The following is a 72,089-nucleotide window of genomic DNA, read 5'->3' on the forward strand; positions in this document are numbered from 1 at the left end:
TGCTTGCTGCTTAGTACTCGTTACAGTTCAGTTTATTGTTTTAGTTACTTGTTGTACGGTTACCTTAGTTACTTGCTCGTTTCCAGCACTTGTTACAATTACTACAGCTTGTTACCTTTTAGTTGACTTGTACTTGTCCCTTTTGCACTTACCTGACACAGTTCACAACACTTTGTTATTATGTTCCTTGATGCATACTTTACTAATTGATATGGATTGTGAAATGAATTAGCATAGTTATTGCTGATAAATTCATGCTAGTTATTCCTACTTATTGCTCCATGAGTAGTTTTGTACTCTTGCTCATGTTGTAACTGCTTAACTATTGTAAATGTGCATGTTATGTATGTCATGTATAGCTCTGCTTCAATTTCCACACATGGTATATTGTGTTTGGTTTGTCTCACCTGCTCGAAAGAGTACTGACCCCGTTTTATGGGGATACAGGTGTTTGCGTAAGCATGCGATAGAGCTCGATGTGCTGCAGCAGACTCTGAACCCACACTTCTGATACTTGTTGGATCTTGGCAGTTGTTGGTTTCGCTTTAAGGGAAATGAATTGTACATCTTGCAAAAATGTATTTAATAAAAGATGTTTCCTTACTGTTGTTTCTTGTTGCACTCACCTATGGTGGCCGCCCAGACTTGCGGCTTTGTGGTTTTACGTACGTTGTGTTTTTCGCTGTTCTCTGGTTAAACCTTTTCAAATAAAAAAATTTCACAGAAAATTCTAAGTTTTTCCAAAGTCGGGGTTTGGGGCGCCACAATTATGGTATCAGAGCAGTGTTTTAAAAAGAGATACAGAAGTGTGGTTCAAGTCTCTGCACGCATCGGCCATCGCACTGTAAGTATTTCTAATTCAGTTCTGTTGTTTGATGACTTGTTCTGCTTGATTAGATGATCTTGTGTGCTTTTCGGGTGTCTTCCGTTGCGAGACATAGTTTCGTGTTTAAGCCTCGTATAATGGGCTTAGGACATCAATTATCGGAACCTAAGGGTTTGTTCGCGCTTGTGGATCTAGTTTCCCAAGCTGACCCGAGTCGACTCTTGTGAGAATTGGAGATTTTTGACTGAGACCTAGGGGACTACTGACGTAGTCCGCCCTTCTCGTTCCACATTGTGTGGTGGAGACGATTGATATAACATAGCGACTATCAAGCTTTTAGCCATATCGTGTTGAGGATAAGATGGCTGTGATTACGCATGCTTTGAGGTCTTATTTTGAGGACGTATGTCTCTAGTGGTAACGATGATTTGCGTAGTGTGAATTTTCTATATGATGTGATTGTTTTGCCCCCTGAATCGAATTATCTATAACATGCAATGGATGATTAGATGTGATACGTGATTGTGGTTCACGGAACCTTGTTGAAAGAATGTGTGATTCTGTGCTTTGTTTGCCATGTGAAGTGATATGATGCGTACTGTTAGCATATGTGTTTGTGTCCTTATTGGTGGCTTCTGACCCTGAGTGCGGTCAATTATTTTGATTAGTCGATTGTTTTGATGCCTTGGTTGAAGATTTGATCTCCAATGGAGTATCCACGAGGAAAGACTGACCAAGACTAGGTAATCCGGCTAGAGTGGTAGAATCTCTGTGAGGATACACTGTCCAAGACTGGGTAGCCGCGGAGCCAGTGAACTGTGAGGAAGTGTATTGTCCAAGACCAAGTAAACCATCTAGGGCGGTAAATCCTTGTGAGGTTATACGTTTCCCAGATCAGGCGATCCGATGGGTAACTTGTGTGATTTGATTTCCATGAAAAATTTATGATGAATAACGTTGATATTCTGATATTGATGGATATGGCCAGTTATGAGTCTATAGGTTTGACTTTCTAGCAATAGCGGCCTGATATGGTGTCGCTTGAGATTGTTCGTAAAACATGTTTCTATGTCGTGTTGTTGCACGATTGTGTTGCAATGTGACTTTTGTTTGAATTATGATGAATGTTGCCTGATTATGTGTGTGTGTGTGCTCATGATTTTTGTATGATGGTGGCGATTATCGCTTAGCGAGCATAGTTGTCAGACCTATCGATTGATTTGTTGTGTCTTTTTGTCATGATAAATGACTCAGAAGACTAGATGCGATGATATTTTGGGTGTTGTGAACAATCTTACACAGGTTGTGCAACAACAAATGGTTGCGATTCAATAGTAGGATACGAATCTTCAGCTCGTAGCCCAAGGTGGGCAGAATAATGGTACGGATACCTATAAGCTATCCATAGATTTGAATCTTCCTTTTTTTGAGGATAAAGCAGACCCTGAGACTGCCGAATCATTGATACGTGAGAGAGAGCGGAAGCGTCCAAAAGTATCTCAGAACCGCCAGCGAAAGCGATCCCAACGATCGAATGCCCAACGAAAGTGTCGACGATGTGAAGAAGATCATGCTTCTGGAGCTTGTCCTCTCTTCGATGACAAGTGTTTCAAGTGTGGACAACCTGAGCATATTGCCAAGTTCTGTCCTAAGAAGTCTACGGGAGACTTAGTTGTGGCCGATTAGGCGCTGTCAGACGAGATATGACCATTTTGTTGTTGTTAGATGTTTTGTGATTTTGCGGACGAAATCCTTTTTAAGAAGGGTAGGATGTAAGACCCGCGAAAATTTCTGTGGAATTTATTTCTTACTTAGTGTTGAAATATATGTTTTTGTGTGATTACAAGATTATATCGTGTAATTGACTATGATTGATGATGCCTTGTGTTTTGGCTTTGTACGCGCGACCTGAAAATCGCGTAAATACACTGTGTAAGTAAGAAGTGCCTAATTCTGGACGAATTAACTTCTAAAATTTTAAGGGTTAATTGATAATGTACTTTTATAGCTTGTCCCCGAATTTGAGAATTATACGACGTAAAAACCTCGTCAGTGCATGTGAATTACGAATTTTGCTTCACGATTAGACCCGAATCATAATACGCTTAATTCTTGCAAACGAAAGGCAATTTTCTTGAAAGGCATTGAGCATTCCATGTTAATTGAGGTTTTAAAGAGAACAAAATGATTTTTTTGAAATTAATTTAATATTTTAATGCATTATTTAAGCATTATTTTGAAACATAATGCATGGCGATTTTTGGATTTGGATCAGATCAACTAGAAGAGGACCCAAATCCATTGGGCGTCCTCTCTAGAGGACATTTTTATCCATGGTTGACCATCTGGTCAAGGTTTGACCAGCTGGGTGGCGATTTTCTAAAGTTTTGCATGGCTTTTGAAAAGGAGGCCACTATTGGCCATAGATCTTTTCAAAGACTCATGATGAAGCATCATGAGGGGCGCACCTTTCAAAGAGAGGCATGGGGCTGGCGCCACATGGAATTTTTGCAAAAAAATTGAAAGAATTCAAAAGGCTAAAAATGGTTGGGCATAGGGGGCGGCACCTTAGGGCACCTCTATATAAATTTTGAAAACTTCAAAGGCACTTTTCAATGGCGTTTTTGAAAGATTTCTGAAAATTTTCAAATGCATGACATGCATTGGGCGTGGACTTCTAGGAGGGGGCGTGGAGCACCCCAGCCATCCATCCTAGCTAGGATAATCCCAGCCATCCACTACATTAAACCCAAACTACTTAAGGGATTAAGAGAGAGAAAGGAGGGCACTTCTCTCTTGGACGATTTTTCTAGGAAGCTCTCTTCTCTCTTGCTCTCCCCTCTCACCTCTCTCTACACCCTTTCTCTCCACCGTGAGCACCTTGTTCCAGCTCCAGCCATGGTACCTCTTCCTCCATTCCAAAGCCTCGAAGGTGAGACTTTCCATCTCTTCCAATGTGTGAAAAATTGTGAGCTCTCTCTTTCATATATCCTTGTTGGTTTCGAATGAACAAATCCACTTGTTGTATTATAGATTTGTGGATTTTAACGAGTATGCATTCGTGCATCATGTGGTAAGTTTCGATTGAGCAAACATTTATGCATTCTTGCATTTTCGTAAGTCTCCATTCTCGCATACCTTGATGTGGGTTGTAGCTTAAGAGCATTTCCAGTTTTTCTTCACATTTGTGGATTTTATTGAGCACACTCGCATGCATTATAAGTTGGGTTTCGGTTGGGCATGTCTTCAAGCATTTGCTTTCCCCATTCCGCCATTTAGTCATTGTTGGCTTGATATGGTGTTGAGTTTTATTTTTTTCTATTGTAGGATACATCGAGTATTCTAGCATGCATGGTGGATGTGTTTTAGGAGTGCACAATGGCTGGAAGCCATATTGTGAGTTTCTCTTTTGTGGGTGTCACATCTTCATACTTCGGTTTGTTTTGTGTCCGCCAAGTCTCTCTTCCAAACAACATTTTCGGTTGGCTGGGAAGCCCTTGACAGACCCTTTATCCAGCAGCCATGCCAACCCTCTTGGGTTCGGGCAATGCTGGTATGGGTTGGTCGGGCTAAGCCCCATTCCTTTTCTCCCACGCTTTATTTCTGTTTGGGCGTCCAGAAAATTCTCGATGCATTCTTGTCTTGGGGTGGCCTCAGGCCGACCACAAGCGGGTCAGCCTGGGCGCCCCTTTCTCTTCCCGGGTGACCTGGTAAAACCTTGAGCCGAGCCCAGTCAGTGGCTGTGATCATCGCAAAATTTTTCCTCTCGTAATATTCTCTCTCTTCCTTCTCTTTTCCTTTCTAACCTTTATTTCCTCCTTTTTGAAGGGAGAAAATAAAAATGCAGAAAAGAAGAGAGAAGAGAAAAGAAAGAAGAGAAAGGAAAGAGGAATTTTTTTGCGGGGTCTCACTTGACCTGAATTTGAAAATATTTGAGAAAATAACTCACCTCCGTTTTTGAAATATTTGCGGGAAAATTGGAAGACGAGATCCGCTCGTCGGTACGAGGTTTAACCGTTCCTGGTAACTTTACCAGGGGTAATCGAACCAAGGGTCGAATTCATGCATTTTGCTTTGCTAAAAGATTATCTATGAATTTGTTCTAAATCTAAATGCACAAAGAATCATGCATGTGTGAATGCAAAGATGTATGCTCTTTTTGAAAATGATTTAAAAATTTTCAAGTGTTTCTGAGATGAATCTGATGATAGATTGAAGAAATGGTTTCTAACTTTAGAACTTAAGATTTAAAGTTCTAAGTTTTTGGAATAATCACAGTTTTAGAGAATAAATCTTGACTTTGAAAGGAATGATTCTGAAGTTGAGATAAAAGGAGAAGAAAGGAAATTTCAAAGCCATAAATGGACTTTGAATCAGAATAAAGATGAAATGGAATTAAATTCTAAGGAATTTGGATCTGAAGTCTAAGATCTAAAATTTGGGATGGAACTTGGATCTGAGATCCAAAAAAGGGAATTGGATTCTGGATCCTAGAATGGATTTTGGATCTGAAGTCTGAGATCCAAGGTGAAATTGGATTCTGGATCCTAAGATGTTTTTTTGGATCTGAGATCTGAGATACAAAAAGTGGAGATTTGTACTTGAAAATCTGGATCCAAGTTGGGATTAGGATCTAACTTTGGATTTGGATTCTGAAGATCCAAATGGGACTACTTGTGATCATCGCAAAAATTTTCCTCTTATAATATTCTCTCTCTTCCTTCTCTTTTCCTTTCCAACCTCTTATTTCCCTCCTTTTTGAAGGGAGAAAGATAAAAGATGGAAAGAAAGAGAGAAGAGAAAAGAGGAGAAGAGAAGAGGAATTCTTTTACGGGTCTCACTTGACCTTAATTTTTGAAAAATATTTGAAATAACTCGCCTTCATTTTTGAAATATTTGCGGGAAAAACTGGGAGACGGGATCCACTCGTCGGTACGAGGTTCGACCGTTCCTGGCGCCTTTACCAGGAGTAATCGAACCAAGGGTCGAATTGTATGCCTTTTGCTTTGCAAAGAATTTATCTAAGTATTTATCCTAAGTCTAAATACACAATGAATCATGCTTGTGCAAATGCAAAAGATGTATGCTCTTTTGAAAGTGTTTTTGAAGGATTCCCAAGTGTTTCTGAGATGAATCTGATAAAGTGAAGAAATGATTTCCAACTTAGAACTTAAGATTGAAGTTCTAAGTTTTTTAGAATAATCAAGAGCTTGGGAATATGAATCTGGATTTTGGAAAATGATCTTGAAACTGCGAGAAAAGAGAAGAAAGGAAATTTTAAAGTCATAAATGGACTTTGAATTAGAAATTTGAACTTGGATGAATATTTGGAATGGATCTGAGAAAATCAAATGGTATTTAAGAATAGAAAAGGATTTAAGAGATTCAGATGAGATTTGAAAATGGAATTGAATTTGAAATCTAAAATTGGGAATGGGGTTGGATCTAAAGATGGATTTAAGATCTGAGATCTGAGATCCGAGAAAAAATTGGGTTCTGGATCCTAAGATGGATTTGGATCAGAAGTCTAAGATCCAACATGTGATTGAATTCTGGATCCTATAAGGAAATTGGATCTAAAGTCTGAGATCCAAAAGTGGAATTGGAGTTTGGATCCTATAAGGAAATTGGATCTGAAGTCTGAGATCCGAAAGTGGAATTGAAGTTTGGATCCTATAAGGAAATTGGATCTGAAGTCTGAGATCCGAAAGTGGAATTGGAGTTTGGTTCCTAAGATGGAATTGGATCTGAATTTTGAGATTCAAAGTAGAATGGGGTTTTGGCTCCTAAAATAGAATTTGGATCTGTAATCTGAAATCCAAAGTGGAATGAGGATCTGGATCCTAAATGGAACTTGGATCTATAATTGGAGATCCAAAGTGGAATGGGGACCTGGATATGTAATCCTAGATCCTAAAAAGGGGAATTGAGTTGATACTTGGAAATCTGGATCCTAGAATAGATTTAGATCTGAAGTCTGAGATCTAATGTAGAATTGGGTTCTGGATCCTAAGAATTGGAATTTGGATCTGAATCTGAGATCCAATGGTAGAATGAGGATCTGGACCCTAAATGAAATTTTGGATCTGTGATTGGAGATCCAAAAGTGAATAAGGATTTGGATCCTAAATGGAATTTGGATCTGTGATGGGAGATCCAAAGTGAAATGGAGTTTATACTTGGAAATCAAGATCCAAGTTGAGGCTAGAATTTGTTTTTGGATTTGGGTTTTTGAGAAGTCCAAATAGGACATTCAAAATGGGATCTGGGTTTTAGAAACCCAAATTTAAAGCTTGAGATTCAAGTCTAAACCTTGATTGAAGATAAGGGGATGAATTTGATTTTGAAATCAAAAGATAACTTCAAAGTTAAATTGAACTTTGAATTTGATTGAAGTTTGAATATCAAATGATTTTGGAATTTCAAAGCAATATTGGACTTTGAAATTGAATTTTTGAATATTGAAATGAGATAGAATTGAATTTGGATAAGATTTGATTTAAGAAAAAGAATAACTTGGGTTTTTGAAAGAGAATTTTGAAAATATGATGCAATTCTTCCCTAAATGATGAATGAATTTAAAGAGTTTTGAAATTGAATTTTTGAAAAGCTATTCCATTCTTTTAAATGAATTAAAACAAGATTGAAAATTTAATACATCCTTGACTATGGTCATTGAATGTATTATATAATAATCTATATTTAAATTCAAGAGAAGAATGAAACACATTTGGTGCTTTTATAGAATTTAAAATAAAATTAACTCTCAATATACCCTGACTATGGCCATTGGTATATATTTTGAGTTAATTTTAAGTTAAATTCTGATAAAAGAAGAAAATATTTTAGGAAAATATGATGAATTTTGAAAACGGATCCAGTGTGGATCCAGTGTTATTTTGTAAAAGATAAAAATTCTAAGTTTTGTTTACATCCCGACTATGGCCGTTGATGTAAATCGTCAACTTAGAATTAACTTACCTCTTACGAAATGGTGTACGTGCCATTCGTGTTTTTGTCATTGTGAGAATTTTTTGAGAAATAAAAAAAATGCATGGAAACAAACAATTCATGATATTCTACAATGCTCATTCATTTTACCTAAAGCAGGAAATATAAATTTTCATTAAAGTCTAGCTATTACAACAGGTAGAATCAAATTTACAACCCCAAATAATGATATCTTCCATATTTCCTGCAAAACAATTGGGTTAGTATGAGAAAAGAAGGAAAATTTACACATATCATGTGGATATCTACAAAATGCTTCATATGAATAATGACAAGACAGAGAGAATGATACATATACCCATACATCTATATATATATATATACACATATATGTTATATACATAGGTATACATATGTATCTATATATATGGATACCTATGGCTTGGAAAAAAAATGAGATGGGTTAATGGTTTGCAAATGGTAGAGCTGGATAATAGGATGACACAAAGAGTGATGAAAACATATGCCTATAGTGCTACAGCAATGCTAGGCATTGCTGTAATTTGAGGCAATGATGCTGCAGTGTGTAGTTATGCGGAAGTATAATGGAGCCTACAACAATTGTAAAATGTAGATGGATGCATACTTGTGATCATCGCAAAATTTTTCCTCGCTTTATGGTTTCTCTCTCTTCCTTCTCTTTTCCTTTTCCAACCTCTATTCTTCTCCTTTTTGAAGGGAGAAAAATAAAAGAAAGAAAAGAGAGAGAGAAGAGAAAAGAAAGAAAGAGAGAGAAGAGGAGGAACTCTTTTGCGGGTTTTCACTTGACCTTGATTTGAAAAGAATTTAGAAATTTAACTCGCCTTCGTTTTTTAAAATATTGCGGGAAAATGGAGAGACGGGATTCGCTCGTCGGTACGAGGTTCGACCGTTCCTGGCGCCTTCGAATCTATGCCTTTTGCTTTGCCTAAATATAATCTAAGAATTTATCCTAAAGATCTAAATGCACAGAGAGTCATGCGTGTGCAATGCAAGGATGTATGCTCTTTAGAAAAATTGATTTAGAAATTTCCAAGTATTCTGAGATGAATTTAGTAAGGGAGTGAAGAAATGTTTAAATCTCACTTAGAACTTGAGATAGATCAGAGAAGTTCTAAGTCTTTGAAGTAAATCAGAGTTTTGGAAGAATAAATGAAGAGGAATGACTTGGAGCTTTGAAATGAAAGGAAATGAAGTTTCAAAGTCAAAATCGACTTTAAATTTGAATTTGAATTTAGGAAAAGAAATGAATACTTGAGATGGATTTGAATTTGGATTTTTGAAGTTTGAAATTGGAATGGACTGGGAAAATCAAATGGCATTTAAGAATAGAAGATGGATTTAGGGAGTTCAGATGAGATCCGGAAATTGACTTGGATTTGAAATCTAGATTTTGAAATTGAATTGGATCTCAAAATGGACTTAAGATCCGGGATCTGAGATCCGATGTAAAATTGGGTTCTGGATTCTAAGATGGATTTGGATCTGAAGTCTGAGATCCAAATGTAGAATTGGGTTCTTGATCCTAAGATGGGTGTTGAATCTGAAGTCTAAGATCCAATGTAGACTTGGATTCTGAATCCTAAGATGGATTTGGATCAGAAGAATAAGATCCAACATGTGAAATTGGATTCTGGATCCTAAAGAGGAATTGGATCTGAAGTCTAAGATCCAAAGTGAAATTGGAGTCTGGATCCTAAAGAGGAATTGGATCTGAAGTCTAAGATCCAAAGTGAAAGTTGTATTCTGGATCCTAAAATGGATTTGGGATCGTTGAATTAAGAACTTCCAAGTTTTGAATCAAACTTGAAATTTGAAATTTAAAATTTGAATCTTGAATATACAAATGAATTTCAAAGTCAAATTAGACCTTGAATTTTTTAAGTTTGAATTTGAAATTTATAAGATGAAGGGAATCTCAAAGTTAAATTGAACTTTGGATTTGATTGGGAGTATTTGAATATAAATAAATTTGGAATTTCAAAGTCAAATTGAACTTTGAAATCCGATTTGAAATTTGAATATAAAATGAATTTGAAATCTCAAAGTTAGATTGAACTTTGAGATTTTAAAAATGAAATAAAATTTTGAAAATTGAAAGAATGAATTGGATTTGATAAGGATTGAAGATAGATTTGAAGAAAGTATTTACATTACTTGGAGTTTTTGAAGAGGAAATTTCGAAAATATGATACAATTCTATCCTAAATGATGAATGAATTTAAATTTTTGAAATTGGATTTTGAAAAGCTATTTCATTCTTTAAATGAATTTAAAATAAGATTGAAGATATAATACATCCTTGACTATGGTCTTTGAATGTATTATATAATAATCTATATTTAAATTCAAGAGAAGAATGAAACACATTTGGTGCTTTTATAGAATTTAAAATGAAATTAACTCTCAATATACCCTGACTATGGCCATTGGTATATATTTTGAATTAATTTTAAGTTAAATTCTGATAAAAGAAGAAAATATTTAAGGAAAATATGATGGATTTTGAAAACGGATCCAGTGTTATTTCGTAAAAGATAAAAATCCTAAGTTTTGTCCACACCCTGACTATGGCCATTGATGTGGATCATCGACTTAGGATCCATTACCTCTTACGAAATGGTGTATGTGCCATTCGTGTTTCACCATTGTGAGATTTTGAGAAATAATGGTAAGAGCATGATAACAAGCAATTTATGACATTTATAATGTTCATTCATTCTATCTAATACAGGAAAATGTAAATTCTCATTAAGATCTACATATTATAACCCATAAAATTTGAATTTACAATTCCACATAGTGATATTCTCTACATATTCCCTGCAAAAATACTTGGTTAGTATGAAGAATAGAGGAAAAACTGCACATGTCATATAGAGGTCAATGGAAAAATGCCAAGATATACATGGTGAAAAAGATGGGAAATGATATATATATACTTATATATTCATGCATATATATATATATATATGTATATCCATATAGATAGGTATGTATATAGATATATATATATATAGGGCATATACTATGGCTTATGAAATATAAGATGTGGTAAAGAGGCTTAGTCTGCATAGTAAAGAGATGTGCTGAATGCAAAACAGAGAATAAAGAGCAGGAAGTATGAATGCAAGACAGGAAAATATGAATGTAGAACAAAGGAGACAATAGTTAGAATTCTTAATTGGATCTGAATCACTTACGTGATAGGCATTGACAAGTGCTAAAAAAAATGAAGCGATGGTGATAAACATGCTGGAGAACAACATTATTTTACAGAAAAAAAATGTGAGTCCCTACGGAGCTGGGGGATGATGTGTCGAAGTGATGCATACTTCTAAGAATAAATTCATAATGACATACAGGTATTAGATGCAGGAATAGGAATGTACAAATGCAAGGAGTTCAACCTTCTGTGCATGAGAATCAACATTTCTATCATTTTAACACAAAGCAATACCCAGGAAACATGAAGTATCCAATATGTTCACATTGACAACTTGGCAGTTGCAATTTGTCATTGCTGTAACAGGGGTGTCAATCGCTGCATCCATCTCCCTAATTCTTGGATCAGCACTTAACTTGGCTGCTGTAGGTAAATGCAGGGAGTGAGTGGAGATGTGCACAGTGCATATAGCTTATAATTGATGTAAAATACAAATGATATGAGGTCTGCTACTAAAAAGAAACAGAAGTTGTCTATGCTAAAATTGGATTTGCAAAGGATATGATGATGACATATGTAAGTGTAACTATGTTTTAATTCCTAATGGCCATGATATATAAAATAACCAATGCAACAGAAACAAACATCAAATTTGGCAATTTTGAGTTACATACCTGTTAATTGAAAAACTCGAAACCTATAGATCTTACAAGACCCTCTTGCAAACATACCAGCAGCTTGATTTTCGCGATTTTGCCTAGGATATTGTAGAAACAAAATCAGCAGTTTGAGCGATTTACTGCAAAGGCATATGTTCCCCACTTTGCAACGAAGTTAGCAGTGCCTTCTCCTCAAACAGGCAAAATGATCTAATTTTTGGAGTCTGTTACATGTGCCAAATATTATTCCAATCGGGATTGAAGCATCAATATTTCAAGGGCCATCAAGATGATCAGTTGCCACCACATAAGGGCCATCACTAGTTTAAATGGGGAACATCATATTTCTCGGATGTCATGATCGCAACTTTACCAGAGCTCCGGAGAAAAGACAAGATTATATCATTCTATTATGAATCAAACACAGAAAATATCGATATAAATCCCGATTCACATAGCAAACACAAAATGTTCTGTAATGAAGGGTTGCCAAAGACATTTGCTGCAGAAAGAGACGCTATTTCCATTTGGCATTAAGATGATCAACCTTGCTGCTTTGCGGGCCTTACTGCTCTCGACCAAGTATATGAAACTATCAAAGTAAGCTGCATTTTGATTAGAAAAATATTATGATGTACATAAGTCGCTGGCCAATACAAGATCATTTTAAAACACCTATCACTGCATCTTGCTGAAACAAACCAAACCTGAGGATTCTTCGTAACTCCAGAGCAATTGTCCCAGGGTTAAAATGATTCAAATAGCGGGCCTGCAAGCTTTTTACATGTTTTCGATGAATAGGAGAGAATTCCATCATTTAAAGTCTTCTTTAATGAATTTCTCTCGTTTTATAATTCCAGCTCATACCCAATATAGATCCACATCACTTACAATGTATTCAACTGGAAATATCCTTAAATCCTATTCAATACCATGAGTTGTTAAGTCAGGCAATGCTAATTCAGAGTATGGATCCTGGAGAGAGATTGCTCCCCTGCTTTCTATCTGAGTGATGTACACTTGTAGAGTATGCTTCTGATCCCCAAAGGGGGAATCGATAAATCATGCAAATGATTTGAATACAGATGTATGATGATATATTCTAAGGTAAATGAAAACACAGTGGGGGTCTGGAACACCAATATGAGCTAACACAAGGGATGAGACATAAATGATGAGAGATGTGATGCCGAATCTGGGCACATGAGATGAACAAAACATAATTGAGAAATCAATCAAACCTAATTTAAGGTAGAAAATTATGATATGAACAAGGAACCATAATGCAATGAACAATCCACACATCAAAAGCAGACATACCGGATGGGGGTGATGCTGCTGTGCTAAAATTGAGAAAATTTAAAATGGATGGGTTGTATTTATTATTATTATTATTATTATTATTATTATTTTTACCATCATGGGCAGAAGATGGTATGATCTATGAGGATAAAGAGGTAACCCAAGAAAACAAAGTAAACTAGAATGTAAACGATATAACATACAGTATGAAACAAAAGATCAAGCATCATGGAATCAAAAGGGGAATCATGTCGAATGCCATGAGCAATTTACGCTCCGTGAAGCGAAAACATAATCCAGACAAATGAAATTCGGGAATGGAACTACTAATTGCTATTAAAATTAGAAATCAAATGCAACAGAGGATTAGATATAGAAACTAAAATCAGAGCAGAGAAAGGGCTATAAGTACGAGGAATCTGTAAAGCAAAATGTAACAACTCATGCCTTCATAAGAAAAATAGGTTGAAAATGTCAAAGGAAAGGGGGGGTTTAGCAAAGCCTCTGGATCATTGTTGGACATCATACGACTCATCGGTAAAATGGTAATCAATACCCGATTATACCTTGTCTGAATGTCAACAACAAATCACTACCAGAAGGTCTTATAGAAAATCAGCTAAAAGAGAGATTGAAATTCAGGTAAATTGCAGGGAAACGTTGAACCCAATAAAAGCCATCTACAGAGTAAACAGAGGAATGAAGGCGATAAGATGAAAGAAGTGTCGGAATCAAGAAATTCCGTTTAGTATTGCACGGGGGGAGGAGTCGATGATGCTAACAGCAACCCGACTTCCCCAAAGGTGCATTAATGGAGTTTTTTTTTTATACAAAAAAAAAATGGAAAGAAAAAAAAAAAAAAAACTTCAGAGATGGAAGAATGCTCACTGAAATGCTGCAGAGATTCTGGATGGATTGAGTCCTTTCTTTTAGCGGAAGTCGTCTGCTACTGATGAGGCAGAGAAGCTTGCTTGCAAAGATCTTGGAAGAGGGGTTTACCGAAGCATTGCAGGGATGATCGGGCTTTCTGTTGATTAGTGGATATTGGAAGGAGAGGGGAAAAAGGAGAAAGGGAAAAGAGGAGCGATGTAGGGAGTAGAATACGGATGGAGAGGGGGTGGGAAGCGATCGAGAGTGAAGAAACAATGGAGAGGTGAAGAAGCGGTCCTTTTAGGGTTTTCTGCGTGGTTCCTTTATAGGGGAGAAGGAGGTTCGCGAAGGAGAAAAACGGTTGAAGATGAAGGGCTTAGGGAGAACCAGCCGATCAGAAGGCTGATGGAGCGCTGATGGATGAGAATGGAGGGGAAAGGCGCCATGGATCACCTGCGATAAGGAGAAGGTCTTCCCATTCGACCCCTTGCGAAGGGTTTTTATAGAAACCCTAAAAAAAAAACGAGTTCAAAAGGGGGCCCCTTTATTTTTAAGTTTTTGCAAAGAGGGGCTCCCTAACAAAACTTTTTTGCAAAAGAAGTTTTTCTCAAAACCCGATTTTTCAAAAGAGTGTTTTTTTCAAAAGGTTTTTGCAAAAGAATTTTTTTTTTTTTGTTGTTCTTTTCTGAGTATTTTGATTTTTTTGTATTTTTGGAATAAAAACCTGAGAAAATAAAGACTAAATCCTAATTTTTTTGTATTTTTCTAAAAAGTCAATTTACAAAAGTATCTTCTTGAGAATTTTAGATCATTTCGGGAAAATTTCTTCTGAAAAAGGGGTTTGGACCCCGGTTTTGAGAAAATATTCAAGTTTTGACACTCGAATCGAGAAATATGATTTGATGGATCCAAACAGATGTCGGAAGGACTGTCCGAGCTATTTAAGAATTATTTTTGGTATTTTCTATAATTTTAAATTAAAATTTGGACAATGTGACTCAGATTTGGATCTGGACAACATATCCAGGTCCGAAATCAATTTAAACATATACAATGAATTTAATTTCAGTAAAACTTGAGAAATGAACTGGAATTTAGAAAAAAAATGGATTTAGAAAGTCGAGCTTAGTGGCAAAGAAAACACTCCAAATTTTGAAAAATGCCCCACTTAGCCGGCCTAAACTGGGTGTGGAAGAATTATGGCTTTTCAGGCTTAAAGCCTTGTCCTGAATGGCTTGGGAGGACAAAATCCTCGACAATGATATGACTGAGTGATAGAGATGAGGAAATCGTGATGGAACTTTGGGCGAAGATCCCGAAATGGTGAAAGAAAAAAATTTGATCAAGTTTCATGGGTGAGACAAGATCTACCTCTGGAATGACTCAGGTTTAGCCCTTAACCTAGATGGGACGAAGATATATCAAGGTGAATTAAATGGGGAAAGGAATATATGATGACCTTGATGGGACATTTTTGAAAAAAACGCCTCATGAGATGAAACTCAAGTAGGATTTTATCTAGGATGGATATACAAATCATGGATCCCTCGATGGGAAGAACCATGATGGGACTTAGAAGGAAACACCTTGTCGAATTAACCAAAACCTGAAAAAGGAAAATACCTCGAGGCACGAGGTTCAGGCTTAACCCTTAACCTGAAAGGGACGACCATACGGAATCCTCGAGTGAGGAGACCATGATGGGACCTTTGGAGTTTGGACGAACAAATCCGAAAGGGGTTTGCGAAAGGAGAAAGGAAATGGGGTTCCCTAAAGCTCGAAAAAGGGATGAACTTGGGCGTCTCATTGCTGAGACTAAATCTGCTTTTGAATTTAATGACCTCGCGCAGGGAGTACAGGTTTTGACCCTTAACCTGAGTGGGAACAACCATACGGATTTCTCGAAACCGTGATGGGACAGGAGAGATACTTCAACTGAATGGGGTAACTCTTCTGGAAAACAATGTTAGGTTGCACCAAAATGGATATTGAATATTTATTTTTTTTTCAGAATATCTAGAAAATTTTGCCAATAAGATAAATTTATAGTTGACTTCAATGCTTGAAAATGTGTACATGTGTGCAAAAGATATTCCCTCTTTTACCTAGAGTATTTCCTCCAACGAGGTTAACTTCTTGGTTTTAAGAGTCAAATTCAAAGTTTTTAGCGCTGATGATTTTCTTTAAGGAAGTTATCCATTCCTCTGATATGAGAAGAGAAGAAATGTTCTCAATTTCATAAAAGCAAGTAGTGAAAAGATATTGATAAAAGAATTTTGCATAAGAAAAGATGACTTCTGGCAATTTAGGCAGTTTGATATCTGGGTATTTTTCCCATGATGATCTTTTCGCACTCTTTTTGAGTTTTTGAACTTTTTCGGGTTTTTTTACATCATCCTTCATTTGGATGTGTCCTGACTTTTTTCTCTTTCTCAGGGAAGGGTACGTCACAAACTCCTTCATCTTAGAGATGCTTCGATCCTTCTTTTATCTCAGGGATTATATATGATGGTATTGGCTCAAAGGTCTTTAGATGATAGCTGAAATCAAATATCATTTAGGGTTTGTCGGTAGGTCCATCACACTCGCCTTCATCTCGACGGTGATCTGAACTTTCCCTGGAAGGATCCTTCACAAACTCCTTCATCTCGGAGATGGTCCAAATCTTCTTTGGCCCCGGGGGTCTAGCTCGCATAATTCATCTTCATCTTGACGACAATTGAGAGATCCCTTTTGCAGATATTTGATTGTAGCTTTAAAAATGAGAGGATATGGATTAAGGGGATTCTTTTATGGCTCAGGATATTTCCACTGCCTAATTGCTAGAAAAATCGTCTTTAAAACATGCGCCATAACTATGATCAATATCAATTCGCTTCTGGCTTTTCAATGTCATCGAATATTTCTTTTGCTAATCATACCGAGGATATTTCTCTCATCCTTTTGGTTGATCAACAGGGAAAGGATTTGAATTTTACCTCTTTTTCGCAAAAAGTTTCACCCTTTTGGAAAGAAATACTAGAGGTAAACAGAAGTGATCCTTTTGTGCAATAAAAATATTGGAATCAACAAATATTTTTAGCAAATTGACAAAGTTTTCATGATTTCTATGTGAAATATTTACTCAATATAGATTTTGATGCGACCTTAAGTTGAAACTTGGGGAAGGAATATTTAGGTTTTTGTTTTGACCGACCAGCTCGAAAGCAGGATTTTGATTGACCGACCAGCTCGAAAGCAGGATTTTGGAAGTACCAGCTCGAAAGCAGGATTTTGTTGCCCGACCAGCTCGAAAGCAGGATTTTGATTGACCGACCAGCTCGAAAGCAGGATTTTGATTGACTGACCAGCTCGAAAGCAGGATTTTGGTTGACCGACCAGCTCGAAAGCAGGATTTGTTGGAAGTACCAGCTCGAAAGCAGGATTTTATTGCCCGACCAGCTCGAAAGCAGGATTTGTTTGCCCGACCAGCTCGAAAGCAGGATTTTGATTGACCGACCAGCTCGAAAGCAGGATTTTGGTTGACCGACCAGCTCGAAAGCAGGATTTTTTATATGGTAAGAATGATTTGATATTGATGGGGTTGTGACCCGAAGGCTTGGAAATGATATACTTTGATGAAATTGTGACCCGAAGGCTTGAAGATGATATATTTTGATGAAATTGTGACCCAAAGGCTTGATAATAAAAGACATTTGATGAGATTGGTAAACATTTAATGAGGTTGATAGACATGAGGATTTAGGATATAATAGACAATGATTCAGGTTCATCCCTTAACCTGAAAGGGAAAGAGATTTTTGGAGGATATACTTGAGACTTGAATTTAAAAGAGATATGATAAGATTTATGATTTAGGATTTAGGATTTAGATGGACCAGCACATTTGGCTGTATGCGGTCCAATTTTTAGGATTAACCCCTTGTCCTGAATGGGGATAAGAATAAAATTTAAACAGATAGAAGGGAAATAAAATTTTGATGAAATATTGATAAACAATGGAGAAAATTTTGAAGGAATTTATTTACTTTGTAAAAGAATTCTCACAAGTAGCATTTGTTGCTCCTATGAGCGATCTCAGGATCATCCCTTATCCTGAGAAAGAATACCTCGAATGTTGAGGTTCAGGTTTATCCCTTAACCTGAAAGGGGAAAGAATGGAATTTAAGAAAATTAATATAAATTTAGAAAATCAATTTGATGAAACTTTGTATTTGCAAAAAGAATTCTCATAGGTAACATTATTGCCCCCACGAGAGGTCTCAGGATCATCCCTTATCCTGAATGGGAACAAGAATAGAATTTAAAAAGACTTAATGAAGGGAAATTGATATAAATCTAGAAAATCAACAAAGATTAACAAAACTTGTATTTACAAAAGAATCCTCATAGGTAGCGTTATGGCGCCTACAAGGGGTCTCAGGATTTTCCCTTATCCTGAATGGGAGCACCTCGAACAACGAGGGTCAGGTTTATCCCTTAACCTGAGCGGGAAAAGAATAAAAGAATACCTCATGGGAAAGAGGCATCAGGTTTATCCCTTAACCTGAAAGGGTAGAGATTTGATAAAATTTTAATGGAATTGAGGAAATATCGATAAACTTGATAAAAACTTGATAAAATTGATATAAACTTGATAAAAATACGAATAAAATGAATGAAACTGGAGAAAATATCAAATTTAACTGAAAATTTATAAGATTTGAGAGAAAAAAAAAGAATTTTTCTGATCCTGCCTGCATATGGGATCTGAAAAAAATGTTTATTTAAAAGATAGGTGAAAAATCATTTTTGAGAAGAAGGTTCACTATAAGGAGAATGATCAGTGTGAGATCTGATCCTTTTAAAAAGAATCATCATGAGAGATCATCATGAGGGTTAATTTTGAAGATAATGGTATAAAAACCCATTTTAAGAAAAATTAATGTGATAGTTTATTTTGAACAAGACTAGATCAAAATATTGAATTTTTGATGAACATGACAAAGATTTTACAGAAATTCTCACGATTTTTATGATTTTGAAAATCCCTCATAGGTAATATCATTTCTCTCATGATGATGTTTTTGGATTGTCCCTTAATTTTAAAAAGAAATAGGAGAAATACAATTTTTTCCAAAATAAATGCCCCATGGTGGCGAAGGATAGAGGTATGTGATATCAACAGTTATGGAAAAAAAATTTGACATTTTTTATTGATAGGAAAATATTGATAACAACGACTTGAAATATTTACAAGCTTGTTTGACCAAAGGTCACAAAAGACTGGGACCGAGTTGTCCCTATTAGGTGACTGAAAAGAGAGAAAGCAGAAAAATATTGACATGGTTCGGGAAGCTAAGCCAGGATGGGTAGCTACTCTTCTACCAGCAGCTTTTTGTCAATGCAGTCTTGAACGATGTTTTTGAAAACAAAGCAGTGCTCGATGTCGTGCCCCATCGCCCGATGGAATTTGCAGAACTGGTCTTTGAATCTTCCCATAGTCACAGGTGGATCTGCTACCTTGGGAAGTTTAACCATCTCTTTTGTTGTCATATACTCAAGAACTTCCTCAAGTGTTTGCTCTAAGGGTGTAAACTCACGGTCATATCCCCAACCGTCATGCTTCGGCTTCCCTTGGGGCTTAGACTCTAACTGGATGCTCGAGGGAGAGCTGCCATTCTGCCTGCTGATCTCACTCTTTTGACTGAAACAATCATCTCTGCCTGACCTGCCAGTGTGGTTCTTTCTGCCACCTCTTTTGTTTTTGCCATTGTTGTTGGAGGAACTGGTAGAAAAGGTAAAGTTGGTTTTCTTTTTCACATCCCGACCGCCTCCTGCCAAGGTGATGCCATGATAGGTTCCATTTTCTAATCCCATTTCGAGCCATTCGACTCGCTCTATTAACTTGATGAAAGATTTAGACGGAGAAGTAGAGATCAGACCCTTCAGAGGTTGAGAGAAATTGTTCAAGATTATTGAGAGTGCATGTCCCTCTGATATCGGATCCTTCATCCGGTTGCAGGTGGATCTCCATCTATGAATGAAATCTTTTGCCCTCTCATTGTCATTTTGCTTTAGGTTGAAAAGATGGTTGAGGGTAGGCGGAGCCTCAGTATTGAAGAGAAACCTTTCAATGAACAAGTTGATGACTTTGTCAAATTCTCGCAGTTCAATCGGGTTGATGTGGTCGGCATACCATCTTGCTGCAACTCCCTCCAGACTGCGTGGAAAGCATAGGAATAAAGCCCTATTGTTCTTCTTGAATCGGTTGCACTCGGCGAAAAACGTAGCCAGATGAGCCTTGGGGTTGCCGGTCCCATCAAATTTTATGAATTTATGAGGAAGATCTTCCCAGTTGTCATCTCCTTCTAGGCCGTCATAAAAATCTGCACCGGTATAGACCTTTTTACCCTTGTCCTGGGTTTGTAAGTCTTTGATTGCACGAGTCATTTCCCTCATTTGCTCTTGCATTGGATTTTCTGCTGGTTGCTGGCCTTTGGCTTTGCTTGCTGACTCGTGCCCCTCATTGACTTTCTTGGGTCGATACAAGGGATTGTGAAAATATGTCGGCTGCTCTTCCTCTGAGTCCTCCCTTGCCGACTCTGAAGTGCTGTCATACTGAACTTGCTTCTTGCTGACTTTTCCCTTGGTTTTGCTTTTAGAAGATATCTTCTCAGGGTTTTCCTCAGCCTGTTCAGACATCATTTTGGCCATCACTTTCTGAAATAACTTGTATGTAGCTGTATCGATATTGCTTTCTGCTTCTTGGCCCTGCTGTTTGGATGACCTGATGGAGTTCATTTCCTCTCCTTCACTGTCGCTTTGCTGGGGCACTGTTTCCTTTCCAGTCCTTGCCCGAACCATGATAAAATGCTAATGTCCTCTCTGAAGGTAAGAATGGGATATTTAGAAAATTTCTGGAGAAAAAATTATGATAAAGGAAGAAATTAAAGTTTGATGATAAAAATATCCCATTACGAGGGATTGGGTTGTCACCCAAATGTTTGTGACAACCACATTATTTTTCTAAAAAAGGATAAACAAATATTTAATTTTGAAAGGGACATATCCTGAAAAAATTTATTTTATCACAAAAAAGAATTTAAAAGAGGAAAAAGAAAATTTTTAAAAATTGCAGGCAGGATCAAAGAATTTGAAGAAATCAGAAGAATAAAGGAAAAGTACACCTGGGTTTAAAAAGAGAAAATTTTGAATAATATATACCCAGGGTTTTGAAGAATATAGGGAAGATATAAAATATCATACAATCACAGATATACAAACAAGGATGTACAAACAACACTCCCTAAAGCTGACTCTATATGCAATATTTGAAATGGCAAATAGGATCTTAATCCTAACTCTAAGATTTATATCATCTGATTCCAATCAAGGTATGCCGATATACTCAAGCCGAAGCTCGAAGTACGTGGCATATAAGATATCTCTTTGGTTCTAAGGTAATGGCTTCCCAACATCCTTGAGCACCTACCGATATACCTCGGACTATGGCCCTTAGGTACGTGGTAGGGGGCGCGAACCCAAATAAGTGGTCCAGTTGTGAGGCTCTCTCCCGAACTATGGTTCAGTGAGACAGCCCAGCAACGTGAAGACCGGGACAATATAGGTAGGGATGTTTTCAAAATATGATCAATATGCAATAAAATCAGAAGGCTCTAATGCAAGTCCTAAAGAAATAGATTTTAATGAAAAGAAGCATACACTTGCATACATTGTTTACATTCAATCCCTAAAATTGAGGAGAGTTGTATTTAAGGCCTAAGTCTAATGTGAACATGGATAATCTCCTCAATATGGTCCTACCAAACCATACTTAGATCCTATATGCAACGATGTCAGCTTTAGGACAGAGTCTAGGCTCCTAAGGTTTGCATGGAAATGAAGCTGACATATGAAGAATAAAGACTTAGATTATATAAAAGCAAAGCAAAGGCATAGATTCAACCGGACGAAGACCCGTCCCATCTCGGTCGCCAAAACTGTGATCATCGCAAAATTTTTCCTCTCTTTATGGTTTCTCTCTCTTCCTTCTCTTTTCCTTTTCCAACCTCTATTCTTCTCCTTTTTGAAGGGAGAAAAATAAAAGAAAGAAAAGAGAGAGAGAAGAGAAAAGAAAGAAAGAGAAAGAAGAGGAGGAACACTTTTGCGGGTTTTCACTTGACCTTGATTTGAAAAGAATTTAAAAATTTAACTCGCCTCCGTTTTTGAAAATATTGCGGGAAAATGGAGAGACGGGATTCGCTCGTCGGTACGAGGTTCGACCGTTCCTGGCGCCTTTACCAGGGGTAATCGAACCAAGGATCGAATCTATGCCTTTTGCTTTACCTAAATATAATCTAAGAATTTATCCTAAAGATCTAAATGCACAGAGAGTCATGCGTGTGCAATGCAAGGATGTATGCTCTTTAGAAAAATTGATTTAGAAATTTCCAAGTATTCTGAGATGAACTTAGTAAGGGAGTGAAGAAATGTTTGAATCTCATTTAGAACTTGAGATAGATCAGAGAAGTTCTAAGTCTTTGAAGTAAATCAGAGTTTTGGAAGAATAAGTGAAGAGGAATGACTTGGAGCTTTGAAATGAAAGGAAATGAAGTTTCAAAGTCAAAATCGACTTTAAATTTGAATTTGAATTTAGGAAAAGAAATGAATACTTGAGATGGATTTGAATTTGGATTTTTGAAGTTTGAAATTGGAATGGACTGAGAAAATCAAATGGCATTTAAGAATAGAAGATGGATTTAGGGAGTTCAGATGAGATCCGGAAATTGACTTGGATTTGAAATCTAGATTTTGAAATTGAATTGGATCTCAAAATGGACTTAAGATCCGGGATCTGAGATCCGATGTAAAATTGGGTTCTGGATTCTAAGATGGATTTGGATCTGAAGTCTGAGATCCAAATGTAGAATTGGGTTCTTGATCCTAAGATGGGTGTTGGATCTGAAGTCTAAGATCCAATGTAGAGTTGGATTCTGAATCCTAAGATGGATTTGGATCAGAAGAATAAGATCCAACATGTGAAATTGGATTCTGGATCCTAAAGAGGAATTGGATTTGAAGTCTAAGATCCAAAGTGAAATTGGAGTCTGGATCCTAAAGAGGAATTGGATCTGAAGTCTAAGATCCAAAGTGAAAGTTGTATTCTGGATCCTAAAATGGATTTGGGATCGTTGAATTAAGAACTTCCAAGTTTTGAATCAAACTTGAAATTTGAAATTTAAAATTTGAATCTTGAATATACAAATGAATTTCAAAGTCAAATTAGACCTTGAATTTTTGAAGTTTGAATTTGAAATTTATAAGATGAAGGGAATCTCAAAGTTAAATTGAACTTTGGATTTGATTGGGAGTATTTGAATATAAATAAATTTGGAATTTCAAAGTCAAATTGAACTTTGAAATCCGATTTGAAATTTGAATATAAAATGAATTTGAAATCTCAAAGTTAGATTGAACTTTGAGATTTTAAAAATGAAATAAAATTTTGAAAATTGAAAGAATGAATTGGATTTGATAAGGATTGAAGATAGATTTGAAGAAAGTATTTACATTACTTGGAGTTTTTGAAGAGGAAATTTCGAAAATATGATGCAATTCTATCCTAAATGATGAATGAATTTAAATTTTTGAAATTGGATTTTGAAAAGCTATTTCATTCTTTAAATGAATTTAAAATAAGATTGAAGATATAATACATCCTTGACTATGGTCATTGAATGTATTATATAATAATCTATATTTAAATTCAAGAGAAGAATGAAACACATTTGGTGCTTTTATAGAATTTAAAATGAAATTAACTCTCAATATACCCTGACTATGGCCATTGGTATATATTTTGAATTAATTTTAAGTTAAATTCTGATAAAAGAAGAAAATATTTTAGGAAAATATGATGGATTTTGAAAACGGATCCAGTGTTATTTCGTAAAAGATAAAAATCCTAAGTTTTGTCCACACCCTGACTATGGCCATTGATGTGGATCATCGACTTAGGATCCATTACCTCTTACGAAATGGTGTATGTGCCATTCGTGTTTCACCATTGTGAGATTTTGAGAAATAATGGTAAGAGCATGATAACAAGCAATTTATGACATTTATAATGTTCATTCATTCTATCTAATACAGGAAAATGTAAATTCTCATTAAGATCTACATATTATAACCCATAAAATTTGAATTTACAATTCCACATAGTGATATTCTCTACATATTCCTTGCAAAAATACTTGGTTAGTATGAAGAATAGAGGAAAAACTGCACGTCATATAGAGGTCAATGGAAAAATGCCAAGATATACATGGTGAAAAAGATGGGAAATGATATATATATATATATATATATATATATATATATATATATATATATATATATGTATATCCATATAGATAGGTATGTATATAGATATATATATATATATAGGGCATATACTATGGCTTATGAAATATAAGATGTGGTAAAGAGGCTGTAGTCTGCATAGTAAAGAGATGTGCTGAATGCAAAACAGAGAATAAAGAGCAGGAAGTATGAATGCAAGACAGGAAAATATGAATGTAGAACAAAGGAGACAATAGTTAGAATTCTTAATTGGATCCGAATCACTTACGTGATAGGCATTGACAAGTGCTAAAAAAAATGAAGCGATGGTGATAAACATGCTGGAGAACAACATTATTTTACAGAAAAAAAATGTGAGTCCGTACGGAGCTGGGGGATGATGTGTCGAAGTGATGCATACTTCTAAGAATAAATTCATAATGACATACAGGTATTAGATGCAGGAATAGGAATGTACAAATGCAAGGAGTTCAACCTTCTGTGCATGAGAATCAACATTTCTATCATTTTAACACAAAGCAATACCCAGGAAACATGAAGTATCCAATATGTTCACATTGACAACTTGGCAGTTGCAATTTGTCATTGCTGTAATAGGGGTGTCAATCGCTGCATCCATCGCCTGAATTCTTGGATCAGCACTTAACTTGGCTGTTGTAGGTAAATGCAGGGAGTGAGTGGAGATGTGCACAATGCATATAGGTTATAATTGATGTAAAATACAAATGATATGAGGTCTGCTACTAAAAAGAAACAGAAGTTGTCTATGCTAAAATTGGAATTGCAAAGGATATGATGATGACATATGTAAGTGTAACTATGTTTTAATTCCTAATGGCCATGATATATAAAATAACCAATGCAACAGAAACAAACATCAAATTTGGCAATTTTGAGTTACATACCTGTTAATTGAAAAACTCGAAACCTATAGATCTTACAAGACCCTCTTGCAAACATACCAGCAGCTTGATTTTCGCGATTTTGCCTAGGATATTGTAGAAACAAAATCAGCAGTTTGAGCGATTTACTGCAAAGGCATATGTTCCCCACTTTGCAACGAAGTTAGCAGTGCCTTCTCCTCAAACAGGCAAAATAATCTAATTTTTGGAGTCTGTTACATGTGCCAAATATTATTCCAATCGGGATTGAAGCATCAATATTTCAAGGGCCATCAAGATGATCAGTTGCCACCACATAAGGGCCATCACTAGTTTAAATGGGGAACATCATATTTCTCGGATGTCATGATATCAACTTTACCAGAGCTCCGGAGAAAGGACAAGATTATATCATTCTATTATGAATCAAACACAGAAAATATCGATATAAATCCCGATTCACATAGCAGACACAAAATGTTCTGTAATGAAGGGTTGCCAAAGACATTTGCTGCAGAAAGAGACGCTATTTCCATTTGGCATTAAGATGATCAACCTTGCTGCTTTGCGGGCCTTACTGCTCTCGACCAAGTATATGAAACTATCAAAGTAAGCTGCATTTTGATTAGAAAAATATTATGATGTACATAAGTCGCTGGCCAATACAAGATCATTTTAAAACACCTATCACTGCATCTTGCTGAAACAAACCAAACCTGAGGATTCTTCGTAACTCCAAAGCAATTGTCCCAGGGTTAAAATGATTCAAATAGCGGGCCTGCAAGCTTTTTACATGTTTTCGATGAATACGAGAGAATTCCATCATTTAAAGTCTTCTTTAATGAATTTCTCTCGTTTTATAATTCCAGCTCATACCCAATATAGATCCACATCACTTACAATGTATTCAACTGGAAATATCCTTAAATCCTATTCAATACCATGAGTTGTTAAGTCAGGCAATGCTAATTCAGAGTATGGATCCTGGAGAGAGATTGCTCCCCTGCTTTCTATCTGAGTGATGTACACTTGTAGAGTATGCTTCTGATCCCCAAAGGGGGAATCGATAAATCATGCAAATGATCTGAATACAGATGTATGACGATATATTCTAAGGTAAATGAAAACACAGTGGGGGTCTGGAACACCAATATGAGCTAACACATGGGATGAGACATAAATGATGAGAGATGTGATGCCGAATCTGGGCACATGAGATGAACAAAACATAATTGAGAAATCAATCAAACCTAATTTAAGGTAGAAAATTAAGATATGAACAAGGAACCATAATGCAATGAACAATCCACACATCAAAAGCAGACATACCGGATGGGGGTGATGCTGCTGTGCTAAAATTGAGAAAATTTGAAATGGATGGGTTGTATTTATTATTATTATTATTTATTTATTTTTTTTTTACCATCATGGGCAGAAGATGGTATGATCTATGAGGATAAAGAGGTAACCCAAGAAAACAAAGTAAACTAGAATGTAAACGATATAACATACAGTATGAAACAAAAGATCAAGCATCATGGAATCAAAAGGGGAATCATGTCGAATGCCATGAGCAATTTACGCTCCGTGAAGCGAAAACATAATCCAGACAAATGAAATTCGGGAATGGAACTACTAATTGCTACTAAAATTAGAAATCAAATGCAACAGAGGATTAGATATAGAAACTAAAATCAGAGCAGAGAAAGGGCTATAAGTACGAGGAATCTGTAAAGCAAAATGTAACAACTCATGCCTTCATAAGAAAAATAGGTTGAAAATGTCAAAGGAAAGGGGGGGGTTTAGCAAAGCCTCTGGATCATTGTTGGACATCATACGACTCATCGGTAAAATGGTAATCAATACCCGATTATACCTTGTCTAAATGTCAACAACAAATCACTACCAGAAGGTCTTATAGAAAATCAGCTAAAAGAGAGATTGAAATTCAGGTAAATTGCAGGGAAACGTTGAACCCAATAAAAGCCATCTACAGAGTAAACAGAGGAATGAAGGCAATAAGATGAAAGAAGTGTCGGAATCAAGAAATTCCGTTTAGTATTGCACGGGGGGAGGAGTCGATGAAGCTAACAGCAACCCGACTTCCCCAAAGGTGCATTAATGGAGTTTTTTTTTTATACAAAAAAAAAATGGAAAGAAAAAAAAAAAAAAAATTTCAGAGATGGAAGAATGCTCACTGAAATGCTGCAGAGATTCTGGATGGATTGAGTCCTTTCTTTTAGCGGAAGTTGTCTGCTACTGATGAGGCAGAGAAGCTTGCTTGCAAAGATCTTGGAAGAGGGGTTTACCGAAGCATTGCAGGGATGATCGGGCTTTCTGTTGATTAGTGGATATTGGAAGGAGAGGGGAAAAAGGAGAAAGGGAAAAGAGGAGCGATGTAGGGAGTAGAATACGGATGGAGAGGGGGTGGGAAGCGATCGAGAGTGAAGAAACAATGGAGAGGTGAAGAAGCGGTCCTTTTAGGGTTTTCTGCGTGGTTCCTTTATAGGGGAGAAGGAGGTTCGCGAAGGAGGAAAACGGTTGAAGATGAAGGGCTTAGGGAGAACCAGCCGATCAGAAGGCTGATGGAGCGCTGATGGATGAGAATGGAGGGGAAAGGCGCCATGGATCACCTGCGATAAGGAGAAGGTCTTCCCATTCGACCCCTTGCGAAGGGTTTTTACAGAAACCCTAAAAAAAAAACGAGTTCAAAAGGGGGCCCCTTTATTTTTAAGTTTTTGCAAAGAGGGGCTCCCTAACAAAACTTTTTTGCAAAAGAAGTTTTTCTCAAAACCCGATTTTTCAAAAGAGTGTTTTTTTCAAAAGGTTTTTGCAAAAGATTTTTTTTTTTTTTTTGTTCTTTTCTGAGTATTTTGATTTTTTTGTATTTTTTGAATAAAAACCTGAGAAAATAAAGACTAAATCCTAATTTTTTTGTATTTTTCTAAAAAGTCAATTTACAAAAGTATCTTCTTGAGAATTTTAGATCATTTCGGGAAAATTTCTTCAGAAAAAGGGGTTTGGACCCCGGTTTTGAGAAAATATTCAAGTTTTGACACTCGGATCGAGAAATATGATTTGATGGATCCAAACAGATGTCAGAAGGACTGTCCGAGCTATTTAAGAATTATTTTTGGTATTTTCTATAATTTTAATTTAAAATTTGGACAATGTGACTCAGATTTGGATCTGGACAACAGATCCAGGTCCGAAATCAATTTAAACATATACAATGAATTTAATTTCAGTAAAACTTGAGAAATGAACTGGAATTTAGAAAAAAAATGGATTTAGGGGCAGAAAGGAAATATTTAAAAGATTTTGAAAAATTTGGGGTGTTTACAATACTATAAGAAGATGACAGGGGAAAAAGTAAATGTACAGTTGGTGTACAGACATGATTAATGATTAGAATTTATCACACACAAAATAAGTCATACAGATTTAGCTAGCTTGCCTCAAATAATTTCCTACTAAACAAGAAGGAGAAAGAGAATCTTTTCATAGAAATGCTTAGTAGCCCCAACTCAGATTTACAACGGAGGACACCTTGTATGGCACAAGTAACTGTCAATTCCCATAGCTGAAACTCTGCCATTGAAATTGTTGCTCATAAGAGGACTTTTCTCCTTTAACCGATGATCATGAACTGCCAATTTCCATGGCGAATGAGGTATGGGGATCTTCATGGTGCATAGGTAGCCAAGTTGCCAAACGCTCCTGTCAAAGTACAGGATGAGGACGGAAATGGGGATCCATTTCCGATAGAGACTGTATTAAAACATCTTTCTTTTACCAATATCATCCTCCCATACTGAGTGTTGGGAGACAGGCCTGCAGGAAGTAAGTGCAGGGAAACGTGTATTGTGCAACAGGTGACTATGGGTAGTGATTGTAACAGGGGAGGTGAAGACACTGTGAAGGGACAAACTACATTTTGGCTGTTGTAGGCAGCCCTATAGCAGAAAAAAAAAAGTCTGGAATAGGAGAAAGAAGGGTATAGTTGGTGAGACTGTACACATTACCTAAATGTTTGAGATATTAAGCATCGTAATTCTGAATTTATTTTCTAACTACCTGTCTTTCCTGGTCTAGAAATTTTAAGCCCTTTACGCAGATTCAGAGAAGAATGCATCTGTTAATCAACTTCAATTTCTGGGATAGAGCTGCCATATTTTCCTGATGAGTTTAGATTATCCAGCTGGCCCTGCAGATTGAGCATCTCACCTTTCATATTGCGCTGGCGCTCCTGGTCTTCCATTCTACGAATATGCTGCAGCTGAGAGGCCCTCCAAGCAACCTTTTTCTTTTCTTTTTTTTTTTAGCCTTAGCACACCGGATTGCATCAATTTATTCAGCCTCAATATATCTTGGAACATAATCGAATTCCCTTAAACGAAAGATGTAGGACTGTGCAGGTACTAACAATAACAGTAAAGTTGTATATGCACAAAACTTGAAAATTCTATTCTTCTTCAATATTTCAAGCAACATGCAGAAAGAAGAAGGGAAAAAAAATAATCAGAGCAAAAACCAAAATATCTGAGATGTAACATATCATGTTCCAGAATTCCTGTAGGCAAAGAACTACATCCAGCAAATGACAGTAAGAATAAAGCTTCAGATAATCAAGGATGGATCACTCATTCTTAATTTCAAATGAGAGGACTCTCCAGACTAACGGATTGCTATGCTGAGGTACCATTTGACGATACATGTGATTCACAAAAAAATCCTAAATGATCAGATCGAAGTTTAAAAGATGCAAAAACTTAAACAAGACAGTAGCTCACTAGCATCTCTGGACCATTCACAATAATCTTCCACCAACATCCTTTATATATTCTTTCTGTTTTTTTTTTTTTTTGTAATAGTCGAAAATTAATTTTGGACTTGCTCCAGCAACCGTGACAACATATTTCTGTCTCCCTGGGCATCGCTTGATTCCAGGGCATAAGATCCTCCCAAACCACCGAGTATTCAAAAATTGTCGCAAACATGAAAAAGAATATAGACCATGGCTTTTGGATAAGCTACCGACTTAATAATTTTGAAACCAAAGGATCTGATGCTGATTGTCTTTGGATGACACCTGGATGTATGATTTTAGGGTACTTAGGCAATGATTTAAACAACCCATTCATGAATGCCTCTTTCAATTGATTTAATCTGGGAATATAAGAAGTTTACAATGATGAATCAGTTTTTATGAACCCATTTCAGCAGAATACATAACGAATTTACAATGAAATCGATAATTCCTGAGGAAAATCGATCATCTCTCGATGGATTATAGAATTTCAAAATTGAAGCTGAAGGTTGAATCCTTAATAGATTCAATTAGCTTCCTAGCGGAATTCTAAAGGCAAAATTTACAATATCGCAGGGAAAATGGAAGGAAAAGCAGAGAGTGAGGAGTCATGTACCAAATGAGATGCAGGACGCAGGTTACCCATACGAATTTAAATCACATTCAGCAATAACTTATTACAGGAACATAAGATCAAAATGGAAAGGAAATACGAATATCTGAACAGAAATCTAAAATTTACAGTAGAAGAACAAACATAATTGTCAAAATCAACAGATTCCATTTGCTATTGCACATAAAAGGGATGGGTATTGCTATGAGCAACCCCAATCCCTCAAAAGGTGCGTTAATGAGGCAGCAAATTGAGGAAGCTCAGAGGTAATCGAGAAAGAAAGAGAAAAAAAAAGAAAAAAAAAAGGAAAAAAATGTGTAGGGAAAAAGGAGAAATTCTTACCAGATTCTTTGCTTTAGATCGAAAGAGGAGAGGCTTGTTTGGTATTCTTGTTACTGGAGATCTTCCTCCTCCTCTGTAGGGAATGCCGAAGTGGGCTGCTGAGGAAGGGTCTAAGGCGACGGCTGAGAGAGGCAATGCTGGGTGATGGATGGATTTCGGGATGGAGTCGATGGATTGATGTACGCAATGCAGCAAAGAGTCGATAAAAAAAAAGATGATTAGCAAGGAAGATGATTGATGCCGGATGATGGATACCGAAGGAAAAAGAGAGATGCCCTCTTTAAAGAGAAGAAGGAAAATTCGAGAAGCTGTTTGTTGAAGATGAAAGGGGGAGAACGAGAAGGCTGGTTTCAAATCAACGATGGAGAGATGCCTTCTTGCGATGGAGGTTTCCGGAAGAAAATACGCGGGAGCAAGTTGTTGTAAAATTTTTGCTTTTTCCAAAAAGAGGGTTCTTCTTTAGAAACTTTTAGTAAAATGGTTTTTTAAATGAGTTTTTTTAGCAAAAACCACTTTAAAAAGCTTGAAATCGTTCGTTTTTCCTTGCAGTTTTTCCAAAATCTTGTTCTTTTTGGTTTTTATGTTATTTTTCAATTTTTTGTATTTTTAGAATAAAATCCTAAAGTTTGTGAGAAAACAAAGGTTAAAACCATTTTTTTTGTATTTTTGCAAAAAATATTTACAAAAGGGAATTTTTCTGAGAATTTTAAAAGCCATTTTGAGAAAATTTCTTCAAAAATGGGTTTTGATCCGGATTTTGAGGAAATATGGACTTAAAGTGCTGGATTCGGATCCGAAGTTGATTTTGAATATATCAATATGGATTTTAATTCAGAGAATCTGAAGAAATGACTTGATTTTCTCAGAAAATGGGGTTAGGGGCAAAAAGGGTTATTTTTACAAAACTTTGAAAAATTTGGGGTGTTCACAGATGCCCCTCTTTGCTACTAAGCCGGTTGAGAGCCGAGCTTAGTGGCAAAGACAACACTCCAAATTTTAAAAATGCCCCAGTCAGCAGGTTTGAACTGGGTGTGGAAGAATTATTTTGAAAATATGGTTTTTCAGGCTTAGAACCTTATTCTGAATGGTTTTGGGGAGACGAAATCCTCGAAATGATATAATTGAGTAAAAGATGAGGAAATCGTGATGGGACTTCAGATGGAAATTCCGAAATGGTGGGAAATGAGAATTTTGATCAGGTCTCGTGGGTGAGACAAGATATTCTTATCGGAATGATTCAGGTTTTATCCCTTAACCTGGATGGGACGAAAATATATCGAGATGAATTTGAAATGAGGAAAGGGAATACATGAGTACCTTTATGGGACATTTTTGGAAAATGCCTCGTGAATTGAAACTCAAGTAGGATAATATTCTGGATGGATATACAAAGCCTGGGTTCCTTGATGGGAAGAACCATGATGGGATTGGAAGAAAACATCTCGTCAAAACGAGGAATTTTGTTGGAACGAGACTCAGGTTTAATCCAAAACCTGCAAGGAAGATACCTCGCGAAGCGAGGTTTTGGGTTAACTCTTGATCTGGATAGGAAATCTACCATACGAGTTTCTCAAAAATGGAGAAAGCACGATGGGACCTTCGGAATTTAAACGAACAAATCCGAGAGGGGTTTTTTTGCGAAAGGAGGAAATACAGAGTCCCTAAAGCTTTGAAAAGGGGAAGAAATTGGGTGTCTCATTGCTGAGACTGAAATAGCTTTTGAAATTAAATGATCTTTCGCAAATGGTTCAGGTTTGACCCTTATCCTGAGTGGGGGAAATCTACCATACAGGTTTCTCAAAATGGAGAAAGCACGATGGGACCTTCGGAATTTGGACGAACAAATCCGAGAGGGGTTTTTGCGAAAGGAGGAAATATAGAGTCCCTAAAGCTTTGAAAAGGGGAAGAAATTGGGCGTCTCATTGCTGAGACTGAAATAGCTTTTGAAATTAAATGATCTTTCGCAAATGGTTCAGGTTTGCCCCTTATCCTGAGTGGGGGAAATCTACCATACAGGTTTCTCAAAAATGGAGAAAACCATAATGGGACCTTCGGAATTTGGACGAACAAATCCGAGAGGGGTTTTTGCGAAAGGAGGAAATATAGAGTCCCTAAAGCTTTGAAAAGGGGAAGAAATTGGGCGTCTCATCGCTGAGACTGAAATAACTTTTGAAATTAAATGATCTTTCGCAAATGGTTCAGGTTTGCCCCTTATCCTGAGTGGGGGAAATCTACCATACATGTTTCTCAAAAATGGAGAAAACCATAATGGGACCTTCGGAATTTGGACGAACAAATCCGAGAGGGGTTTTTGCGAAAGGAGGAAATATAGAGTCCCTAAAGCTTTGAAAAGGGGAAGAAATTGGGCGTCTCATTGCTGAGATTGAAATAGCTTTTGAAATTAAATGATCTTTCGCAAATGGTTCAGGTTTGCCCCTTATCCTGAGTGGGGGAAATCTACCATACATGTTTCTCAAAAATGGAGAAAACCATAATGGGACGTTCGGAATTTGGATGAACAAATCCGAGAGGGGTTTTTGCGAAAGGAGGAAATATAGAGTCCCTAAAGCTTTGAAAATGGGAAGAAATTGGGCGTCTCATCGCTGAGACTGAAATAGGTTTTGAAATTAAATGATCTTTCGCAAATGGTTCAGGTTTGCCCCTTATCCTGAGTGGGGAAAATCTACCATACATGTTTCTCAAAAATGGAGAAAACCATAATGGGACCTTCGGAATTTGGATGAACAAATCCGAGAGGGGTTTTTGCGAAAGGAGGAAATATAGAGTCCCTAAAGCTTTGAAAAGGGGTAGAAATTGGGTGTCTCATCGCTGAGACTGAAATAGCTTTTGAAATTAAATGATATTTCGCAAATGGTTCAGGTTTGCCCCTTATCCTGAGTGGGGGAAATCTACCATACAGGTTTCTCAAAAATTGAGAAAACCATAATGGGACCTTCGAAATTTAGACGAACAAATCCGAGAGGGGTTTTTGCGAAAGGAGGAAATATAGAGTCCCTAAAGCATTGAAAAGGGGAAGAAATTGGGCGTCTCATTGCTGAGACTGAAATAGCTTTTGAAATTAAATGATCTTTCGCAAATGGTTCAGGTTTGCCCCTTATCCTAAGTGGGGGAAATCTACCATACAGGTTTCTCAAAAATGGAGAAAACCATAATGGGACCTTCGGAATTTGGACGAACAAATCCGAGAGGGGTTTTTGCGAAAGGAGAAAATATAGAGTCCTTAAAGCTTTGAAAAGGGAAAGAAATTGGGCGTCTCATCGCTGAGACTGAAATAGCTTTTGAAATTAAATGAGCTTTCGCAAATGGTTCAGGTTTGCCCCTTATCCTGAGTAGGGGAAATCTACCATACAGGTTTCTCTGAAAAGAAACAAAAGAAAGCTCGAAAATATGCTTCAAAATCAAGCATAGGTCGATCTTCAATGGCCAACACGTGGGGGAGATGGAGAGGAAGGAGCTGCTGTTGTAGAGTCACTGTAGGGGGCATCCAAACACAGCCAAAGACGCCTAGGGCTTCTCTAAAAAGTATATTTATACTTTTTGGAATTTGTAAAAACAATGTTATAAAAAATATATTTTTTAGGCGCCTCTTTCTGGGGGGGTTTCAGAAAAACTTTTTGAAATGGATCTGGATAGGCGTGTGGGTTGGGTTTTGGACTTTTAAAGAGTTGATCCAAGGTCCAATTAACCTAATTGGGTCGGATATGGATCCGATCCACCTCGAAATCTGTGCCCAAACACTGAAATAGCCATAACTCTCTCATTTTAACTCCGATTTTTCTGAAATTCGAACCATAGCCCCTTACTATCAAAACACATCTAAACATGGGTTTAAAACCTTAAACTTGATACAAAATGCATGAAAAACTTGTTTACATGATGTGCATTTCATGCATCATCACTGATATTTGATTGCAACTCTAAACGAATGAGAAGATATAGGTCATGTGGATTCTTTCTATAGCTCGAGATATTTCCACTGCCTGATTGACAGAAAGTTATTTTAAAACATGAGCCATAGCCAAGATCAATATCAATTCGCTTCTGGCTTTTCAACATCATTGAAGATTTCTTTCATTGATCATATCGAGGGCATTTCTTACATCCTTTTGGTTGATCAATCAGGAAAAGATTTGAATTTTACCTCTTTTCGCAAAAAGTTTTATCTTTTTGGAAAGAAATACTAGAGGTAATCTGAGGAAATTTTTTTTGTGTAGTAAGAATATTTAGAATCAACAAATGCTTTTAGCAAATTGGCAAAGTTTTCACGAATTCTTTGTGAAATAATTACTCAATATAGATTTTGACGAGACCTTGAGTTGCAATATTTGATTTGAAAAATACATGACCAACAAAAAGCTGGAACCTTTGAAATACCTGACCAGCGAAAGCTGGAACGTTTGAAATACATGACCAGCAAAAAGCTGGAACGTTTGAAATACATGACCAGTGAAAGCTGGAACGTTTGAAATACTTGACCAGCAAAAGCTGGAACGTTTGAAATAGCAAAAGCTGGAGCATTTGAAATACATGACCAGAAAAAGCTGGATCTTTTGGAAATACATGACCAACGAAAGTTGGGTCTTTTGGAAATACATGACCAGCGAGATGCTGGATCTTTTGAAAATATATCAGATTTAAGTCAGATCTTGAATTTTGTAAAAAAGGAAAGAATTTGATCAAAACACTGAATTTAGAAGGTTACCGATGCGAGGACCGGATTTTCTAAATGAGCTCAACATATGATTGAAAATTTTGAGAAATAAGATGAGCTAGGAAAGTAAAATTTGATGAGAGATTCTAAATTCAATGGACCATCACATCCTAAGTGCGTGTGGTCTGTTTTCAGGATCTATCTTCTTATCCTGAACTGGGAAGGAAGGAAAGAAATACCTCGTTAGCAGGAGGCATCAGGTTTATCCCTTAACCTGAAGGGGAAAGGGAGAAATACCTCGTTAGCAGAAGGCATCAGATTTATCCCTTATCCTGAAAGGGCACAGAAGGATTTTTAAAGAGAATAAACCTGGATTTTTTGAAATTTTGAAATGGATTAGCCGGAAGGCTGGATTTTGGAAGAATGTCCCACCTGGCAGTTGGGATTTTTTTGAAAAAAAGAAGAGAGTCCGAGTTGGGACTTGAATCTTCAGAAAATAAAAGATAAAGAGAAATCCTAGTTTTGAAAACGTAAATTTCTAAAGAAACAATTGTTTTCCAATGCGAGGATTGGATTCAAATGGAAGTCCGAGTCAGGACTCGGAACTTCAAACGAAATTAATAGATGAAAAACCCGAGCTGAAACTCAGTTTTCTAAAATGATTGATTTTCAATGCAAGGATTGGATTCAAAAGGAAGTTCTGGTCGGAACTCAGAACTTCAAACGAAATTAATAAATGAAAAACCCGAGCTGGAACTCGGTTTTCTAAAGAAATGATTGATTTCCAATGCGAGGATTGGATTCAAAAGGAAGTTCTGGTCGGATCTCAGAACTTTGAATGAAAAATAATAGAGGAAAACCCGAGTTGGAACTCGGATTTCTAAAGAAATGATGGATTTTCAATGCGAGGATTGGATTCAGAAGGAAGTCCTGGTCGGAACTCAGAACTTCAAACGAAAGATATAGAAGAAAAACCCGATCTGGAACTCGGATTTCTAAAGAAATGATGGATTTCCAATGCGAGGATTGGATTCAGAAAGAAGTCCTGGTCAGAACTCAGAACTTCGAACGAAAATAATAAAAGAAAAACAACCCGAGTTTTGAAACTCGGTTTTCTAAAGAAATGATTGATTTCCAATGCGAGGATTGGATTCAAAAGGAAGTCTGAGTCGGAACTCAGAACTTCAAATGAAAGAATAGAGGGAAGAAGCCGAAGTGAGAACTCGGGTTTTTGACAGAAAGTTTTTAATCAAAAGCTTGAATTTTGAAAATTTGCCAGCGCGAGGACCGGACCTGGGATTGAGAATGACCATTTAGAGGACTAAATTTATTTGCATGTGATCTGATTGCCCCCTTATCTCGACTGAGGAGAAAATAAAATTTAAAAAGAATTGATGAGAAGAGATAGAAATTGATGGAAGATTTGACAAAAGAGAAGAATCAAGGAAATTTGATGGAAAGAATCTTTGTAAAAGAATTCTCACAGGTAGCATTGTTGCTCCTATGAGGGGTTTCAGGATTATCCCTTATCCTGAATGGGAAAGGAATAAAATTTAGGCAAAAAGTTGGTAAAAAGCTTTGATAAAGAATTAAAATTTAATTAAGAAATAAAATTTGATAGAATTGGATGAAGAAAAGGATTTACCAGAGATTAATGAAGCTTTAAAAGAGAAAGACATCCAGGACTATCCCTTATCCTGAAGAAAGAAGGACCTCGTAGGATGAGGTTTCAGGTTTATCCCTTAACCAGAAGGGGGGGAGAAAAAAAGAAAAAGAAGGAAAAGAAATACCTCATGGGAAAGAGGCATCAGGTTTATCCCTTAACCTGAAAGGGTAGTCTTTGAAAATAAGAATCAAGGAGAATTAATAAAATGGATGAATAATAATAAAAATGAATAAAAATTGATGAAACTGATAAAGATGGATAAACAAAATGTTGATAAAAGTTGAGAAAAAGAGTTTGATCCTGCCTGCATGTGGGATCCTTAAAATGAGAGAAGAAGATGGGAAAATCATTTTTGAAAAGAAGGATTAACCACGAGAGCTAATCTTTGAAAGGGGATCATTCATGAGAGATCATCATGAGGGTTAATTTTTTGAAGCAATGATTTGAAAATCAATTTGTAGAAAATATGACCAACACGAGGGTTGATATTTGAATGTAATGATTCAAAATCAATTTTTTAGAAAATATGATCAACGCAAGGGTTGATATTTGAATGTAATGATTCAAAATCAATTTTTTAGAAAATATGATCAACGCAAGGGTTGATCTTTGAATGCAATGATTTGAAATCAATTTTTAGAAAACATAATCAACACCAGGATTGATCTTTGAATGCAATAACTCGAAATCAATTTTTTTAGAAAATATGATCAACACCAAGATTGATCTTTGAATGCAATGATCCGAAATCATTTTTTTAGAAAATATGATCAACACAAGAGTTGATGTTTGAATGTAATGAAATCAATTTTTGGAAAATGAGATCAACACAAGGGTTGATCTTTGAAATGCAATGATTCGAAATCAATTTGTAGAAAAATATGATCAACGCGAGGGTTGATCTTTGAATGTAATAAAATCAACTTTTGGAAAATGAGATCAACACAAGGGTTGATCTTTGAATGTAATGGTTCGAAACTAATTTTTAGAAAATATGATCAACACAAAGGCTGATCTTTGAATGTAATGATTCGAAGTTAATTTTTGGAAAATATGATCAACACAAGGGTTGATCTTCGAAATGTAATAATTTGAAATCAATTTACAGAAAAGATCAACGCAAGGGTTGATCTTTGAAATGTAAATGATTTGAAATCTATTTGTAGAAAAATATGATCAACACAAGGGTTGATCTTTGCAATGTAATAATTCGAAATCAATTTTCAGAAAAGATCAACACAAGGGTTGATCTTTGAAATGCAAATGATTTGAAATCTATTTGTAGAAAAATATGATTAACACAAGGGTTGATCTTTGCAATGTAATAATTCGAAATCAATTTTCAAAAAAGATCAACACAAGGGTTGATCTTTGAAATGCAATTGATTTGAAATCTATTTGTAGAAAAATATGATCAACATAAGGGTTGATCTTTAAAAAAAAGGTTGTAATAAAATATTTTGAACTAAAATTTTCATGATTTTTAAAAGACCCTCATAGGTAATATCATTTCTTTCATGAATGATGTCAGGATTGCCCCGTATTTTTTAAAAAAAAGAAAAGGAATTTAATGCCCCAATATAGCAAAAAGAAGGAAGTATTGAATATCAAAAATATAAAGAAAAGCGACATTTCATTGATAAGCGAAAGTTTGATAACAGAACTGAATATTTACAAGTATTTTAACTAAAAGAAGTCACAAAGACTGGGCTGACTTGCCCCTACAAAGCGACTGACAGAAAGGGATGAAAGCAAAAAACTCTTGGCATTCTCAATTCTCTGATTGGTCTGAAAAAGGTCCGGTTGAAACTGCAGGCTGCTCTTCTCCTTCCTCTGGTACCCGAAGCTTTTTATCAATGTAGTCCTGCACAATGTTTTTGAGGATGAAGCAACGCTCCGTGTCATGCCCCCTCGCTCGATGAAACTTGCAAAAGCGATTCTTCCATTTTCCTTTGGTGACAGAGGGATCATCCTGCTTTGGGAGCTTGATCATTTCTTTCTCGAGCAGGTAGTGGAGAACTTCTTCGATTGGCTGACCTAGAGGAGTAAGATGACGATCATAACCCCAACCTTCATGCTTTGCTTTCTTCGGCTTGTTTGGCTTCCGCTGAGCACTGACCCCTGTCTGGTAACTAGACTGAGCTTGCATGTTTAGGAGATCCGGATGCTTTTCTCCTTCATCTTGGACAAAGAGATTTTTATCAAGGCAATCCTGGACGATATTCTTGAAGATAAAGCAATGCTCAGTGTCGTGCCCTGTTACTTGATGGTATCTGCAGAACTGGTCTATATATTTTCCCATGACTGTGGAAGGACTGGCAGCTTTTGGGAGCCTGAGTAATCCGTTAGACATCATGTATTCGAGGATTTTGTTGAGCGGTTCATCCAAATGAGTGAAATCCAGATCCCTGCTCCAATCCTCGCGCTTTGGTTCTTCTTGTTTCTTGCCTCTTTGTTGAGGACTGTATTGAAGAGGTCTATCACGGTTTTCACAATATTTCCCAATCTGACTTTTATACTCTCTCAAGTTGTTGCCCTGATTGCCTTGATTGATGCCCCTGTTGGCTTTAGAGTTTCCTGTACCGATATTGCCGTGTTCATTCATGGGGAAAGTGACAGGTGTCTTTCCTTCTGTGGGAGCTTTTCTGCAATTGGCTTCAGCTTGTTCAGACAAGATCTCAACCATCATCTTTTTGAATAATTGGTATATCGCGGGATCGATCTCACTTTTGTTGTCCGAAACTCCCTCTCTAACAAACTTTTGAGAATCCATTCCTTGCTCTTTCTGCTTGTAACTGGGATGTTAGAGTAGTGTAATCACTGAGCTTTGCCTGACTCAACTGATAGCGCCGATGCTCTCTATAGAGCATAAAATGGGCTTTTTAGAAAAGATCTAGGAAGAAATTTTTAATAAAGGAGGAAATCATAATCTGAAAATGAGAACATCCCATTACGAGGGATCGGGTTGTCACCAAAATTTCCGACAACCGCACTGTTTTTCTGAAAAAAAAGGATAGACAAGTAAAATGTGAATAAAGATAAATTTTGGAAAGGACATATCCTGACAAAAGATGTTTTATTGTAAAAAAAAGAATAGAATATAGAAAAGAAATTTTTTGAAGAATTGCAGGCAGGATCAAAAAAGAATTAGAAGGAATTAAGAGAAGAAAAAGGAGAATACACATGGTTTTAAAACAAGGAGGAAATTTTGAATAATATATACCCAGGGTTTTGGAAAATATAGAGAATATAAAATATCATACAATCATAGATATACAAACAATGATGCACAAACAGCAATTCCTAGAGGCTGACTCTAAATGCAATAGTTGAAATGGCTTGTAGGACCTTAATCCTAACTCTAGGGTTCAGATCATCTGATTCCAATCAAGATACGCCGATATACTCAAGCCGAAGCTCGAAGTACGTGGCATAGAAATATTCCTCCGGTTCTAAAGTAATGGCTTCCCAACATCCTTGAGCACCTACCGATATACCTCGAACTATGGCCCTTAGGTACGTGGTAGGGGGGCGCGAACTCAAATAAGTGGTCCAGTTGTGAGGCTCTCTCCCGAACTATGGTTCAGTGAGACAGCCCAGCAACGTGAAGACCGGGACAATGTAGGTAAGGAGATTTTCAAAATATGCTCAACATGCAAGAAATCAGATGGCTCTAATGCAAGTCCTAAAGAGATAGATTAAAATGAAGAGAAGCATACACTTGCATACATTGTTTGGCATTCAATCCCTAGAATTGAGGAGAGTTGTATTTCAGACCTAAGTCTAATGTGAGCATGGAATAATCAACTCAATATGGTCCTACCAAACCATACTTAAATCCTATATGTAATGATGTCAGCTTTGGACAGAATCTAGGCTTCCTAAGGTTTGCATGGAAATATAGTTGACATTTGAAGAATAAAGACTTAGATAATATCAAAGCAAAGAAGAAAAGGCATAATTCGACCAGACGGGGACGAGTCCCATCAGGGTCGCCAAATCTGTGATCATCGCAAAATTTTTCCTCTCGTAATATTCTCTCTCTTCCTTCCCTTTTCCTTTTCTAACCTCTATTTTCCTCCTTTTTGAAGGGAGAAAAATAAAAGAGAGAAAAGAAGAGAGAAGAGAAAAGAAAGGAGTGAAGAGAAAAGAAAGGAGAGAAGAGAAGATGAATTCTTTTGCGGGTCTCACTTGACCTTAATTTTGAAAATATTTGAAATAACTCGCCTCCGTTTTTGAAATATTTGCGGGAAAACTGGGAAACGGGATCCGCTCGTCGGTACGAGGTTCGACCGTTCCTGGCGCCTTTACCAGGGGTAATCGAACCAAGGGTCGAATTTATGCCTTTTGTTTTTGCTAAGAATTTATCTAAGAAATTATTCTAAGTCTAAATGCACAAAGAATCATGCTTGTGCGAATGCAAAGATGTATACTCTTTTTGGAAATGTTTTGAAGAATTCCCAAGTGTTTCTGAGATGAATCTGCTGATAGAATGAAGAAATGGTTTCTAACTTAGAACTTAAGATTAAAAAGTTCTAAGTTTTTGGAAATAATCAAGAGCTTGGGAAAATAAATCTGGATTTGGAAAATGATTTTGAAGTTTTGAGATAAAAGAAGAAGAAAGGAATTTTCAAAGTCATAAATGGACTTTGAATCAGAATAGAAATGAAAATGGAATTGAATTCTAACTTTGAAGTTCGAAATCAGAAGGAAAGATAGAATTGGAAAATCTGAATAAAATTGAGAAATGGAATTGATTTAAAAGTTGGAATTTCAAGATGAAATCCGAATCCAAGATCTGGGTTCTGAATAGAGTTCAAAGTTGAATTTTGAATTTAGGATCTGAAATGGGAAATTGATTTGAAATCTGGAATGAAATGAAATTGGTTTTAAGAATTGGAATTAAAGTGGAATTTGGATTTGGAATTTTGAATGGAATTGGATTCAAGATTTGGAATGCAAGATGGTATTTGGATATGAAATCTGAGATCCAAGATAGGGTTGGACTCTGGATCCTAAGATGGAATTGGATCTGAAGTCTGAGATCCAAAGTAGAATTGGATTCTGGATCCTAGAATGGATTTGGATTTGAAGTCTGAGATCCAATGTAGGATTGGGTTCTGGATCCTAGAATGGAATTTGGATCTGTAATCTGAGATCCAAGGTGAATTGGGATTCTGGATCCTAAAGGAAATTTCGGATCTGAAGTCTGAGATCCAAGGTAGAATTGGGTTTTGGATCCTAGAATGGATTTTGGATCTGTAATCTGAGATCCAAAGTGGAATTGTACTTGGAAATCCGGATCCGAGTTGGGATTTAGGATCTAATTTTAGATTTGGATTTTGAAAGCCCAAAGTGGGACCTTTAATGATGGATCTGGGTTTTGAAAACCCAGATTAAATTTAAAATTTCAAGTTTTGAGATTCAAATCCAAACCTTGATTAAAGATAAGAGGATCAGAAGACAACTTCAAAGTTAAATTGGACTTTGAAATTGAATTTTGAATCTGGGTTGGAATTTTGGAGCATTGAATATAAAATGATTTTGGAATTTCAAAGTCAAATTGGACTTTGAAATTTGAATTTTTAAATCTTGAAATGAGATAGAATTGGATTTGAATAAGATTTGATCTGAAAAATGAAGAAGAAGAATCACTTGGAATTTTGAAAAGGAAATTTTGAAAATATGATGCAATTCTATCCTATATGATGAATGAATTTGAATAAGTTTGAAATTGGATTTGAAAATCATATTTCATTCTTCAAATGAATTTAAATAAGATTAATGATATAATACACTCCTGACTATGGTCACTGAATGTATTATATAATAGTCATATCTAAATTCAAATGAAGGATAAAATACCTTTTTGGTGCTTTTATATAATTTAAAATGAAATTAACCCTCAATATACCCTGACTATGGCAATTGGTATATATTTTGAGTTAATTTTAAGTTAAATTCTGATAAAAGAAGAAAATATTTAAGGAAAATATGATGAATTTTGAAAAGGATCCAGTATGAATCCTGTGTTATTTTATAAAAGATAGAAATCCTAAGTCTTGTTTACATCCTGACTATGGCCATTGATGTATATCATCAACTTAGGATTAATTACCTCTTACGAAATGGTGCACGTGCCATTCGTGTTTCACCATTGTGAAAATTTAAGAAATAAAGGCAAAAATCATGAAAATGAGCCATTTATAACATTTACAAATGCTCATTCATTCTACCTAAAGCGAGAAAGTGTAAATTCTCATTAAAGTCTAGCTATTACAATACACAAAATTGAATTTATAACTCCCAATAATGATATCTCCTGCATATTTCCTGCAAAACACTTGGTTAATATGATAAAAAAAAAATAATAAAGGTGAGCATAATAAGCTATGGAGTGTCACGAAAGGGATGTACAGGAAGTGTTTAAAGGGATAAATGACCCAGTGGACCTACTTAACAATTGATAGCAAATAAAACCTGTCACAAAAAGGAATTATATATGTAGAAAGGAATTCACTTAAAGGGATTCAGAAAACAGGGGTTATGTTGAGACCACAACCCGTCATTACTGCATTGGCAATGAACCTTCAGATATTTCATTTCTTATCAGCTATAACGTGCTATTACAGTTGCCTTTTAAAAGACAATCCTGAGAAAGTGTTATACAACGAATTTCTCACTGCAAATCGACAAACCAACAGCTATTTCAAACTCCCTGGATAGTCGCAGCCAATCCAACACCATACTACTCAATGATAGGAAACATTACCCTTTTGATAAACCTTTTTGTAATCTGCACATTTGTTGTTGTGCTTCTAGATAGGAAGATCACACATTTGACACCGTGGATGGGGTTGAGTTACTTATCAGGACAGCCACAGGAATATCGAACTGACAACTGACTGATCCATAAAGGCGAGGACTCAAATGTTGAGCTGAATGAATAAGACCGAATGAACTCTGTGCATCTAATTACAGCATGTTCCAACTGACTAAAAGGAAGAAAACTATCCTGATTATATTACCTAATCTGGGATAATATAAAAACTGAAGTTTCTAAATAAACTAAGAGGATTAAAGATTGGATGAGCAAACAAAATATCTCCTAACTCAATGCTGGGAATATAACAATGAATGTGCGAAGAGAAGGCTAGCAACAACTGGGGTGTTGTTGTGCAAAGGTTTAGGAAGAAGCTACAGGATGTTACAGTGAAGGATACTAATTCCAAAACAAAATAAAAGACCTAACAAATTGCCACCAAAGGGGAAGCATATACATTACGCAAAATATGTGGTACCAAATGCAGATATACCTGTAGTGGACCAAAAGGGTCTGAGCTTCTATACCCCTGGTACCAAGTGCCTCCTTACTTTTGTGATCCAGGCAAGACTAAAACCATAGACTCTCCGTGTGCTAAGATGAATATACAGGTGACCACTGTGCAGTGAATGCCCAGCACGTCATACGCTTCACAACCTAAACGAAAACCTCGAGAATTCTGGGACGCAGCACCAACAGATCTAAAACTTGTTTGCAGAAATATTCATACTTGGTTTCGACAATGTCTTGACTTGATAAATCATACCAGCAAGTCTGGACTTCCTATCAACAAAAGCCCCTCCTTCTTACAGCTAAGGAAGCACCATGCCTTCCTCAAATGTTATTATTCCAAAGCATGTATGATCACTCAAAGTACGAATGGAGACAGTTAGCATAAAAGAAGTGCAAGACGTAGATTGCCAGATGACAGGGAATTAACAAGAGTTTGGTTCAGCTGGGGTGTCGTATGATGGAGTATAACCCATCCCACCGGACCTTCTAACACTAAACTTTTCCAATAAATTTGGACTTCATCATTTAACCCATTAGAGAGAGCATAGCGAATCCTCTTCCAAACGACCCAGAAGTTCTGCCCCCATGCTGATGGTGGGCTGTGTGCTGAAAGGTTGCGGCAGGGAGTAAAAGATGGAGGTAACAATATATACATGGTGAGATGAATGAATGAGCTATTTCAACTATACCTAATTTCGATATTGTATTGAACATGTAAAGCCATAACTTTCGTATCTAAAGCTAACAAATGCATAGCTTAGGTACTGGAATGTAAAGAAAATGCTTTATAGTCGGGAATGAATTGAGATACATAGCTGGATGGTTAGGTTGCACAACTGCCATACAAGCTCAGTCTTTGCAGTGCTGTCATGTGCTTCTCCAAGTCTCAGCAGTAAAAGTTCTTATCTCAGTCCATCAGATTGCGGTATACCAATAGTCTCTTGTAATGAAGCCGCCAACTCCGTGGATGTCCAATGGTGCTCAGATCCATTGCACAAACGGGGAGTCCAAAATAATACTCAGCACCACAAGATTTAATCAGTGAATCGATTTTCTGCAAAATAATCATTCACTGTGACACAGGTTTGTATTGTATCAATTTTCTGCAAAGTAATTATTCACTATGTCAAGGATTTACCCTGTATCATAAACCAATTTTCTGCAAAATGATCATTCACTGTACCAGAAATTTACCTTGTATCACGCTTTATGTATGTTCACAGCAATTCCAAGTTTGCATTGACAAGTCGAAGGGATGCCCCTCTGCGTCTATGGACTAAGCAACACAATAGCATATCCTAAACCACTTTCATCATACAAAATCCTAATAGAAACGGAAGAGATATTTGAACTTTCCAATATATCCATCCTACATTATTATATACTCTCTTTATCATTAAATGATAAACACATTTATGGCCTTGTATCTGGCAAAATAAGACCATCAAAAGGCTGGGGCATAAAGCCTAGTGCAATCATGTTCAGTGCTTAAATGGTAATTCAAATGAGATATTTCACAACAAACCCAGGTCTGGTTCCAGGTCCTTTGCAGGGAAAACTTCACTAGCGACTGAGAGACAAATCCATCATGGATAAAAAAAAAGAACACTGTTAAGAGATTAGAATGAGTATAAGAGAAATGAGGTTATACTGTTCATATACAAAGTTTTAATCAGACCAAATGATTCTAAATGATCTATGAAACAGTCGATTTCATCAGAATAAAATGGGACAAAAGAAGATAATCAAGCCAAATAATAAAAAAAATTAACTTGAAAGATAGACAGAAAAGATGATGAGGAAATAGGCTGATAAACAAACCTACATAATCTCTTACCTGATCAACAGAAATGGACTAGGGAACACAGACTTGATCCCTTAGCAACTTTTGCTAAAATTAGTTCACCCGACTGATGGAGGTAATGCTTTCTCTGGGTATTGATGATGAGCTCCTTTGATCGATCCCAAGGGAGGCTTGAACTCGAAAGAGGGGGGTGTTAGTCCAGATCGCTGGACTGTGAAGGGATCTCCATATGCTAATTAATATGCTCAAATTCATGTTTCTTTTGAACATTAGGAGCATGTGAGACTGTTTGTTTGTTTGTTTGTTTTAGCTACCAGCAAGCTCGTTGAAGAGCGGTACATCTCCGAAGGGCAACTCAAGGGGGTTGGGTCTATTGGACCAGGAACTTCAAGAGGAAATTCCAGATTCAATACAGGGGAAAACAACACGGCTTATCCTGATATTGATGGGATACAATGAAAGGAAGAATAAGGCGGCTGTCATTGGAAAAATACACATAGTAAAACAATGATGATGAAGGAGATGCCGTGAAGATACCATGAAGCCAAACACAGTAAAAAAAAAATGGCGAGATGCAATAACCCGAACCCAAAAAAAAATGATCAAATGCAAAACAAATGGGAAATCAAAAGCATTGACTCCTATCAACATACAATAAGCAGATATGGCGAAAATGGTAGAAGATAAAAGAAATATACAGAGAAAGAAAAAATGTAGCCAACAATGGGGCTTGATTTTATTGCAGAATGCATGCTGGTGCTGCCATAAGCAGATCAGCAATTGCATTATTCTGCTTTAAATGGATAAAACTAAAACTAAAAAAAACTGAGAGAGAGGCGAAAGTGGAGTTACTCACCTGGGCAGAGCTTCTGTTGCCGGATCAACCTCCCTCAGTGGATGGGGATAAAAACGAGGGATCAGATTCTTCCTTTTGGTTGACAGGGGGGGGGTCTTCCCTTCGCATGCTACCACAGGTTTGATCGTGCTTTTCGCCAAGAGAGTGAAAGAGAAGGGGCCGATAGGAAAATGGGAAAGGGAAAACGAAGAAGAAGAAGTTAAGAGGGAGAAGGTGCGGGGGTGGAAACGGATGCCGGAATGGGGCGTCCTGCATGCCCTTTTAAGGAGGAAGAGGGGAAGGTTCGGTAGGAGGAGGTTAGAGATAAACGAAGGAGAAAAAAAAAAGGAGGGCGATGGGTAATGGAAGTTCTGGATGGGGGGAGGCACCTCCGTAACCCTTTTTTACGAAGAGTCTTCACAAAAAACCCTAAAAAAACAAATTCAAAGGGACCCCTTATTTTTCAGGTTTTTTACACATAGGGGGCTCCCTAACAAACTTTGCAAAAGGGGTTTTTACAAAAACTTGATTTTAAAAAAAAAGAGTTTTCAAGAGGTTATTTTTGTGTTATTTTTCTATTTTTTTGTATTTTTAAGTAAAATCCTAAGATTTGTGAGAAAACAAAGATTAAAAGTAATTTTTTGTGTTTTTGCAAAATATTTACAAAAAGGGAGTTTTCTAAGAATTTAAAAGCTATTTTGAGGAAATTTCTTCAGAAATGGGTTTTGATCCAGATTTTTGGAGGAAATATGGATTTAAAGTGCTGGATTCGAATCCGGAATTAATTTTGAATAGAGCTTTATGGAATTTAATTAAGAGAATCTGAAGAAATGACTTGATTTTCTCAGAAAAACTGGGTTAGGGGCAAAAGAGTCATTTTTACAAAACTTTGAAAAATTTGGGGTGTTCACATGGTTCCTTCAGCATGTGTCGACCAGAGCTAGTTTGTTCAGATACAAAAGCAAGGAGCTCCTTCCAGTTGCGCGGTACCGGTTCCTGATTGATCATCTGCAGGAAGAAGAAGTGGTATGAGACTATTTTGATCGAGAATTATCGCCTCCCAGATACACCTATGCATATGGCAAGAGATTCAAGCTGCTTGGTCCATTCTTCTACGCCTACTATCATCCAGAGCGGTGTGTTCGACAGTTTTCTCAGAGACAAAAGTGCATAGAGATGTGACTGCTATCAGGAGTCGTGCCAAAGATTGACCTTGCATCAGCACAGTGGTCCGAACCATACCATTCTGCCAGATATGGCTGAGACTCTTTTGTTACTCTTTCACTTTTTCTCGGTCCTCGTGTCTCTGCTAGTTATAAAGAGTGGTGGCAAATTGTTTGTCCACCCCCTCTTTCCCAAGTTTATTATTGATGCAATCATGTTTTCCTTTTAATAAATAAAAAACTTGCAAATTCTTCAATTCTTGGGTTGACGACCTCACCTAGGTAGCAAGGCATAATTTTTAGTTGTTTATTTTCTTTGCAAAGGAATGACAACGCAATTATCGTAATCCCAGCAACGACTCAATCCCTAGTAATAAGATATTCTTTCAATCATCTACCAAAATTCTCAGCAACTATTTTTCTTCCAATCAAAATCTCTTTCAAAAGCCTAACCATCAATTTTGCCTTGCAGAGAGCATTCGTGATATTCAATGGTTTAGACAAGGTCAGGGAAGAAAACTGCACCAGTCGAGGGCATTGCATATTCAACAGCTTCGGAAGAAGAAATGGATTCCCCGCGTTCAGGCAAAAATCAAGGGCAACAGGTTGAGGATGACATTGATCCTCAAATGTATGCCATGTTCAAGAAGATGATGACCAAGATGCTGGCAGAACAAGCTGAAGCCAGTACAGGAAAAACACAGGTAAAACAAAAGACAAAAGGTCGGGTAGTCAAGAAGGCCTCGAAGATAGCCAAGAAGTTTATTCAGAATGCTGACACAGCCGATGAAGAAGAAACAGTGAAAGATTCGGATGAAGAATTAGAGGATCATCAGGCATTCCGCAAATCTACCCAGGGGCAGGGGTCAGCCCATAAATTCAAAGATCAGTCTATCAATGATTCTGACCAACCAAAGTTCAGAGATATGGTTAGGATAGTTCGAGATCTGCAGGCCCGCGATAAAGGCAAGAAAATCTTCACCAGCGAAGACTTCTATGATGGTTTAGACGGGGATGATAATATCGAGAATCTCCCAAGAAAGTTTATCAAATTTGATGGTTCTGACGACCCCAAGGCACATCTGGCTATATTCTTCTCTGAATGTCCCAAATTTAAGCGAGATAATCAGGCTCTTTTCCTTTGTTTCCCTCACAGTCTAGAGGAAACCACAGCTAAGTGGTTTTTGGAACATGTGAATTCGATTGAGCTGAAAGAATTTGACAAAGTAGTGAATTTGTTCATTGAAAGATTCTTGTTCAATACTGAGGTGCTACCAACCCTCAATCATCTCTACAATCTGAAGTAGATAGAGGATGAAAAGGCTAGAGACTTCATTCACAAATGGAGATCCACTTGCAATCAAATGAAGGATCCGATATCGGAAGGGCATGCATTGTTGGTCATCCTGAATAATTTCTCCCAACCTTTGAGAGGCCTGATCTCTACTTCCCCAGTGCGATCTTTCATCGAATTAATAGAATGAGCCGAATGGCTCAAAATGGGGATAGAAATGGTGTATATGAGAACCTCACGCTCTCGAAAAATAGCGTAGATGCCAAAGGAAAGGTACGAGCCACTTGTGCAACCAACACCACAGGCCAAGGTAATAGCAGCGGCGTGAAAAGCAAAAGGGGGAATGCCCTCAAGCATGATGACAAGTCTTCTGACTCCCCGCAGAAATCAAGCACTCGAGAGAAGATAAAGCATGACGGTTGGGGTTATGACCGTAAATTCACTTATTTAGATCAGCCACTTGAGGAAGTTCTCGAATACCTGCTCGAAAAAAATTTGATCAAACTTCCAAGGGTTGCCGATCCTCCAACTGCCCTAGGAAAATGGAAAGAGCATTTCTGCAAGTTCCACCGAGCAATGGGGCATGATACTGAGCATTGCTTTGTCCTCAAGAACTGTATTCAAGATTGCACCGACAAAAAGCTCCTGGTGGTAGATAAAAAGGATACTAGTCAGTCATCTTGATCGAGCTTTTCCTTAATCACTCAAAAAAACTGACAATACCAGCATCTTCCCATTTTCCATCTTGTTTTTATTATTTTAAAGGGATGATGTAAATTCCGTTTATCTTTCATTGATTTGTCACCTTTTCTTCAGTACATCAATAAAACTATCAATTTTTTTCATGAGCTTGATGCCACATTTTTATCCTCCTTCTCTGCAAAATGTTCTTTCATGAGGAATGACCCTTTTCAGAGTCCCTCTAGAATCAATCAAAAGTCAGAAACCATTCTTCAAATATCAATTACTTATTCTTTCATCCAACCTCTCACTCCCCAGTTATACTGGGGAATTATTTTGAAAATTGTCTTCAAAACATCCTGTATGCAGGCAGGATCAAATAAATCTCTCATTTTGCATGCATGTGCATCCATTTACATCATTTTGCATTCATTTACATACATTTGCATTTGATTGCATTCATTCGCATTCATTTGCATCCATATGTATCGAATTCACTTCTCCTTCAGGTTAAGGGATAAACCTGAACTACCCATTCAGGATAAGGGATAAATCCTAAGACCCCGACAATTGTCTAAGTCATCGTGAGGATGAAGACTGAAAATCTCTTATCAGAATCAGTTGGGTAATTTTTCAAAAACCCAGTGTTCGTGCTGGTAAATTTTCAAAACCCAGTGTTCGTGCTGGTAATTTTTCAAAAATCCGGTATTCGTGCTGGTAATTTTTCAAAAATCCAGTGTTCGTGTTGGTAAAAATTTAGTGTTCGTGCTGGTAAATTTTCAAAACCCAGTGTTTGTGCTGGTAAAATTTCAAAAACCCAGTGTTCATGCTGGTAAATTTTCAAAACTCAATGTTTGTGCTGGTAATTTTTCAAAAATCCAGTGTTCGTGCTGGGAAAATTTCAAAAACTCAGTGTTCGTGCTGGTAATTTTCCAAAACTCAATGTTCGTGCCGGTAATTTTTGAAAAAAACAGTATTCATACTGGTAATTTTTCAAAACCTAATGCGTGCACTGGTATATTTTCAAAATTCGGTGTTCACACTGGTACACTTTAAAATTCAATGTCCACATTGGTCTAGTTTTCTTTCAGGATTCAAGTTCCGACTCGAATTTCTTTTCCTTTCTCATTGATCTACTTTTCCTTCAGGATTCGAGTTCTGACTCAAATTTCTTTTCCTTCCAAATTGATCTATTTTTTCTTTAGGATTCGAGTTCCGACTCGAATTTCTTTTCCTTTCAAATTGGTCTACTTTTCCTTCAGGATTCGAGTTCCGACTTGAATTTCTTTTCCTTCCACAATGGATCTAGTTTTTCTTCAAAGATTCGAGTCTCGACCCGAGTTTTCTTTTCCTTCTAAATTGGTCTAGAAAATTAGAGTTTCGACTCGACTTTTCTTCCAAATCTAATTCAAATGTCTAGAATCGGTCTAGAAAATTAGAGTTCCGACTTGAATTTTCTCCCAAATCTGATTTTTTTAGCTTTCCTTTAAAGGTTTGAACTCCTACTCAAACGTTTTTGCAATTTAGTAATTGGTCTACAAGATCCAAGTTCTGACTCGAATTTTCTTTCAAAACCCAATTCATTTAATTTTTCCTTGAAGATTTGAATTTTGATTTGAATCTTCCCTTAAAACCCAGTTTAGCATCTGATCCATTCAAAGCTCACAAGTTGAATCCTTCCTTCTTAAACTACGGTCCTTAGGTTAAATCCCTATGGAATTGATAGTTCGTAGGTCAAACCCCTGCAGAACCAATGTGATTTGTAGGTTGAACGCCTGTCAAACCAATACGGTTCATAGGTTGAACCCCTTTGTGAACCAAAAGTCCTTCTCAACCTAATGGTTCTTAGGTTGAACCCCTTTCGAACCAATTGATGATGCATGAAATGCACATCATGTTAGTTATTTATTCATGAATTTTGTGGTGAGTTTAAGGTTTAAAACCCATATTTAGATGTATTTTGATATCAAGGGGTTGTGGTTTGAATTTCAAAAAACTCAGAGTTAAAATGAGAGAATTATGGCTATTTTAGTGTTTGGGCACGGATTTCAAGGTAGATCAGATCCATATCCGACCCAATTAGGCTGTTTTGGACCTTGGATCAACCTTTAGAAAGCCAAAATCCAACCCACACGCATATCCATACCCATTTAGAAAATATTTTTAGAAAACCTCTCAAAAAGTGGCGTGGAGTAAAATATTTTTTTTTTAACACTGTTTCTGAAAATTGCCAAAAGTATAAATATACTTTTTGCTCCAGCCCTAGACGTTTTTGGCTTTGGAGTTTGTGCCCCCCTTGTGAATCTTGTTCCATCTCCTCTTCCAACCTCTCATCTCACACATTTTCCATTGAAGATCAAGTCTATGCTTGAAAACCAAGCATTGTTTTATCTCTCTTGTTCATCTCTTTCATTTCTTCATCTTCCTTGCTAGTATTTACCTTGATTTGCTGTGTTTTTGCAGGTGTAGCAGAGGTGGAAATCACTTATCTTGCATGGAAGTGTGAGACACTCCAACAAGACGAACCGGCTCTACCTCCATCCGGTTTTCTAAGCCCTCCGATCGCGAATCGGCCCCTTTCTCATCTTCGGTGGATTTTCAACATGTGCAGCTGCAAAACCCTTTCTCATGGTGACGTTCCAGCATCACTGAATAGATCGAGACGCGAATCCAAAGGCATCTTCCGCTCTTTCTTTCCCCATAATCGTTGGATCGCCCTGGAGGTAGGTCTTCTTCTTCCCTTTCTTCTAGTTAAAACCCAAATCGTGTGTGATAATTTTTTCTTGTCTTTTTTCTGTTTATGTGCTGTGTTTTATATTTCCAGCCTTAGTGTAGACTTCGTGCATAGACCGGCACGTTAGATTTAGGATGTTTGCTCAGTTTTAGGTGTTCTATCGTGCTTTCTTGTTGTTTTCCATAAAAACACAAAAATCGGCTAGATCCTTTCTAGCCGATTTTAATCTTTTGTTATATTTGTTTTTTTTTTGTAATGTTTCAACAGAAAAATATGTGTTAAAATTTATTTTTGATTTAATTTGGTTGTTGAGTCTAAGTTAGATTGTGTTTTCAATTAAAAACCAAAAATCGGCTAGAATATTTCTAGCCGATCTTGGCGTTTTAGGGAGTGTAGGTTCTCAATTTTTTTTTTGTGGTAAACAGTGTAATCAAACCTTGTTCCCTCTATTCTCAGTGTGATTTATCTACTGTTTTAAGTGGTATTCGTTTTAGTTGCGTTGTGTGATTTGTTAGGAAGAATCGTGAGTTGAGAGTGCATTATTGGGTATGTGTGTGTGATTTAAAGTTTTAGTTGTGTGTTTTAAAAAGTTTTATTGTTTCCCAGTCTAATAGATCTGGTGTTGGTCGAATTGATTTTCTTAAAAATCATGTAGATTTCGTGTCATTGTTGTGGCGTTTTTAGAATTGTGAAAATAAAAAGAAAAAAAGTGAGTTTTATTTGTCTAGTTTTTAGGCGTGTTGCCCAGCCGGCTGTAGGGTTTCCCATAGATTGTTCGTTGCTAGATTAATTTCATTGTGTTGATTAATTTGAGGTTAAGATAGATGTTAATTCTTCAATATTTTTAGCATTATTGATTTTGGATGTTATTTGCCTTAGGTTAGGCATGTGGATAGTTTCTTGTTTAACAATTTATGTGTTGTTTGAAGTTCCAACAAATTAACTAGTTAGTGGTATGTTCATTAGTCTAGATAATTAGTTATAATTTTGTGTTAGTATTAAATTCATAATTGTAATAGTGATATTAGTTTAGGCAAAATTTCATTTAGGCGTATATAGAGTCATCTTCCCCAAGTGGGGGTGTCGGCCATTGGAGTTCCATTAGAGCTCTAGGCTGCTTTTGGTAGGATTCAAATGAATAGAGAAATTCCATTAGGGTGTCTAGGTTCATTGCATTAGGAGTTGGTTGGTTTTAGACATTTTTTAATTATTTGGTAAGTTGTGCATTAGATGTTATTTCCTTAATTTTAGAAATTTGTGTTTTCCAATTCTAACCTTTCTTGAGATTAGTTAAATTTTGGCTTAATTAGTTTAGATATAGGTTAATTTCATTGTCTAGGGTAATTAGCATTTTTTTTAAAAGAGGAGAAGGGAGTAATTGTGGTAGAAAACGAATTTTGGGAAGTGTTGATTCATCCAAATTCATAGAAGGCAAGTATTGACTTTCAGGATCTAGCCAAGAGAGAAAGTTTCTCTCTTTTAAAATTTTTGGAAACAAAATTTGGATTTCAAATACTTTCTAAAAGTTCTATACAAGATTTTTGGGATTGATTTTAAAAGTTATCCTTTCTTTCTAAAGACAACCACAAACGTGTTGAAGGTTTTTGGAAAGGCTTTCAAAAATTGTTTAAGTGTTTTTTATGTAAAGTTGAAAACGTGTGGCCCCCTGTGAGTTGGACGGTTTCAACTCTTTATTTCTCATTTGATTTATCAAGCAATTAAGGCAAATTTTACCCCTTTGGGCGGGACGTTTTTGCTAAATCAAGTTTTCCAAAATTTATGATTTACCATTTATTACCTCCCTCTAACCTTCTTTATTAATTTAGATTAGGTGCATTAGTTAGGTATCATTTACTTAGCCATCGATTTTAGCAATAGTGCATCTTAGTTAGGTAGGTTACAATCATATTAATTCTATTCCCTAGGGGTACATAAAGTAGATAAGGTCACTATAGTAAGTTGTCATTTTTATTTTAGGTTTTTATTAATTAGATTTTAACTATTTATATTCCTTAATTAGTAAGTGTCTAAGTGGGTCAATCTAGTTGACCCATCTAGGGTGGCGTGAAACTAAGCTTATGCAAATCCTAAACCCGCAACCCATTGGTCTTTAGTTGTTTATTTGACTTTAGTTTTGATTAATATTAGATATAGGGTAAATTAACTTAGTTGGTCATTTGCATGATCTTATTATACTTTAGAAATAGGTGTTTATTTAACTTATAATTGGTTATTACGTGTTTGACTTTTATATTTCATTTAGTTCATTGTAATCAGCATTAAGTAACTTCATCCTTTAGTTAATATAGTTAGGATTGCATTTTTAGTTAAGTTAGTTGCATTTGATGTATTAGTTAGATTAGCTCTAATCGTATATTGCATAGTTAAGTTAATTTTTCGTGTAGTTAGTAAATTGCATTCATTATCTGTGATTTAATAGTCATTTAACAGCATTTAAGTCTGTGTTAGTGTTTGATTTACATTCATAGTGTTAAAGATAGACTTCCAAAGTGAATAGCGTATTGAACTTGAAAACGGATTTTTTCTCTGTGGCACACTCATCATTTAATGTGCAAAATTTTCGAGTTTTCTAAAAATTCTTTTTCTATTCTCTTTATTGGTGTGTTCACTGTCTGAAGACCAAATTTCAGCTCATTCCGAGTTGGTTTGGTCTGATTATGAAGCATTTTGTGAAAACAGCTTTTTCGAGTTTTCAAATTTCCGGACCTGCGATATCCAGATTTTCCATGGTTTTGAAACGCTTATATCTGGAGTTCCAAATATCATTTTTTAATTCTGTAAAAATTGGAAGATTCTTGAATCTGTTAGTTACAGTACAGAAGAAATTTCAGAAATTTTGGACTTCGTTTTCTCTGTCAAACAGTCTGTTTATGAAAAGCTGTCAGAAGTCATTTTTGCACTATTTACGGGTAATATAGTCATTTCATCATTTTAGTCAGTTTCGGTCAATTTTCATTATTTTCTGCATTTTAGTTGCTGCATCTGCATCATTTAGGATAGTTAGACCTAGATTGCTTAATTTTATAATTATTTTGATATTTTATTTATTATTTTAGTGTTAATTAGGCTTTGCTTGTGTTAATTTATGCAAAATTAGGTTTAGTTTAAATTTTCGTTTACTTCCATTGAATTATGTACTAACTTTGCATTTCCCGGTGTTATTAGGTTGAAAAGCATATTAAAAATTCCAGGAGATTCTTGTCCAAGTGCAAAAACTTGATAAGTGGCGAAAAGACAGAAATACCCTTGGCGTGCAACAAAAGATTGAAGTGCTTTTCTAGTTAGCTTTAGTGTTAATTTGTAAATGTTATTAGCAGTGTATTTGTTGACTATTATTAGTTAATTAATAAATTGAATTTCTGAGAAATAATTGAGTAATTCTTGTTCCTTGTGGATTCGACCCGTGCTTACCACTTTTGTGGAAAGTCTGTTATTTATTTTTGGTTGACGATTTTCTAAAGCTTTTATTGAAAAACTATCTTCTAAACAGAGCATTTACAAAAACTCAACCACCAATCTCATTCTCAAAAATTCGATCTGTAGGTTGAATTCCTACTGATCCCCAGTTCTTAGGTTGAACCCCTTTGGAATTAATCTCACTTTCAAAAATTTGATCTGTAGGTTGAAGTCCTCCTGATCCAATATTCTTTACAGTCCTTAGGTCGAACCTCTTTTGGATTGGTATTTTTCAGAAATGTGATTTGTAGGTTGAAGTCCTCTTGATCCAAGTTCTTAGGCTGAATCCCTATTGAACCCATGTTGTTCCCAGTGAACCAATGTCGTTCTCAATTGAACCAATGTCATTCTTAGGCTGAATTCCTATTGAACCCATGTCATTCCCAGTAAACTAATTTCTAATTTCGACCTTTGGGTCAATCAATTTCCAAATTCAAGCCTTCGGGTTACAATCTTACCAACATCAGTCATTTTCCTGCCTTCGGGTTACAACTTTATCAATATCTGTCAGTTTCTAAGCTTTCGGGTTACAACTTCATCGATGTCAATCAATTTCAAATCATCAAATTCAATCTTTCAATGAAAATCCTACTTTCAAGCTGGTCGGTCAACAAATCCTGCTTTCGAGCTGGTCGGTCAACAAATCTTGCTTTCGAGCTGGTTAGTCAAAACAAAACCCGACTTTCGAGTTGATCTTTTACTGAGTCTTTTCAGGACTCAATTTAGTCAGGGATGTGTCAATTAAACCTCAAGCAATTTCTTTCACCAAAGATCCCAAGAGTATTTTGCCAATTTGTCATTAAATATTTGTTGATTTCAAAACCTTTATAGCAAAAAATTATTACCTCAGATAGCCTTCAATATTACTTCTGAAAGGACAAAGCTTTCGCGAAAAAGGATTCAAAATTCAAAATCTTTCTATTGGCCAACCAAAAAGGATGAAGAATAAATCTTCGATATGGTCAGCAAAGAAAATTCAATGTTGTTGCAAAGCCATAAGTGATCGATATTGATCGCAGTCAATGGCACATTTTTAAAGATCATTCTTGGGAAATAAAGCAGTCGAAATATCCTTGGTGATACAGAAAAATCCACTCAATTTCCATATCTCCTCCATCACCTAAGCTGTAATTAAATATCTGCAAAAGGGATCTCTCAATTGTCGTCAAGATGAAAATGAATTATGCGAGTTAGACCCCCGAAGCCAAAGAAGATTTGGATCATCTCCAACATGAAGGAGTTTGTGATGGATCCTTCCAGGAAAAGTTCAGATCACCGTCAAGATGAAGGCGACTGCGATGAGCCTCCCGACAAACCCTAAAAGATATTTAATTTCTGCTATCATCAAGAGATTCTCAACCAATGAGCCAATACCGTCAAGATCAACCCTGAGAGAAAGAAGGATTGGAGCATCTCCAAGATGAAGGAGTTTGTAACATACCCATCCAAAAAGAGAGAGAAAAGTCAGGACATCTCCAAAATGAAGGATGTAATAAAATCCCCAAAAACTCAAGAAAGCTTCAATTCTTCCAAAACAAAAAAAGAGTGCAAAAAGAATCCCAGGATATCAGACTGCCAAATCTACCAAGAATCTTCTTTAAATTTTGTGAAATTCTATTATCAATATTCTTTCACCAATTGCTTTCACAATATCAAGAATATCTTCTTTTTTGTTCATATCAAGGAAATTGATAGCTTCCTTAGAAGAAAGTCAATCTCATGCAATTTGAATTTGAATCTTGATTCTACAGAGTTAGCCCAATTGGAGGTAACACTCTGGGTAGAAAAGATGAAAGATTTTCATACCAATATACATCAATTTCAAGCATTTTGAATCAACAAACAATTTTTAACATTTTGGCAATATTTTCTTACTATCTTGACATGAAGTGAAGAGCTCGATGTCCATCTTGACACATCCTGGTATCACCTTTTACCTCCTTGAGAGAGTAACCTTTATCATCTTTCGCGTTGTTGAAAGAATTCATCTTTTGCATTGTCAAAATAATCGCCTTGCTCCTTTGGATCGCCTTGTTATCTTTCGCGTTGTCAAAATAATCGTCTTGCTCCTTTGGATCGCCTTGTCATCTTTCGCGTTGTTGAAAGAATTGCCTTGTTCCTTTGGATCACTTTTGTTATCTTTCGCATTGTCGAAAGAATTCATCTTTTGCGTTGTCAAAAGAATCGCCTTGCTCCTTTGGATCACCTTGTCATCTTTTGCGTTGTTGAAAGAATCGCCTTGTTCCTTTGGATTGCCTTTGCTATCTTTCGCGTTGTCGAAAGAATCCATCTTTTGCGTTGTCAAAAGAATCGCCTTGCTCCTTTGGATCGCCTTGTCATCTTTCGCGTTATTGAAAGAATCGCCTTGTTCCTTTGGATCACCTTTGCTATCTTTTGCATTGTCAAAAGAATCACCATACTCCTTTGGATCGCCTTTGCCATCTTTCGTGTTGTCGAAAGAGTTCATCTTTTGCGTTGTTGAAAAAATTCATTTTTACGTTGTCAAAAGAATCGCCTTGCTCCTTTGGATCACCTTGTCATCTTTCGCATTGTTGAGAGAATCACCTTGTTCTTTTGGATCGCCTTTGTCATCTTTCGCGTTGTCGAAAGAATTCATCTTTCGCGTTGTCGAAAGAATTCATCTTTTGCGTTGTCAAAAGAATTCATCTTTCGTGTTGTCGAAAGAGTCACCTTATTCCTCTTCAAGAAAATTGTCTTATTCACCATCCAACTTACATTTCCCGGTCAAGTTAAGGGTCAAACCTGATCCTCGTTTCTACACGAGGTATTTTTTTGTCCCATCCAGGTTAAGGGAAAAACCTGAATCTCACTTCTTCAAAGCAATTTTTTTTCCTTTATTATACATCTCATATCTACCATTCTCATCACGGTTAAATTTCTTCATATCCCGTTAGATCCTTCTAACTGGGGCATTTTTATAGCCCAAATTTGGTGTGTTTTTCTTTGCCACTAAGCTCGTCTTCAAGCCGGCTTAGTAGGAAAGAGGGGCATCTGTAAACACCTCAAATTTTCCTCAACCATTTTCAGACAATCCTCCTCGTGCAGTACCAACCCTGTTAGGTCAGTGTAGGAGTCAAATCCCGAGTCAGTTTCAGAAAATCACCATTTTACCAACTTTCATTAGGAAAATTACCATTTTACCCCTAGGTCATCCCGGACCCCAGTCAGTCGAAGTCAACAAAGCTCGTTGGTCAGTTCAGAACATTTAGAATATCAGTCATTTCAAGCTCATTTGAGCTCACAGTAAGAAGGCCATTTTCATTTCTGACCATTCCTGCCAAAATGGGATCATTTTTTCAGGAATGAGCTCATTTCTCACTCAAATCCAAGCCAATTATCTCCGAGTCAGTCATTCACAGTCAGTCATGTTTCCCAGAGTCTAACTTGAGCTCACCAGGAGTTTGAGTGCTCCAGTTTCAGTTCAAAACCATTTTCAAGTGTCTAGGAGCCCATTTTAGCCTGTTTCAGCTCTTTCAGCTGAAATTGAGTTGAGTTCAGTAAGTTGAGCTAGTGTTCGAGCTTTGATTTTAGTTCATGTCAGTATTAGTGATCTTTGTTCTAGCTTAAACCCAGCTCAAATTCGTAATTCACTTCACTCCAGTGACCATTCTGTACCATTTCTCTAAAATTGGCAGTATTTCTTGAAAATTTAGTCAAAGAGTCTAGTTGAGTCAGTACCTTGTCAATTTATTTGAGTTCTGAAACTCTAAAACCCAGTTCAATCCAGCTCATTTCAGTTTAATTCAGCTCAAACCCTAATTTTCAGTGTCACTCTAGCTCGGTAGAGCCTGAAAACCATTTCTCGTACCATTTTGCAAATTTTATCAATTTTAATGCTTTTTAAACTGGTATAGCTGCCAATCGAGGTCTAACATCCAAAATTCTTCATTCAGGGTTTGCATTTTGCATAGCATTTCATGTCAGTTCTCATCATTTCATATAATTTCTCAGCATTTCGTCACATTTCATTTCATTTTCGAAGTCTAGCACTCCAGTTTTATAAATTTCAATCAAGATCAAGTTTTAAAAGTTTTCAGAAATCAATTTCAAACCCTGGGTTTCTAAAATTGACATTTTTACCCCCGGGATTCTAAATTTGGAAATATTTTCTCGAGAAAAACAATCTGGATTTCTTTCAAAATCAAAATTTCAAATTCTACACTAGATTTGCTTCGCAACGGAGTATTGAACTTCAAAATTCGAGCTCGTTTCAAAAACTTCCAAAAATAACTCGTTTCATTCAGAAATGTTATAAAAAGACTATTTTACCCCTCTAATCGTCAAAATGAATTTCAAAAGTGAAATTTGGACCTGCTCTGAGATGGTCCATCCATTTGCATTTGTCTTTTTAATTTATATATAAAAAAAAGAAGAAAAAATTTACATTTTTTTTATTTCCTTTGTTTTTATTATTTATTTATTTTACCTAAGGCGGGACCCGCAAGGGGGTCGCCCAAACCTCCAGCCCCCTCTCCCTTCCTTTCTTTCCTTTTTCTTTTTTTCCTTTCTCTTTCCCTTTCTTCTTCCTTTCTTTCCTTTTCTTTTTCCTTTTTTTCCTTTTCTTTCCTTTCTTTTCTTCCTGGTTTGACTTTTGTAATGCACATTTTTAAAAGATATTTTTCAATGAAAACAAGGAAAAATCGTCAACCAAAGATATAAAAACCGACTTTCCACAGAAGTGGTGAGTACAGGTCGAATCCACAGGGAACGTGATACATTCTGAAATAATTCTAAAATAACACTTTATTAATATAACAAAGTTTACAACTATGTCAATATTACAATTTAAATTAAATAACAATCTAAACTATGAAAATAACTAAAGTAGGAAGCTAAGTCTTCTACAGATCTCCAGGGGCAAAATTGTCTTTTCACCACATGTGCAGTTGCACTTTATCTTTGAAATACACCTATAAACCTGTTCTAACTTATCAACCTACACAATGAAAACACAAAGTCAGTAAACAATTAATAATTAAATCTAAACTACAAGTTACAATTACTGCTAAATTACTTCTGAAATTAAACTATACTTAAACAACTAAAGAAAACTAAAAATACATTAACTAACTAAACTAACTAAGTAAAGCAACTCTAATTAGTCTAACTAACTCGAGTTCATTAACTACATGCTAAAAAATACTAAACATTACATAAAATCAGACAAATGGCTAAATGACTGCTTGTCCCTAAAGAATGCAAAAATGGACTCTGACAGCTTTTTGAAAATGAATGTTTTGACAGGTCAAACGAATTCCAATTTTTCCAAAATTACTTCTGTTCTGTAACTAACAGATCCAAGAATCTGGCACATTTTACAGATTTGAAAAATACGTTTTGGATCTTCAGATATAAGCGTTTGAAAATTAGGATAATCTTGGAAATCGCAGGACCCAAAATTTAAAATCCCGAAAAAGCTATTTTCACAAAATGCTTAAAACCCAGACCAAATCAACTTAGATCGAGCTGAATTTTGGTCTGCAGACAGTTAACACAAGTATGTAGAAAATAGAAAAATAATTTTCAGAAAACTCCAGAAAAACCCACATAAAATAACGAGTGCCCAACATGATAAAAATCAGTTTTAAACTTCAGTGCACTATTCATTCCTGTACATCCACTAAGCAAATTTCACATTAAATCACAAACAAATACAGTCCTAAATGAACCTAAACTACTGTTAAATTACAACAAAGACAACAATTATGCTAATTTATAAAATTAATAAAAGAAATAATTAACTAATGTTAATCCTAATCCAAACGAATCAATAAACCTAATCTAACATAACTGAATGCTATTCTAATTAAACTATCTAAATGCCTCACAACTCTAACTAATCCTACTGTACATTATCTACTATTACTAACTAATTAATTAACTAATCAACAATTAGTTCTAAAACATAAGTAAAACACAACTACTATCTAATATTAGTCTAACTAGGGTTATCAACTAAGTTAGAATGACTTACTAACTATAGCTAGGACGACTAATGTTAAACATTAAATATGGTTAGGTACTAACTAAGGTTACCTATCTAGGTTTAGGAATTAATTAGGCTAACTCAAGTTAATTAACTAACTACGGTTTAGGGTTCTAGGGTCCGGTTAGGGTAACTAACTAGGACTAATGACTCACTATGGTTAATTGACTAAGGTTAGAATACTAGAATTACTAAGATTAATTACTAAATAGGGTCGACTAGGTTAACTATGGCTAATCACTAACTATGGCTCGATAGGGGTTGGTATGGTTAACTAAGGTAGTTAACTATCTAGGCTAGCTACTAACTATGGTTAGTTAGGGTGGCGACTGAGGATAAGGCATTAATTTACACGCCACCCTATATGGGCTATTATCCTAATAACTATATATATTATTTACTAAAACAATAATAAAAACCTAAGTTAATTCCTAATTGAAATGTAACTAACAGTAATGCAAACCTACCTAAATGAGCATACACGGTTTTGTAAAACTTTAACTAAGTTAATAACTACTACATTAATAACACACTATCTAAACTATGTTAATATAAGAAAGTAGTAATGGGGCCTCTCAAATAGGATTAACGAAATTTAAAAGGCATGATACTCCATAATTGGCCTAATAACTCAGAGGGGAAACTTAAGGAAGTAAAACCATCCAGCTGTGGACCCCACACGGTTTTGAGGTTGACTTTACAAAAATTGAAACATTTAAATTCTTACCCCAAACTCGTGTAATCACTTTTAGAAAGGGTTTTAATATTCAAAACACATGATCCCTTGTGAACACCTTTCCAAAAGCATTGGTCACGATTTTAGAAAATGATTTGAATTTCAAATCAGTTTCCAAACATGTCAAAGGATAAAATCTCATCTCTTTACTGGATTTCACAATGTCAAAACCTTCTAAACATGGTTCCCACGAATTTGAATGGCATATCCTCCTTCCCAAAAATGCAATGCACTACAATTACCTCAATGCCCTTATCTAAAATGCAATTCAATTACTAACTAGGCTAATATACATTAATCTAACTAAATTAACGTATATACAAATAACACAAAGGGTAAAGATAATGTACACACGAATTAGAAGAAACAACTATGCTAGACATTACACAAAAATCAATAATACTCAATTAACATAAAAATGACTAACCTAATTATTAAACACATCAAATATTAATCTAAAGACTGCTATCTACAAGACTTTAAACTAAAAACGAATTGCACAAGACATTACTAAACTACAAACTTCAATATATGAAACTAATAACATACTCTAATAAAAAACTAAATTCTATTACATTAACACAGGGTTAAACATGAACTTTGAGAACTATGAAACACTAAAACTAATCTAATTAACATGCTGGGAATTAAATTACACAAAGAGCACGATAGAACAAAATTCTAATACAGTCCACTATTTAAAGCTAAAACAGAAATACACAAACCATTAAATCTACCATGTTGTTAAACTACCTAAATCTAAACAGCAACCAAAACACCTTAAATTGATTTATCAAAATACATTTAGAACCTAAACACTACAGTCGGCTGGACGTCCTACTTAAAAACCAGCAAAACAACACTTGACATTTCATTTTCTCAAGATCAAAAAACGCACAAAACAGAAACTAACATAGACACGTTTCCTAAGATACTGTATTCAACCAAAATAAAATATGTAAGATTGGGAAACACTAAAAGGACGCAGATACACAGTAGAACAGTTGGATCACACGCACACACCCAAAACACCAACATTGGATTGAAAATAAAGATTTAACTAAAACAAATATCTAAACACACCTACGTGCTGGTTTATGCACGAAATATCTATGCTAAAGCTTGACAAAAAACAGAAAAACACAGCACACAACTCACGCACATTTTAGGTTTTATCTAGAAGCAGTGGATGGGAAGATCTAACCTCCAGGGCGATTCGACGATTGAGGGGAAGGGCAGAGCGGACTTTGCTTGGTTTCGCACCGCAAGGGACCTCGTTGATGCTGGAAATACACCATGGAAAAATATTGTACAGCTGCAACACGTTTGAAGTCCATCGAAGATGGAGGAGGAGCCGATTCTCCATCGGGTGGCTTAGAAGATCGGGTGGAGGTAGAGCCGATCCCTCTTGTTGGAGTGTCTCGCACTTCCACACAAGAGAAGGTGTCTTCAACCTCTGCTGTACCTGCAAAACACAACCACCATGGTGATTAGCCAACAGGGAGGAAAAAGAATTGAAAAGGTATGAACGAAAGGCAAGAGAGAAAGCTTGGATCTCAAGCTTTTCTTCAAGCTCTAATGGAGATGGCATGAGGTGAGGGGTGAGAAGGGGCTGGACCAAGATTCGTGCCCCTAGGGCACGAAAACAAAAGCAAAGACAACCTCTATGCTGGGAGTCATCTCCCTTTTAGACGGTTTGGCTATTTTGGGCGTTTTTCTAGAAAAGGGTTTAAAAATAAAATAATCATTGGGCGCCTCTTTCTACAGGGGGTTTTTGGAAAATCTTTTATGATAAAACATGAATGGGCTAGCTGGAGTGGTTTTACATGTGTTTTGGTCCAGATCCAAGATCCAGATGAATGATTTGGATCCTGAATACCCGATTCAACTCTGAGGTTTGACCCGCAACACTAAAAATGCATTAATTTCCTCAAATTAAGTCCGATTTCGATGAAATTTGAACCATAGCTCTATAACATCATTATGCACCTAAGTGTATGCCTTAAACCTATAGATGATGCATTTATGCAGTGAAAATGTGTTAAGAAAATATATAATTTATGCATCATCAAATACCCCCATGCTAGAATAATTGCTAGTCCCTAGTAATATACTCTACCCTCGCAATGAAGATATGGACTACCCAAAAACATGAAAGCTCTTATTAAAAAAAAAAAAACTAACTCACTTTCGTAGGAATCACGATTGCATTTAGCACATGCAACAAGCCCTTTAAACCCTTGGGTTACCTCAGTGGACGAGTAAGGTCTCGTGAGGGTTTGCAGAGATGCTACCCACAAACATCAATATCATGCATGAATAATTTTTTCAGAAATGCTAGGCAATCAAGAACTCATTGTAAACAAATATTTCATGTAATCTACATTCTCAAAACAAATTCAGAAATTTCATGCCACCACAGTAAAAATCTTTTTCTTTCACTTTTCTAAAATTGTAATTATTTATGAATTTTCTCAAAAAGTCAAGTATTATCATGTATTACTCATTTATCCTCACTTGTATCTTTTCTGCACAGTAATTCACAATTATTCCTAAGCATTGAAATTTTTCTCATTCAGCTCACTCTTTTTCTTTTGATATTCAATTTTTCACTCTTTTTCATTCTTCTAACTTGAGCACTATTTCGAATATCCAATCTTGTGTCCTGTATAGCGAGCTTTGGGTCAGTGACTCCCAGGTCAGATGACCTTAGGGCACCAGATACAAAGTATCCCTCAGACTTAATTGCTCAAGTCACTCGACCTTCTATTCTAATAGTTTATGTATAGTCTTCTTCTCGTCATGTGCAATGTCTCTATCTCTTAGGCTTTCTATGCAGTCCATGTAACAAGCTTTCGAATTGGTGGCTCCCAAACTAGCTGGCTTTAGGGCACCAGGTGTAAAACACCCTTCAGACTCTACTTACTCGAACTACAAAGGCCACAGATATCGACTAGACAAGAGGATGATCTCCTTCGTTATGCTTTTCATCAAGAGACTCAGACACTTCAACTTGTGTCTGAGTTCCACTACTAGGACTCACGAAGACATCAACAACTAAACGTAACTCTAATTCTATTAAGCTCATCTTTCAAAAACATCTTTCAATTGCTTATCTTTTTCACAAAACAACTATGCATACTTATACTAAAGTGATTCAAAACTTTCTAACATGCAAATACTATATTTTCTTTCACTATTTCATAAACAACTACTCTATTTAAATCAGATCAGAAAAGAAAAAATTTCACATGGGGCTTACATATTTCTAAATTGTCAGATTATGCAGAAAAATAATCATATATGCTACAACTTATTCTTAAAGACCTACTTTTATGAGTTTTAAGCTATCAGACATAAAGAAAAATTTAAAAAATTTGTGCATCTAAACCATCCCCCCATGCTTGAATGACACTGTCCCTAGTGGCATACAAAATATGCAATCATGCAATGCAGATGCACACTACAAAAAAATAAAATAAATAAGGAGAAAGGATTGATACAACCTGGTGTGCTCGAGCCTCTAAAGTTGTCGATTGACTGGACTTCGCACCACCACTATGCATGTACAAATACATAGTTTTCTGCTCATCTGGTCAATATTTTACTCCTGAAGGCTTCTTCATGTCTTGTAACTTGAACTCATACATTGATGGATTGGATGTTCATACATGTAAACAATGAAATTCAACATGAAATCAAAACAAAATTCAAAACAAAACACATAAACAAATATTTGTTTATTCTAATGTACATATGATACATCCTAATTACAGTTAATAAAATAAAACACTAACAGATAAACAACTAACTATGTTAGAAGTACTCTATGAAATCAATCTATATCTAAATCAGTAATTTTAACTACTACTCTATTTTACTCTATGTCAAAAACTCTATGTCAATCAATATCAAAATAATCTAATTACTCTAAATTCAGAAGCAAAAGTCAGACGAAAATCAAGTTAAATTTGATATTTTATGATATTTTTGCCATTTTAGGGTTTTATTCATGTAAATAAGCATGTCATATCATATTAGGGTTAATTTTAATATCATTTGCATTTCAATTTTCCATTTTTGCAAAATTTATTTCAGAAAACCCTGGTTTCAAGGCCATAGTCTTGTTATCAGGGGTATTTTTCTCATTTTGACCTAAATTTCGAAATTCCAATTTCTAATTCCATAAATTTTCATGCATATCATCATATTTCATCATATTGTGTTTGATTTATTTAATTTGATTTTCAAAATTCCAAAATTTACAAAAATTCTTTTAGAAAACCCTGATTTCAAGGTCATCAAAGGCATTTTGGTCATTTTGACCCCAAATTCGAATTTCTAAGTTTATTTTCAAAATTTATTCATTATTTCTCATGTTTATATCAAATGTGGTAAGAATTTGGGTTTATATCTGAATAATATCTGATAATTTCCAATATTTTTGGATAAATTCAGAAAAACCTACGTTTCTGTGCTAAGACTGTTTTATAGTTTTGCAAGAACATTTAAGAAGAAGGCTTAGTTATTTTATTTCTTTGTTTTATTCAATTCAATGTAAAAAAAGCAATGTAATATTTGGAATAAGAATTTACATTTCTGCTTAGAATAGGACTGCATTGCATATAGTTTAATTTCTGCAAATTTTAATATTTGATGTATGATTCATGTGCATTTATTTCAAATTCACTATGGTTGACATGAATGGTACGTGCACAAGCTCTTATGGAGTTTATAAACTCAGTGAGATTCGTATTTATGGCCATAGTCAGAATACTAAGAAAACCAAGATTCATGATCTTCATATTAGCCACATTTAACCTTCACTATTAGGCTAACTTCAAAAATGCACTGCATTTCTCAAAATTCAAGAGGATTTACCAATTCCTCAAGGAAATCTCCTTTCAAATTCATTCATTCATTCAATTTGCATCATTTTTAAAATCATTTCCTAATTCCATTTCAGAAAAATCATTTTTCTTAAAAAATTTCCAAGTTTTTCTCAGGATTCGATTTTCTCAGAACTCTGAATTTTCAAATGAGATTTCAAAGTATTTCCCAAGTTCAAATCAAGATTTTTCAATGTTTTAAAATTCTCAAATTTCAAAATCCCAAGTTTTCAGAAATCGATTTTCTCAGAGTTCCCATTTTCTTGAGAATTCATTTTCCTTTTCAAAAATCCTTTTCCAATGAACTTTCTTGAATTTCTCAATATTCTCAAATTCATTTTCTCAGAAAAGCAATTCCAAATCTCAAAAAAATTGATTTTTTCAAGATTCAAGCTTTCCTAAGAATTCATTTTCCCAATTCAATTTCTGATTTCCAATAAAATTCAATGATTTTCCCAGGAATTCCAATTTCAAGCACTTTTCCAATCATTTTTCAAGCATATTTCAATTTTCCAAAGCAAACATCATATTTTCTCAAACTTGCATCTTTTCAAAATTTTATAGCACAAGCCTGATTCTTTGTGCATTCTAGGAAAAATAGAGCATAATTTAGATATTTGAGTCAAGTTAAAGCACATAATTGATCCTTGGTTCAATTACCCCTGGTAAAGGCGCCAGGAACGGTTGAATCTCATACCGACAGGCAGATCCCATTCCACGGAATTTTCCCACAAATTTTCAAAATGGAGGCGAGTTAATTTTCAAAACAAATTTCAAAACTTTGGTCGAGTTTGACTCGCGAAATTCGTTTTTCTCTCGCAAGAGAGGGGAAAAAAATTGCGATGATAACAATTGCGTACAAGAGATAGAGCGGATCTTTTGTGTCCTACAGGTGGGCGACGATCGCAAGGTTGACTTCGAGACGTACCATCTCCGAAAGGATGCTGAAAGGTGGTGGGCTACCACCTGGGAGATCAAGTTCGACAACCAGTCGATCGAGTGGGAGCAATTTGTTGAGGCCTTTTATGCTGCATATTTCTCGGCTCATGAGAGGAGCAGGAAGATGCAAGAATTTCTCGATCTACAGCAAGGGAGTTCGACACTAGCGGAGTACATCACTCATTTTCGCAGTCTAGAAAGATACTACCCTAACTTGTATAGAACCGAGAAGGAGCGAGCACTGAAGTTTGCTCACGGTCTGAAGCCAGTTCTGCGAACAAAAGGTGTATACGCGTGCACCTACGACAGTGGACAAGGCTCTGGAGACAACCTCCCTTCTAGAGCACGATTGGATAGAATCCCAGAAGGCACAAGCATCCCGAGGACAGCAGCAACAACAATAAGGCCAAAAGAGTTGGCCTAGAAAGCGTCAGTTTTAGAAGAATCAGGGTGGAAAGAAGTTTCATCCCCCTTCAAAGAAGAATAGAAGCAACAACAGCAACAACAACAACAACAAGAACCAGCAACAGTACCAAAACCGACGACTCCAGAATCAGCAACAGCAATGCCAGTACCAGCAGCTGCAGAGGCAGATCACCGCGGCGGGTTGTCCTTAGTGCACCGTCAATCATCCAGGACGACCCTGCCCACGTGACACAGGCGGATGTCTTTACTGTGGCAAGATGGGCCATTATATCAAGGACTGTTGTAAGAAGCAAGCAGATGATCAACAAAGAAACACGCCAGGGATATCTCAACAGACGCAGTCGAGGCAGCCTCAGCCGTATCAGCAACAACAACAGCATCAGCCAAAGCAGGGCAACTAGAAGGTCATTGCCGGACGTGCTTACGCGACAACTATGGAGCAAGTGAAGAAGGGTGAACTGGTCCAAGGTACTATTTCAGTAGCAGAACATGCAACTTTTACGTTATTTTATTATGGTGCTTCGCATTCTTTTATAGCCGCTAGATTTGCCAGTACTTTACCTTTGATCGTAGAGTCCTTGAATTACCCGTTGGAGGTCCGTACTCTAACAGGTGATCAGTCCTTTTATGATTCATACATGCCGAGCATCGAGGTGTCAATGGCAGGGCAGAACCTGTCAGCTGATATGATCCTGCTAGACATGACTGAGTTCAATGTCATTTTAGGCATGGATTGGCTTTTTGAGTATCACGCTCAAGTTTTCTGTCGAGAGGGCAAGGTTGTTCTATTTCAGCCTGATTGTCCTGTCTTGGAGATCAAGCTTCCTTGACCCTTGCGTGATAGCCGTTTGATCTCTTCCTTCAAGGCCCAGAAGTATTTGCGGAACGGGGTATCGCGTTTGTGGTCAGTATTACCCCAGTAGAACATGAGATGGTTTTGATTGATGACTTAGACGTGGTTTGAGAATTTTCTGATGTGTTTCTAGAGGAATTGATTGGTTTACCTCTGAAGCGAGAAATCGAATTTTGCATCAAGTTGTTGCCTGGAACTACTCTTATTTCCAAGGCACCTTACCGTATGGCTCCAGCAGAGCTAGAGGAATTCAAGCGGCAGTTGGAAGAACTTTTAGATGAGGGTTTCATTCGACCCAGTGCTTCTCCGTGGGGAGCAACAGTGTTGTTCATGAAGAAGAAGGATGGATCCTTGAGGTTGTGCATCGACTATCGGATGCTCAACCAAGCGACGATCAAGAACAAATATCCATTACCCAGGATCGAAGATCTTTTTGATCAGTTGCAGAGTGCAAAGATTTTCTCAAAAATTGACCTCAGTTTAGGTTACCATCAACTTCGTATCAGAGAAGAAGACATTGCAAAAACAGCTTTTTGAATGAGGTATGGTTTATACGAGTTCATGGTGATGCCTTTTGGCCTCACGAATGCACCAACTGCATTCATGGATCTGATGAACCGGATTTTTCGTCCATTCGTGGATACGTTCGTGATCGTGTTTATTGACGACATCTTGGTCTACTCAGAGAGAGTCCTGAGCAGCATCGAGAACACTTGCGTATTGTTTTGAGTACTCTCCGTGAGCATCAGTTGTTTGCCAAGTTCTCCAAGTGCGAACTTTGGCTTGAGCGAGTTATGTTTCTTGGTCACGTGATATCCAAGGATGGAATGTCTCGATCCAGCAAAGGTTAAAGCAGTTCTAGGCTGGAAGCAGCCTCAGAATATGTCAGAGATTCGCAGTTTTCTTGGGTTGGCAGGTTATTATCAATGATTCATCCAAGACTTTTCAAGGATTGCCTTACCGTTGATGAAGCTTTTGCGCAAAGGTATCAAGTTCGAGTGGGATAGCGCTTGTGAAGATAGTTTCCAGATCTTGAAGTCAAAGCTGATGACCTCGCCAGTGTTAGCTTTACCTTTAGGCAGAGGTGGTTTTGTGGTGTATACGAATGCCTCTGGTATCAGATTGAGTTGCGTGCCAATGCAGCATGACAGGGTGATTGCTTATGCATCTAGACAGTTGAAGACCCATGAGAGAAATTACCCGACACATGATTTAGAGCTAGCAGCAGTTGTGTTTGCTCTGAAATCGTGGCGACATTATTTGTATGGAGAATCGTTTAAGGTCTTCTCAGACCACAAGAGTCTCAAATACCTGTTCTCTCAGGAGTTGAACATGAGACAACGATGTTGGCTCGAATTCATCAAGGATTATGACTTCACGTTGTCTTACCACCCTCGTAAGGCGAACGTAGTGGCAGATGCGCTTAGTCGCAAACCGAGTGGTGTTCTGGCTAGTCTTGTGTGGAGCCAGAAGTTGATTGAAGATTTCGTAGTTTGAAAGTCTTTTTCAGTTGGGGGCGGATCGATCAGATTGTCTGGTTTGACCATTCGATCAGAGTTTTTGCCGAGAATCATGGAGGCTCAGAAGCTTGACGACCAGTATGGTAAGTTTCTAGCCTTGGCGAGGCAAGCAGATACCTTCTTTAGTGTGTCAGATGACAGCAGTATTCATATGAGAGATCGACTTTGGGTTCTGAGCAACCCTGAGCTGAAAAAAGAGATTCTTGATGAAGCACATATGTTGAGATATACGATTCATCCAAGTGGAACAAAGA

Source organism: Nuphar pumila, chromosome 8, assembly GCF_984573655.1.
Source record: "Nuphar pumila chromosome 8, dmNupPumi1.hap1.1, whole genome shotgun sequence".
NCBI lineage: Eukaryota > Viridiplantae > Streptophyta > Magnoliopsida > Nymphaeales > Nymphaeaceae > Nuphar > Nuphar pumila.